General features: G+C 32.0%; 2 protein-coding genes across 2 annotated transcripts; one reads left to right on the top strand and one right to left on the bottom strand.

Annotated features, from left to right (window-relative positions):
- Nucleotides 1–18,866: 18,866 nt before the first annotated feature.
- Nucleotides 18,867–25,071, bottom strand: LOC139497277 (uncharacterized). The gene is made up of 5 exons (XM_071285458.1): nt 24,947–25,071; nt 24,626–24,693; nt 21,025–21,088; nt 20,053–20,273; nt 18,867–19,143 (listed from the first exon to the last, which is right to left on the bottom strand). The coding sequence occupies exons 2-5, from the start codon at nt 24,675–24,677 to the stop codon at nt 19,001–19,003; spliced, it is 480 nt and encodes a 159-aa protein (XP_071141559.1). The 5' UTR covers nt 24,678–24,693; nt 24,947–25,071; the 3' UTR covers nt 18,867–19,000.
- Nucleotides 25,072–32,835: 7,764 nt separating this feature from the next.
- Nucleotides 32,836–59,332, top strand: LOC139497276 (uncharacterized). Its single transcript, XM_071285457.1, has 11 exons — nt 32,836–33,006; nt 41,680–41,874; nt 43,208–43,305; nt 43,747–43,858; nt 46,137–46,268; nt 48,733–48,915; nt 50,315–50,437; nt 51,464–51,520; nt 56,207–56,272; nt 58,167–58,242; nt 58,746–59,332. The coding sequence occupies exons 1-11, from the start codon at nt 32,946–32,948 to the stop codon at nt 59,224–59,226; spliced, it is 1,584 nt and encodes a 527-aa protein (XP_071141558.1). The 5' UTR covers nt 32,836–32,945; the 3' UTR covers nt 59,227–59,332.
- The last annotated feature ends 12,757 nt before the right edge of the window (nt 59,333–72,089 follow it).

The following is a 72,089-nucleotide window of genomic DNA, read 5'->3' as shown; positions in this document are numbered from 1 at the left end:
TGAGGTATCAAATCACTGAAATTTTGTTGACGAGTTAAAATAATTTTATTATATGAGTCAGCTTGAGGTATCAAATCACTGAAATTTTGTTGACGTGTTAAAATAATTTTATTATATGAGTCAGCTTGAGGTATCAAATCACTGAAATTATGTTGACACATTAAAATAATTTTATTATATGAGTCAGCTTGAGGTATCAAATCACTGAAATTTTGTTGCAAGACACTATTTTGAATAAAAAGAGGATATGCTGGCAATCTAAATGATTGGAATAAATTTGTGTTGACATTGTGTTGCAATGTTACTGTCGACTCATTTGTATAATGCAATGCATTCTGATATCAAAATATTGCTGATTTACTATGTACTGTGCAGCTATATATATAGATTTACATAATAAAATGTAAATATGGTCAGTTTTGGTTGATGCATTGATATAATTTTATTATGCAAGTCAGCTTGGGGTATCAAATCACTGAAATTTTGTTGCGAGAGACTTTTTTGGATAAAAAGAGAACATGCTGGCAATCTAGATTGACTGAGATAAAAATTGAAAATTATTTATTAAAAGAATCAAATTTTAAAACCAGACAATTAATTTCTAAATTAAGGGTTAGTGACCATAACCTAGAGGTTGAAATGGGAAGATATAAAAATGTACCCAGAGATCAAAGGTTATGTAAACTTTGTAATAAAATTGATGATGAATACCATTTTTTTTCTATATTGCAAACTAAACTCAACTTTAAGAGATTGCTTATTTTTAAAGATTAATAATATAAATCCTGATTTTACAAATTATCAACCCCTTTAAAAGCTAAAACAACTTTTAAATCCTAAACCTGAGCTTTTGACAGAAATTGGTGACTTTTTAAAGCAATCTTTAGAATTGCGAAAATGAGGTCCATGTCCATCAAAGGTTACATTAATTACCATTTATAACTATGTTTTTTTTTTATGTTTATATTTGTAATTCTTCACTGTCTGTATTAAATGTTGTATTTGTGTTTGCTTGACCCATATGGACCCATATGGGTGTATTTTGCAAATAAAATTATTATTATTATTATTGAAATAAATCTGTTAAATTCATGCGTGCAAATGTAATCAAAAGCTGAGTGGAAACGTAAAACATTTTAATTCCCAAATGTGTGCAAACGTAGTGCGCCCATTAAAAGGAGATGTAGTACTATATATATATATATATATATATGTGTGTAGTATATGATTGCTAATGAGACCACTCTCCACAAGAGACCAAAGTAAGTTAGCTATTAAAGGACCCGAGATGAGCATATTATCCTGTCTGAAAAAAAGGATTCAATTATTTAGCCATGACACGAGATCCTAAGTATTTATAACGTACTTCTGGAATATTTGCTGCTGCACAATAAGGGAGGCAACATATAACGTGCAATGGGGATTTCAAACTTATAAGACGAAAACATACCGACAATGCCAGACAAAATAAAACGAAAAACACCAGAGTTCTTTGAAATGTCAAAATTGCCTTATTTTGATCAGGGACTTTCTATACCAAGTCATTGTTTTGAGAGGCCCCTCATGGGGGGTCCTAGTAATCACATAATCACCATTTTTTTGCCAATATAATCACATAATCATTAAATATTTGCTTATCTTTAGTAATCAAATAATCATAAACTAAAAATACAGTCCTAGGTAATCAAATAATCATGAAATATTTGGCTTAATAATCAAATAATCATTAAAAAAACGGCCAAGTAATCACATAATCAAAAACCCCATGAGGGCCCTCTTTTGAGGAACTTCGTGTAACGCAAAGTAGTAGAAGTAGTACCAACATGGTACAATTAAATAGCTGGTGGTATAATTTTATTGTCGATTTCATGTTTGTAGTAAACATATATACATGTAGATTAAGCATTATAATGGCCATGATAAAATAAAATATACTGGGAGTTTTGTACTGTGTCATTCAAGGTTCCCCCTTTCTTTTTCACTTGTGTTAAAGAGGTGTGATTTGTACTATAAAATTCCGGACTAATAAGAACAATATAAACATCGATCACATTTTAGGCGAAGAAAATATTTAAGAAATACATAATATAGGAGCAAGAAATACAAACTCCCATGCTTTCAACGCATTTCAACACAGATTATGTGTAATGAGGATAAATGAATCGGGTATTTTCTACAGTTCATAACTAGAGAAAATATCAATACATATGTTTGTATATCATGTATATATAGTTGTCCATTTGTCTATCACAACTCCTTTCCCGGTTTATTTTCACATGTAGGCTAAACGCATTAAAGATAAAAGTTTGAAAAATTGTTTTATATAATTTCACTCATTCAAGAAACGTTTTACTGCATGCATGAACGAATTTAAATTAGATATATATGTTTAATCGTTTTGGTTTTGACAGAGTTTAAACACTAACATATTTATCTTAGTACCTGATGGTCTCATGAGCATGATGATAGTCCATCAAACATATACAATATACAAGGTTGTCGGGTAAAGAAGTTTGATAAAAACAACCTGAGGCGAATTCCACACGGATATGTATTTTCTATTCAACAATATTCTAATTCTCTTTATTTTCATTTAAACTTGGCTAATACATTTTCTGGCATATACAATAAAAATAAACATACGATGAAATTGAGAATGAAAACGGGGAATGTGTAAAAGAGACAACAAAACAACCAAAGAGCAGACAACAGCCAAATGATTGATCTAATATAAACTATACCACAAGACCACAAGATACCCTTTGCATATATTTACATACTTAATATATTCTATGGAATTTATTTCTGCACAAAAACGAATTCAGAAAGTTAACTAACTTGTTGAATTCCTATTTTAGTGCAAAATTTGATCAATTGATTGTTGATTGCTTAACGTCCAGTGGCAAACATTTCATGCATATTTAGGACGAAATATTATTTTTTTTAAAATATGGGAGGGTTGGGATCCCGCTAACATGTTTAACCCTACCACATTATTTATGGATGTGGCTGTCCCAAGTCAGGAGCCTGTAATTCAGTGGGTGTCTTTGTTTATGTGTTATATATTTGTTTTTTGTTCATTTTTTTATACAAATAAGGCCGTGAGTTTTCTCGTTTGAATTGTTTTACATTGTCATATCGGGGCATTTTGTAGCTGACTATGCGGTATGGGATTTGCTCATTGTTGAAGGCCGTACGGTGACATACAATTGTTAATGTCTGTGTCATTTTGGTCTCTTGTGGACAGTTTTCTCATTGGCAATCATACCACATCTTCTTTTTTATATATAGAGTTATACTTGTGACATATTTAAATGTTTCGTATCATTTGGTAAAATATCTAAAGTCAACTTTGCCTATGTAGATAGAATGAAACCGAAAGAAAAAAAAGTTTAGCTGAAGCGTGCTCCTTATTAGTATTTAGTGCAAAAAAACCGTTTGTGAACTGTTTAAGACAGAGTGGACTCCTTAGCAGCCGAGTGTTTAGACGCACCCGGCAGGAAAATCGATGTCCTTTATATCTTGTTCCTTTGCAAGACTTGTCACGGTCTCAGTCATTCATATTCTTTAGTATAGGGCATATTATTTCTCCGCTAACAGTCAACAAGTCTACTTTATACCTGACACGCAATAGTATTTTCAAATTTCTTTAATTTAATACCAAGATAAATAAAAACCACCTATATTAATTTGATACTCAATATGTTTCCTTGCATATAAACATATTCTCATTCGGTCAATAAAATATGAAATTGATATACAGAACATTCAGAAATGTGAATGTTATAAAAATGTTGTTATATCAGAGATAGTTATTTAACGCCATTATAAAAAATGAGCCGTTAATATACATGTTGATTTGTAATACCCGGAAATGTCAAGGTATAACACTACCTATATCATTGTATATAGCCAAACAGAATGGGTCATACATGTAAATGTGAAAGAAATTCGTAAAGCATGACCATTCATGATTTAAGTGGGGTTCTAATATGTGCTACAGTACAATATATTTACAAGCAGTATTTTTAATTGATTGAAGGAAGTTTAAAATTAAGTCCGAAGAACTTTACTATATTTGTTATGTCAGAGAAGAAGGCAATTGAAAATAAATAATGTCCATTGCCATGAAATATTGTCTCCTAAGTGGACAGCATTTTACAGCGACAGTTATGAAATATGGTCCATCTACAGAACAAACTGTTGTAGTAAACATGGTAAATGTTATTAAATTGTGTCCTCTAAGGAAGATAATACTGTACAGCATCTGTTACTTATTCAGTGCCAATGAGACAACTCTAAAAAGTATGTCAAAGTAACAATTAATTAAAGTATGCAATTAAAAGTTAAAATGTGTCCAGTAATAACAAGGCAATGGATATCATTTAATACTTAAATCCCATTAAAAGATGCCCTGGTGGACACAATGTTCTCTGAAAAAATGTCCCCCCTGGACAATATTATGGTAGTGAATAATGTTTTTGTTCATGGACTCTTCTTCATACTTAAGGACATATTTTCATAGGAAATTGTGTCCAGGACACATTTAAATAAGTAGATATTGTCCATGGGCAGTATTTACTATGAAAATGTGTCCAGTGTCCAGACAAGAAATATAGAAAAAAAAAAAAAAATTAAAAACATAAAAAATCTGCCGACCGAGTCCCTGAGGTAATTTTTTAGATATTTAAAACCGAACTTGGAGAGATATTTTTAATTTTCATAATATAATGCGGGCATGCACGTGTCATCGATTACACACCTACTCAGCCGTGAATTACACAATCAACAACATCGATTAGGATATCCTTATTGCTTATGACTATAATGATATGAGAACAACGTTTAAATAAAATAGAATAATACATGTTCAACAATGTTTCTGAATTGTTCCATGTTTAAATACATTAAGGATAGTGCATTTCAGTGATTATGGAGACTGAGACAAAATATATAATATTTGACATTTTGTATTGATTTAAATTGAATAAATTTTAATTACAAAGTTGCTTTATATATAATAGTTCAAGAAAAAACACAACACTATCTTTAAAATGATTTTTTTCTTGTTCAAAGAAATATATTCTAAAAACCGAATTCTAATTGTCTTAGTAGATAGCAAACCATGATCGCACACAAATCATCATCTAAGTTAAATGCTTCCCTTTTTTCGTTTGTTGAATTAATTTTGTATTTTATTAGGTCTTTCCACCTTTCCGTGGAAAGACCTATTGAATTTGTTCTGATTATTATTATTTTTTTTTTTTTCTTCCGCCTAAATTTTTTTCTTGCGTAGTATTGATGTTTCAAAAGATGTCGCTTAGATATTTGGAATATGATGTCGTATAGTTTATAAGCTTTAAAAATTTACAACTGCTTCACAAAATACTTTACGTTGTAAGAGTTATCTCCCCAAACACTGTTTTTCTTGTGGCCACTACTCCTTCGCAACCGTAAAAGATTACGACAAATTTATTTTACCAAATTGCTCGTTACTCTTCAGGATTAGGATATTCATTTGGACCGAAGCTATCCGGAGACTCCATATGAGAGTTATTTCCCCTAATGCATTTGATATAAGTGATATGCGTTTCTAACTGGTAAACCATCAGTGATATAGGCCTAGGGTCTTTGGATTTAAGTTCCTTGGTCCAAAAAAATGAAAATAAGGTCAAGGTCAAAGGTCAAGGTCATATTCTAAATTTTGATTTTGGCTTATTTTCTCTTATTTTCAACAACCGTGAAAGATATTGACAAATTATTTTTACTAAATTGTGAGTTGCGACATGTTGTAACTTATAAATTTTGTTTGGAAGGGTGCGTAAACAATAAATGAGAGTTTTCACTATCTTATATTTAAAATCATGCCTAAAGTGATATAACTCATTAACCATACATATTACAGACCTAGGGTCTTTTTATTTGAGGTCCTTGGTTGGTGACCTTGAAATTGAGGTCAAGGTCAAAGGTTAATAGGACGTTCTAGATTTTGACCTTTGCTTTAAATTCATATTTATACATTATAAAGTCATAGAAACTGACATTTTAGATTGATTTTTAATATTTTGATAATAAAATAGATCTTTACTTGTGGAAAGACCTTTTTTTAGTTTTAGTTCTCTTAATATTCCTTTATTTATTTTTGTGTCTTATCCAATTTGTACTTGAACAAATAAAATTTGTTTAACTAAACTAAATTGTGACTTTTTGTACTGCTACTTTCTGTCCTACATTCGTTTATTGAACATGAATGACCACCTATAGGATTTACATCGACATCCTGTGACACGAGTGTAATCTGTTGAATACCCTCAAAACTACACCATTGTACACATCACAGAGTTTTGTAAAAAATACAATTAGCAGTATACGGCGTCAACTCATTCAACATTTTGAAGTCTAATGATAACTTATAAAATATCATATTGCAATTTTGATAAAAAGAAACATACTATTGACTTTGCTCATTGTTAAAGGCCGTACGGTGACCTATATATAGTTGTTAAATGTCTGTGTCATTTTGGTCTCTTGTGGAGAATTGTCGCATTGGCAATCATATCGCAACTTTCTTTTTTCATTTATACGAATAACAGCAGATAATTTCAAGATTTTTATAGTGTATTATTCGCCATAAAGACAAATTTTATTGTCATATAATAGCGGTATTTTTAACATTGCCTATAAGAGAGAGAGGGTTTGGCTTGCCATAAAACCAGGTTCAATCCATCATTCTTCAATTGAGAAGATTCACAATATTACTTCCATGATTCAGTGTAACTCCATTTACCGGTAAATTTTATTTTAACTTCTCTGACGAAAAAAAAACCCAAAAAAACCAACACCTTTGTCAAACATGGATTTTTTTTTAACTTTACGAGCTAACAATTTCAAGGTTGATTCATATTCACCATTTGGTACATGTATATGTCCGTGTTTAAAGCGATACGTACATGCAGGACAAATTATTTTGTTGAATGAAATCATATTCTAATGGGTGCCGTAGGAGAACCACTAGAGTTTTGAGCAAGAATTTCTTGGCATGAAACAGATCGAAATCTCGGAGTTATGATATTTCATGTATATTTTGACGAGTGGTGCCTGTCCGGTACACGAAAAGATCGGTTAGAAAGCAAGTTTTTAATTTTAGTTAGTTTGGAAAGCTTAATTCGAGGGTTGAAAATTGTAAGCGCCAAAAAAGGAGGTTTGAGTGGTCCACTGGCAATATTTTTATTTCAAAAACGGTACATTTGATAGGTTTATATGTTCTTTTATCTAATCTTTTTAATAACTAATGGATGCTGTAGGAGGTCCAACAGAGTTGTGATCAAGGATTACTTGGCATGACCAAAAATATGTTGGTCCGAGAAACGTTAACACTCAAACCTGACCAACCTTGAATTTCTGTGGACCAATGTCCTTACTGAGTGATACATACATTTTATTAACACCAAACGAAAACTTTGAATGTTGAACGTATGAGGATTATTACTTAAAAAAAATGAGAAAAATTCAAGTTTCATTTTAAAATAATACATCATATCGTACTTTAAAGGAACAAAAATGCGTTTTCATTGACAATCTCGACATTTTAAGGGAGGAAAAAAAAAAGTAATTGCAAAAATTTACCGGAATATTTTTAGGTTCGTTCGTTTTAGTTTTTAGTGAAGATGAGATATGAAAGCTATAATTTTTGTGGATAATTCAATTAATTGAATAAAAAAGGATATGTATGAATGTATTGTTGATTGGTGCAGAAAAAAATAATCATTTATATTACGCTGGTCATAAGCATGAATAGTTATTGCACGACAGGATCGTAAACTCACAAAACCGAGTATACTCGATTTTTAGAGTTCGCCCTGATCGGTTAACTGTACACCAATATCGCTTTCATGATTATATATGAATATTTTATATGATCTTAGTTCTATTCGTTTTCTGCATTGTTTGTCGACTTTATCTGAAAACCAAGTTTTTTAAATTTACGCTACATTTTAAAACCGATCAGAACTTAATAATAAAAGCAGTGAAACCTATATCGTTATTTATAAACGGAGGCCAATTCGGCCACGCTTGTACGCGCAGACACAGCCTCTACAGGAAGGCAGATCACGGCTTAATTTATACAAGCAAAGTTTTATGCGTACTTTATTTACAAATACATGTATTTGATCTGTATTGTTTACATGACCATGATCACGGAAGTCTTAATTTTATATATTAATTTGCAATATTGTGATCAAAATTCGTTTTTTAAAACAAATAAATAATTTTGTAGTCGTTGAAATTTAAATGCATTATGGGTAATTTCGGATCGTGTAGATAGAATGGGGAATGGTGTATGGTGTAATGTGTAACGTGTATGGTGCAAAGGTGTAACGTGTATGGTGTAATGGTATAAGGTGTATGGTGTAATAGTGTATGGTGTATGGTGTAATGGTGTATGGTGTTAGTGGGAAGTTTACACCATCCAAGGACTGTATCAAGATCCAATGGCCCATTTTTACAACAAGAAATAGCCAACTCAACAATAGGGGTGATGATCAACCCCTTAATAAAGTATCTCTGGGTTTCCTGCATCTTTGAAACCACAGAGTGGGCCTGTCTAGGCAGTGCCATTTCGATTTTTTATTTATCCTCGACACACTAGGATTGTCACAGTTCTCAGTGTGATAGTATTACCTCTATGAACTTTATATTTTCCTGATTTTATATTTGCTGACATGGTAGTAATATTTACAATTTTGGGATTTTCAAAGCAAAATCATGATTAAACTGTTCAACAAACAGGATGAGATAATGGACCATTAATCTCACTAATAGAAGCCTTAAAGGCTTCTGAAAACCTTAATGCAGGATCAAAAGATGAATCAAATTCAACTCCGACTGGACTATCATCAGCCATGGCACAAACTCCAAAAGGAGGTACATACACAGTATCATTTCAGTAGTTCAGATCAAAATATAGAACTAAATCTTCATTAAAGTAAGCCTCTAATGGCAAAAATCAAATATAGCAGCAGGTTTCTCTACAAACTCTGCTTGAGTTGAAGGCAGTAAAACTGTCTCAAACCTCATGATTCATACAGGTTCTTTACTACATTAATAATAATGAGTCAATGTATCAATATACATGCCTATCTTAAAACTCAACAGCACTTTCGTGAGAAACATTCACAAATCAAGTAGATTTTGAAGCTATACAAGTAGCACTAGATTTAAAAACTTACTTTTTACAGGTTCTGTTGCTTTGTCAATTATTTCCAATTGCCATGCCATTATGATCTTTTATAAAACTACTAGGTTTTATAACTGTTTAAGAAGAGGATTTATTCAAAATACCTCTTGTTTTCCTATTAAATTTATCATCTTTAATTTCTAAAACATCATTCTAAACATCTTGCAAAAACAATACATTTGCATAAACAAATTCAGCCATTGTAATACAAAAATGTGTACCTGTGCAGGTAAAACACGTGTAAATTGTGAAGAGTACTCACGACCTTCAGGTGAATAGAAATACTTTTAAATATCTACCTGTTTAACAAACAGGAGTATGAATTAAGTAACAAATGTGCCGTACATCGTAGTGTACTAAGGCAAAAACTTAATGAATATATAAAATTGTCATACATCGTAGACAATAAAATATTTAATTAATTTCCATGAACACTTGTCATACATCGTAGACAAGAAATTTTTTAATTCATTTCCATCAACACTTGTCATACATCGTAGGCAATTGAGGAAGTATTATTTCTAAATAACAAAATAACATTAGAACTTGTCGTACATCGTAGACAAGTTAATGTAACTTTAGTAACTCTCTCCCAAATTTAAGATAAAAATAAAATAACTAAAAAGAATTCAAGTGAAGTGTTCACTTCACCCCTCTAGAAAAATAATGACAAGTTATTATGGAACAGGTGCTTATATACTAGGGTCAAGGTCACTGGCCAGCTATGGGTATAGTTTGTTTCTTTAAACAGAGATATTATATGTAAGCTTCACCCCTCATAGAGAAGTTAAGCTAATTCATTACTTGAGACCGAAGGCGAAATATGAATAAGAACGTGTATTTCCATTCATAGAAAAATAAAATGTGTAATTAATTTTTCTTAATTTTTGGGTTGTATGCAAATCTGTTATGAAGAGTTCAGTAATTGGTTGGTGGGATCCGTCTGTTGCACTGGTAGTTCTGCTTATTACTGTTGTCATGGTTATCACTGTTCATTTATTAAGACTACGTATGTCAAAATAGTAACATAGTGTGCTAGTAGCTGTATATAAGATAAGACAATTCAGAATCTATATGATCTTTATAATTTAATAAGTACCGAATCACTGTACATAGTTCAGGGTATTTTTGAAAGACCACAATCATGTTTATATCAGATTGTATTCAGTACTCAAACAATGCATAAATATCAATATAATTATAAATATTCTCATTAACTGTGAAACATTCTGTCTTGGGCTAGAACTAATATCTTTGCACGAAACAAATGGACATTTCAGATTAGGTTATATTACAAACATACCTTATTTTGCTGCGTCACAAATCGTGTAAATTATTTCCTTGTTTATTTATAGCTATTGATTTTATGTGATATAGATAACATTCAAATGTACGACTGAAAAGAAATGCCAAAATGATATCACGGTCTAGGTACATCGTAACATTTTTACTAATATTTACACAACAAATTTTACTCTGAGTACAGACGTAACCCTATGCACCTCCACATGTTGTAAGTGATGCCAGGAACAACATAATTGAATTTTAAATGCATTATTTGTTTCAGAAAATTTATTTTTCAGGATTTTGATATTCATTTTTTTTTATGCCTGCAGAAGGTGCCAAAATGAACTCGGGAAAGAGGTTTGAGAAGCTCACCTCTTATAATACATGTTGTGAGTAGAATTGATTTAAATGGACAATAGATTGACAATGGACATCGGCAAACAATAGGCGATTTAAACTGTGTAACTGAGAGGACCGTTTCAAAGGAAACTCGTGTGTTTGTTTATTTTGATTTCTTCTGCAGACTGGAAAAAAAATGCATGTAATATTTTAATTTTCGGAACCGTAGACTACAGATAATTTGTATATTCATGTATCTAGTTCATGCCATGTCTTAAAACTTTCCTAGATATATCAGTTTGACTGTTCTCATGTTAGATTATGTGGTGTAAACACGGCCATATTGTTCAATTCCTTATGTTGAACCTTAATTAAACAATCCATCCAGGCACGATTTGCCTATATCTGTTGCATGTAAGAATTAAAGGAATAACTGTTTGAATTTTAACACTTTCCACCCCTGAAATCTCAAATAATAACATCAAAATCAAATATTAACGCCCACAATAAAACGACAAAACACTGATTTTAAATATCTCATGGTTGATCTGAAAGCATCACAATTTGTGATTACCACTAGTAATCATAGCTCTGAATATCTAAATCTTCTCTTTTCCTGAAATTTGTTTGTTTTTTGTAAGAAACATGATCACTTATGATATTTATCTTACAAATAAATACACAGGATAAAAGTAACACACATTTTCTGATGAGCATGCAAATAATTTATCAAGCGATATCGGTACTTTTTGTTGTGTTCTGATTTATACGGGTTTGTTTCTACTTTATCACAAAGGGGCGATTGAACGTTTGCAATTCATCTTTAACCCCGACATATTTTTGATGTGCTCGTCACAAGTCAGGAGCATGCAATTCATTGGTTATTGTTGGTTGATGTGTAATATTTGGTAATTGTATATCTATTTTTGTTATAAATTTGGTCACAGATCTTATCGCTGGAACAGTTTAATGTTTTCTTATGTCAATGAAAAAAGATGCAAATGTATTGCAATGTTTAGCAGAAGTTGTGTCTAATAAAGGTGACTTTGTGTTTGATTTATATAAAGGAGTAGTCGATACAAAAAGTAGTGATTTTTTCAGAAATAATGACATCGTAGTTCAGTGTCCATGTCAACTGGACAAACCAAAATCAAAATATTTGTCGGAATCTTTTTAAGATTCAATAACGAATAATGTTCTTTGTTTTAAATTTTCAAGTCTCCAGTCCCATCGATACTATATACAGTAACTTTTTTTGGTTTTTCGCGAATTCATGTCCCATTGTATACGGGTTTAAGATAGACAACTGTTAACGCATAAAATAAACATGCTAAATCTATTGAGGACTGATAAATCTGAAGTGTTTGAAAACTTATCATCTGAACCCTCAGGATCCTTACCTTATTTAGTAAAATGGGAGAACATGACGGGAAAAAGATGGATGGTTTGTCTATAAAAATTATAAAGTTATAAATAAAAAGATAGATATGTTCCTGCATGGCTTATTTTTATAGTGTTATCTTGTACTATTACACTACTGCCCTTGGTAAGGGGAGTGTTTGCGCCTTCAGACTTGTTTAACTCTAAATACTGTATGTATCAATCCAAAGTTAGGTTCGTGTAATAAAGTGGATGTCGTTTGTTGCTCTTACATATCTTTTTTTTTCGTAAATTAAATTGTACATAAACTAGGCCGTTATTTTTCTCGTTGGAAGAGTTGTCATTTCAAAACTTTTAATAGTTGAGTATGCGCATATACTTTGCTTATGTCATTTAGTCTCTTGCGGCGAGTTGTCTCAATGAAAATCATACCATATGTTCTTTTGTTCAAGTGCCCGTTCGTGCCGAAGGATAACAGAATATGCAGGGGCAGGTTTTATCTTCATTCCAAAATGGCCCCCAATCTACTTTTTTTTTTTATCCATTTTTTAAGATTATTTGCCTTTCTAATTTTTTTTGTTAAAATAGCAGATACTTTTTATTTAATAAACTACAATTATAAATTAACAAGTTCAACATCCGGGTCGTTCTGTTATAGCAACCCCACGTTTTGGTTCTATTTTGACCCTTTTCTAATAATTCCGTTGAAGATATCTGCATGTATCTGAATGAAAAGATAAAGTGGGTCAAATACCCTTATCCTGTTTTATTTCATTTCTACATTTCGTCGGGAAATGAGTTTGTAAATGTATTCTCTTTTTAATTATTTTTAGATGAGAAACTTGACAAAAATATCACATGGTATTTATTTAAACATGTGTTCACCCAAATGTACAATATATCTTACATCCCTTTTCAAGCAGCCGTTTAGTTTTCATTCATTTTTCACTACTTATCCCTTCTTTTCCTTAACAAATGGTTAATATTTTCTCGAAATTTTAAAAACACTAAATTAGGACATGTCGTTGAATTGGCCAACGAAATGTGCATAAAGCCCATTGTATATATATTGTATTGAACATTTATTTTCAACTTCGACTGAATTTTATTTGAATGGGTCTTAATAATGTGTAAAATAGTGGAAATAATGTCGGATTTGCTAGAAATACATATGCAGTATACGCAAACACCCCCCCCCCCCCCCCTTTACCAATGACAGTAGTGTAACAGTACAAGATAACACTATAAAAATAAGCCATGCAAGAACATATCAATCTTTTTATTTATAACTTTATAATTTTTATAGACAAACCATCCATCTTTTTCAATCACAAATACTGCATCTCCATCTATCGCTAGCTATGAACTTAGACAAGCAGCCATGTACAGTAATCTTGACTTAGATGCAACACACATTGTTTTACATGACTGTTACGTCGATGATGGATTGACCTTGATTCAAACAGTCTAAGCGGCCAATCACTTAAAAAGACACAGGAAGCATTCAAAACAGAAGGTAAGTTAAGGCTACATAAGATAGCATCAAACAACAAAGAAGTTATGGAAGTTTTCCCTCCCGAGGATTAATCTAAGAATTTGGAAAATTTAAAGTTATCAAAGCATGCACTACTAGTACAACACAGTCTTGGAATCTGATGAAGCCTTGATTCAGATACATATTCATTTGATATATTGACAAATGACAGACAGTATTATAGAAGAGGAGTTCTATTAACGATAAGCTCTTTTTCTTGACCAATTTAGATTTTTAGCTCTAGTTGTCGTAGAAGGAAGGTTACTTCAACAACAATTCAACTAGCGACTAGGACCAACTATTACCAACAGAGTATTTTGATACTTGAAACCGTTGAACATCATCATTGCAAGAATTGGATCAGTTTTATATTCGCCGTACTTATCTGTCAGATTATTTTTCGAAATCAGACGAGAAGTTAGTATATGTATTTTGCAGTGCATCAGAGAAAGCTCTCGCATTGTATGTTTTGTACGGGCATGAAATATTGCAGGACAATTTGAATTAGGATTCCTACATGGAAAATCTAAAGTAGCACCAGTTCATGGAAATTCTATATCTGTTTCTAGACGGGTCATGGAAAGAATTCCAGAAAAAGAAACCTTTTTATTAATCGCGTTGGCCGTATATTCTATAGCAGCCACATCAAAATCGCGTGTTTGTTTTTGTTCTCATCTCATTGTTAAATTTTTTGATCAACGGTCTATCACGGAGTAAGTAATGACATATTTAATTTACAAATATTACAAATGTATTTTTGTTTATTTGAGCACGTTCAGTAATCATTTTACTAACTTTGATTAAGAGTTTCCATTGTTCACCTTTGTTACACAACACACGCATCTCCAATCCGGAGAATCCAATCGGAGAGTCCATAATCACATGGCAAAATCAAATGACAAAACACATCAAAAACGAATGGACAAGTACTGTCATATTCCTGATTTGGTACATGCATTGTTAAATGTAGAAAATGGTGGATTAAACATGGGTTTAAAGCGCTAAACCTCTCACTTTGATGATAGTCTCATCAAATTCCGTTATATGTACAATGATGCGTGAACTAAACAGACATAATAAATAAAATAGTCAAACTCTGGGTACAGCAGTCATCATCGTGTTACAATTTTTAAAAAAACATCTACATAACATATTCATTGATTCGCGTGTCTGATGTCCGACCATTGTATACGTCACATACATTTGTCGTTCAATGTATATACAAACAATTTGAAAATTTCACATGGGCAATGTTAGCATACAGGGTTAAAAAATCAAAGTATGTAAGAATTAATTTTAGAAATAGACCAAGATTTAAAATAGTCAAAAAGTTATATAGGATTTATAAGAATCCACAAATAGTTCATTCCAATACGCGATTGGAAAATTTTGACGATTGTGGTTCAACGTATTTTCTAATGCATAATAGCAATATATTTTTATGACATATAATAGGGCATTGTCATATTGACGGGATGTTTTAAAGTACAGAGTAACGTTATAAGAACCAAAGAAACACAAAAAATCGCATATACATTTACTTATCACTAAAGACTAGAAAAGACTTTCTGTAAACCTGAAGTGGTCAATTATATCCGGGTTTACAGCAAAAAGTATATAAAACTTTTTGGAATCAGTGTGAAAGAAGCTATCATATGAGACCGGAAGTAGCACGTAGGTTATCTCCTTTAGTTCACTTTAAAGCATATCAAAACCAGTTATTTATCGCATCAGTCTAAGAAAGTTGCTTCTTTCAAAATTTCTTTGATGTGGAAAGACCTTCAATTGTTCTCTGAACAATTGGTTTTAAATTTTGTTTGACTCTATTCTGCGTTGCCCATAAAAGATCACGTTACAAAATGATGGCAGCGGTGGGACCGATGATTCCAGAAGATGAAAGAATACAGTACCTTTAGTGCAAGATTTATTATGTTTAAATTGTGATTGGAGATTCAAACGGAGACTATACGAAATATGGCACTTATCCCTTGGATTTTACTTGTGTTGATAGGGATAATAATAATCAGTATGATACACGACCTGGAATATTTACTCCTACAAATCCGGGTTGGAATATTAATCAAAATCAATAATCCGCCCTACAGTCAGACGACATCGATGTTTGTTTCACAGTATCAGGATCCGACGACTCCGCCTAGTAAAATACCTTCTGTGTTGAGTCAATATTCGTATCCAGTTATGACCGGTACACCAGTGACCGAGCAGTTTAATCATTTGAGCGGCAATAGCGGTAATTTAGCAGGTGAAAATGAATCAAATGGATGGAAAGGATTTTTCCTTAAACGGATTTTGGGAATTGTGTTTATTAGTGTATTGATTATAAGTGGTGCGGTACATATGCATTCGTGGCACGAGTTAGTGTGATGGTTAAAATTAAACTTTGTAGTGATTTTTACGACTGTTTCTATTCTATTTCTGTTGACAGTGATTGTAAAAATGTTTGAGGGAGATAAAACACGTAAGAATACATTGTATGAACCATGTACAGTGCAGCCGATGGATGAAAACAATTTTACTCCTCCAGAAAGGACTTATCAAGAAAAAGATCAGAGAGGGCGGAAGAAATTGTCATTCGAGCCAGAAGAAAGTTTTGGAAGAGAAAATTCAGCTAGACAGTCGGAAATACATGCGAAAAGAACCTTTGATGGGACTACCCAAGATGTTTGGTTTGACTTTTTGCGGTATTACGAAAACATTGCTACACTGAACGGCTGGTCAGATGAAAGAAAACGGATTTATAATTTTTCTATGAATGAGAAAATACATGAATATTTGGTCTAAAGACCGGAATGATATAGATGTATAACGTTTGGGCGACTTTCTTTTTGGTCGAAAGACAAGAATATTTCTTTAATTCATTTGTGGATTAAAGTTTTGATATTTATTAGGATTTTGTTGATTTTTATTTCAATGTCATTTATCCAGTTTTGTTTGACGGCCATATTTTAAAAATATTGTGCTAAACGTGTATGTTTAAAATGGTCTTTGGGTCAAATAATGGAGGAGACATGTCATTCTAAATTTACAAAATATTGTAAAAGATGTACAAGTTTTATAGCCAATATTAACATTTTAACTCTTCAGATAGTAATAAAGTATTAAAATGCATTCAATGCATTAAATCGATCACAATTGGTCCCATAGTTTTGCAGCAGGAAATTATGAAGTTCAACATACATTGTACGTTTAAAACCCTAGTGTTTAACCGTTCGAACTATTATAGTGTAATGTAGTGGTAAACAAAAGTAAAAAAGGAACAGAATGGATTTTCCCTTTTAGAAATTGAACTAGTTATCTTTAATTTCAAATCAACGTCCAAATTTCAGAAAAACCTCTTTGACGTCAAATATTTTGGTGTAATGTCGTGTTGTAGGAACATCGTGCACAACGTTTTCGTCTTCCTGGGGTAATGTGCTATATACGTTGTATCCTTTTAAAGATACATTGTCACATTTTTCTTAGAGGAGTTTCTTTAGACAAAATGCAATAAATTAAACACACTGAACAAACGCGTTAACTCGGAAAAAAATATTTTAAACCTCGGCAAATGCATTGAACATGTTGAATGATATATGTCATGGTTTATTAATTGAAAGACACATACTATCGAGTTTGCTAGCATTCATATTTCGATCACCCTGAGATAGTAATCTTTCGGATGGCACAACACTTTTGCATTCCATTTTTTATTCATAATTTAGTGCGGAAATTATTTTGTAAAGAGAGTCGTCGATTTTCTCATACCTGGTGTAATACCGCTTTGACATCTACCCCGCGACCTCCTATCAAACGACTTCTAAGAGGACGGATTTGCTGTTGTTTTGAAGACTTTCTACTGTTCTATAGAACGAAAGGAAGACTAGGCTTTAGTAGTCTGCGAGATGCAGACGATAACACTAGTATACTTTTCATTTCATGAACATGTAGAATGACTATTTACGATGTTTACGAGAAGGGTCCAAGACAGATATATTGCCCAAACTATTTGCATCTTTTACTTGATTTCTTATTTTCATTTTTGTAGGTATTGAGCTCGCCTATGACGATTGAGTTGACTGAGTACTGTTTTTTGTAGACTTTGGGTTTCGTGGAGTTTTATCAGAAGATACAGTTTCAATAGGCAACATTATAAGATTGTCAGCATCAATTGCAAGGTCATCATGTGAGTTTGTGTAGACTCGTGACTGAATGAACGACCAACTTTATTTACATACGATGGTTTGTTAAAATACTGGAAGATCATTTGAAACAGAAGCAATCTATGCAGTTTCTGGGTAATTCATGTCTTTTTCTTTTTTTCTTTTAATTATATTTCTTTCTTTCAGCTAAACGGGGACTTCCCTAGATGATGAAAAATGGGATTTACCACACTTTGCACTTTGAGAAGATTCAGATTTACAGGTATTTCCTTCATGTTTTTCGCTAGACCATTTGAAGCATTTCTAACTACCATGTCATTGTTTAGTTCCATGACCAAACTGTTGACATTTGAAGCATGACATTCGATAAGGGATATACCTATAAAATCTGGAACATCCCAATGAAAGAGGAGTCGTCAGAGTTCTAGGGTTAAAGATAAATGTTTAGTTTGATTAGATTTCCATTATTTTTGTTTTAAATTTAACAACATCAGTTACACACTGGGTTTGAAAGTTCGTCACAAATTTCGTTAACTGTAAAGTCAGTAAGATATGGGCTATTGTCTGGAATAATTTCTTTACCACTGTGTCAACTATTATGGGGAGATATATAAACTGTAAATTAAGTTGCGAATAGTTTTATTTGTCAGCAGATTTATTGATTGCCAATATTCAACCATCTTATTTTCTGATCTCATCTTTGATTTTTTTCACAGTGCCAGCAATGCTTATGGTTTGTTTGTGGATCACAATTGTGTAAGCAAGATATTTGGCTATTGTTGAAGTTGTATATCTACACTTAATTTAAAAAAAAATCATCATCAAAGTCAATAACTAAGACTGTACACATGGGATGTGCTGTCAAGTAAACAATCGAAGTAATAGTTAGAACGTATTTGCCAAAATACATAAATAACAGAACTAAATATAATGTCTGAATAATACTTGAATATTTATTGCTGTACAATAACGTACATCTACATACTACATTAAATGCAAATGAAACAGAATGGTAATCTTACTCTCCAAATATATCAATATGATTTAATAATGATTCATATGTCAAGACTGGAGACTATGCTTTGCTATCATCCACAAATCAAGGATTCTCTGATGAGCAGAATCAAGACCTCCATGCTTTATTCCTTGGCTCTCTCTATAGTAAATAATACTTCCAATCTCTTGTAGAGCTGCATTTCTCACGTCTTCATCAAATACAAAATAAAGTTATTCATGTGGACATGTTTAAAAAACACTTTTTAATAAATATAACAATCTCCAAAACAAAACGTTATATTACATATAACTTCTAACCGTGAAGAGAGAAGGTTCATACATGTAATTATAAAGGATTATCAATCATGTCAATGTTAGCTACGTTCTTAATCGAATTGCATTATCTTCCACAATATAATTTGAATACCTTGAATTTATTTTTGATTTATTTTACTTCTTGAGACGTTGCTCTGTAAGTGAATACAAATGGTGAAGTTACACTTACTTAACATCTTTGGTGTTGCAAAACTTGAAGAAACTGTTTACATCATTAAGTTTATGTAAAGTGTTCTTTTGGTTTTATTTCTTAACATTATATAGATAAGTCATGTTTGTAAATTAAGTTTGGACTCCATGTATTACTTTGAAATACAAATATTGTCACCACAGGACTCCCGACCGACAATAAATCTCTGCCAATATTGGGCGTGCGTTTGGCTGTGAGGGATGTATTTGTACGCAGCCACGTCACTTCCGCTCAGATATATTTAGGAGGACAAATTCGATGCCTCCTTCAAAGTGATTGCCATGCTCTGTGTACGTTTAGAACCCTTGAAACAACTGTCTTACGGGTCGATTTGTTCTCGCTCTGAACATGCATGACATATTTGTCATTTGACGTTACGTAACCAACAATCAAAGAATTGTGCGTTCGGTCACATGGTATATTCGATTATTTTAACCTTTTAAAATCAGAATCGCATTTACAACAAAGAACATAGCAATGATAAACAATTTAATCGGTACCCAACCCTCCACTTATCCTTGGAGATTTGTGCTACAAGCACGACACAAGAACAAACACAATGATCATTAGTATCTTGTTAGGGTATACTTACCTTCTGTAACATAATTCTTATAATGATTTGTTATTCTTCTAATAGCCATATCATAGGATATGAACATGGTAATAATTCCAAATGCCGGGCCCCAGTTTTGAATTCTGCTGTTATGTATACTCATTATATAAGCATTCTCACGATTTATGGCTTGAAAATAATGCAAAAAGAAGAGGTATTCTTTGTTGCCTGGACCAGATTGGTACAAACTACGTCGCAGTCTAAGAAAAACAAAATATCATGAAGAATAGTTGAAACCTATGTTAATGTGCCTTACTGTAGTAAATTAGTAAACAGTTTTGAAAATCATAATATTGTCTTTATGAATTCATTTACTGCTTCAAAACAAAGTTGAGGAAAAATGTATTTAGTTATGGTGTTCTCAGGAGGTCAATGGCATACAAATTGACTTTATATGTTATAAAAGAAAAAAAAATATAATTATTTCGAATGACTGAATTACACGGAATGTTAACGTTTACGGATCAAACATGGTCCTCAATGTATAACCCCTACGGGTGACTGGGGTATAGAAGTATAGTCACTTGGTCTTCTTCCGACTGGCAGTAAAACAAGTAAGTGGCGCGTTCGTTTGAATGTGTGGAATGTAAAAGATAGAACCCACGGTCGGTCAAAATGGAGAAGTTGAATTCGTTCGATATCTTGTGTACGCTCTGTGTACGTTAAAAACCATTGCAACAACTGTTTGAGGGTTCCTGTTGCAAGGCATACCTTCTATTCCTATCCAATAAACTATAAGTTTCGAGTGGCATTTCAAACCCCTACCACCTTCATCCCGGATGACGTCTACTGCAAGACATTCCTATTTTATTTATCATTAACTTTTTCTCGTCCAGAACATGCATGACATATTTGCCACTGAACGTTAAACAACCAACAAACAGTAATTAATCAATCTGAAATGTATAAATGTTAAAAATTTTGGTTTATTGTATACATTTACCCTATTACCTTTCACTTGTTAGGCCCTTGTCGATGTTGCTTCTCTCATGTGCCTTCTCTGATGAGTGGAATTCTTTAAAATAGTTTGTTTAAATATTACTTTACTAATCTCTAATAAAAGTCTTTAACAAAAAGCATATTATACAGTTTTTATAGTAAGAAACGAATTTGTTAATGTTTCGTTCTAATAATGATAAAAATAAAACAAACAGCTGCGCCATGAGCGCATGATAAGTTTCTTGATTTTTTCAAAAAATTCAAAATCCTCACAATGTAATATCACTAAAATTTGTGAAAAAAATAAACACCGGTAAAGGGATGTTATTTTGATATAAACCATTCACCAAAGTTTTATGAGAACTGCTAGCACTGTAATAACATTGTCCGTAAGAAAGGAAAATCACCCCTTTTCCTGAATAAAATCTCACAACTTGGAAATATATAAAATCTAACATCGATAAAAATCGAAGGGGGAGCTTACGTAACTATATACATAGTCAATAACACTTCCCTTCGGAATGTGTTATTAGAAGGTACAAAATATCGTGAGCCTTAATCCATCAATGGGAAATACAACTTCAAAAGACTGATGGATTCAATCGAAGATTATGCCAGGCAATGGGCGAAACGCGATAAATAGTTATCAAAAGTACCAGGATTATAATTTTATACGCCAGACGCGCGTTTCGCCTACATAAGACTCATCAGTGACGCTCAGATCAAAATAGTTAAAAAGCCAAATAAATACAAAGTTGAAGAGCATTGAAACTCTTTGAAAATGGATTAAGGCTGTGAGGTCGTTGATACAAATCAGAATTAAGAATTTGAATTGGTCTCGATGCTACGTCAATCATTAAAGACCCAAATATTGCAAAATACTTGTCCTTTCCCCATTACAAATATGGTCTTTGTCCCTGCAGATTAAGCCCCAAATAACATCGTTTTTGTGTGTAAATCTCATTACTTAAACTGCTTGATAAACGAATAAGGTATTGATAATTCACTTGGAAACTCTACATATACCCTCACGACACTTACGAAAGAGGACATCCTGGATAATCATAGGTCTTTTCTATGTTCCTTTGGAGTTTAAACTAAAAATGAAGAATTTGATCTGCCATCACTGTATTTGATACATAAGCTACATTGGTGTCCTTACAAAGAACGGTTTATTGTTTATCTTGCAATCGTATTAAAACATTTGACTTTTCTACTCTTAGGTATTCCTCATTTCAAACTAACAAATAAATTGAATGAGTTGGTGTTGCTTTGTTTCATAAAAAAAACCAACGTAGATACAAGTATATTGTCTTAGGGAGGGATACATCTTACTTTGTAAAGAATCGCTCTGATTCAAACAAACATTTTCTGAAACTGACATTATCAAGATGCTTGATTTCTTGATTGACAACATATTTGTAACGTGTGGATGACGTGTTTTTCTACAAACTATCGGCATTCTCATGGGAACACATGTTGATCCTCTTCTTGCCGACCTATTCCTGTATTATTAGGAGGCTGACTTCATACAGGAACTTCTTAGGAAGAAAGATAAGAAGTTATCAATATCGTTTTACTTTCCGTTTCGCTGTATAGATGAAGTTCTCTCACTAAACAATTCAAAATTTGGGGGACTATATATGTTGAACGCATCTATTCATTTGATCTAGAGATAAAGGAAACAACAGCTACGGTTAAGTCTGCCTCATATCTAGACTTACATTTAGAAATCGACAAAGAGGGTCGGTTGAAAAAAAACTTTGAGACAACAGAGATGATGTCAGCTTTCAAATTGTGAACTTTCATTAATATGTTGCAACATTCCAGTAGCACCTTCGTATGGAGTATATATCTCCAACTTGTTACGATATTTACGGAATTGTATTTACTTTCATGCTTTTTTCGATAGAGGGTTGCTGCTCAATAGTTATAAATCGATTAAGAGAAAACAAATCATCCAGGTTTCAAACTTAAACCGAGGGAAACACATCAACTTTAAGAGGAAAACAACATAACAACAGACACACTGGAGTGCAACAAAAAAACTAAAGGCCATGCAACACATGCAAAAACGAACTATAAAATAAAAACTGCCATTTTAGTTAAGTTTAGTTGAGTTTAGTGCTGGACATTTTAAGAAAAAAAAAGTGGGTTAAATCTTTTTTTTTAGCTAGTCAAAACTCGCGCATTATGGCAATGTTAAATATACCACTAAATGACAACTTTACCTGTCAGAAATATAGTACAAATAAATGCAAGAACATTCAGGACAGAGAAATACACAAATAAACAATACAATAGTACATTTCGAAATGCTAACAACAATTGTTTTGCGAATGTTTAGGTATTGCACGCTTACACCAATATATGCAAGACATAATTAGCAAATGAATATGCTGATGTACAACATATTAATTGTATCTTAATATGTGAAGGATGTCAGTTGATTAACGTACAATACTTTGAGATTTTCGAAAATCAAGGGACAGAGCAGTTGCCTTATAGTACAATACATAGTTATTAATTTAACGAATTCAAATCGTAAAAAAAAAATGAAAACAACACGTTTTATATTTCTTTGCGTCCGAAGCGCTTTTCTGGAGTTACCTTCAACAGGAACGCTCAGCAGCCAAACATTTGAAATCCGAAGATGTATAAGTACCAAAACCGTTGAAGAGCTATATGACAAAAATACCTAAAATAATAGCCGTATTCATCTAAAGTCAACTTTGCCTGATGGAGTTGAAATCTTAGTTTCTTAATAATTTCAAAATTTATAAACGGACAATTTTAGTAAAGTTTGTTAAATCATGACAGTACCGAAATACTGACTACTGAGCTGATGATACCCTCCGGGACTGATAGTCCGCCAGCAGAGGTATCTACTCAGTGATGTCAAACATTGAAAACAACACGTTTAATAATCCTATGCGTCCGCAGCGCTTTTCTTGATTTACCTTCATCGTAGGTAGGCGGATGCTGGAACAAAAACCTGACTAAATTATATAGAACACTCGCCACTTAATACATGTAATAAATAATAATTTTTTTTAACTTCGTACTTTATTTGGCTTTTTAAGTTTGTTTTTTTGTTGTTGTTCTATCGTGACTGATGTGTCTTCTGTAGACAAAACGCGAGCCTGGCGCACATAATTAATATCAATATCAAGTATATAGTTTGAGTGTGTATAAAAAGGGATAATATCTCCCTACTATGGTTTTATTATTTTCCGTTTTAACAAAACAAAATATCTGGTCATAAGTTTTATCCATCCAAATAATACTGGCAGTTAACGACACGATCAACGATCACTTGTGAATAACTAAGTTATTGCTTAAACGGGATCCCGAGGCGGGCGTACCAACCAGTATCTGTTTGCATTAAGTCTGCAGGACGATCATCAATCAATACATTAGGTAGGTCCTGTAGAAAAGGGAGGTCGGCCGGGATGATGAGCGGAAACAATGGAATTTCACTAAACATTAAGGTAAGGAGTTAACTTTGTAGTCCTTTAACCGGTCAAGTAGGGTCACTTAAGATTTCCAATTTAACTACCATTTACCATCTTGATTGTTCAATACCGCATAAATAAGTTTTTTTTTCTCTTACCAGAAGTTGATACAACCACGGCGAAAATAACCAAGCAGGACACACAATACATACTGTCGATTGAAGATCTGAAATCATTAAACACATAGTAAATAAATTATCATTGAAGTGGCCCTTTATGAACATAATTTTGATAAAAAGCAGTATAGTGTATGTGTTGTTGATATTTTAAATAAGTACAAAAAGACGCATGATTACATTGTACAAAATTGACAAATGTATTTGTTATAGTAACCTTTTAATGCACACATCAAATGTAAGGCAAACAAATTTCCCAAAACAATATTCAATTTTGCACATCATTTATCTCCATATACTTACGTATTATCAAAGACTCTGTGTGAATAGTTATCAAAGGTACCAGGATTATAGTTTTGTACGCCAGACGCGTGTGACCTGACCAATATGTTGATTATCTTACATGATCACTCTTTTTAAACTATTATGTGTAACTTATCAGCTCTTATATGCACAGCAACCAATAGGGAATGTAACAACTACTTATAAATCAGTCAGCGATAACCTATTTATTTATATTTACATTATAAACATTGAATAAGGAGACAACTACCTTGCACTAGCCTTTTATTGAGGCCATTGCATTATCTAATAACTGTAGTCAGCAGGAAAAATTGGATTGATAACAGATTTTGCTAATCATGTATGGTATGAAGATCATTTTTCTATTTGCATTGAATGACATTCAAGACTTACAAAACAAATCATTCAGAGGAACGAAACATCTTTATTTAATATAGATAAAATACATATCAAACATCAAACAATCTCCTAAACTTTATAATGTTAAAAAATAGACGTTATCGGTATACATTCTTCCATTGATCCGTTTGAGTTACACAATTATACAATATAATAATCAGTTTCCTAATATCATAACTGCAATCCCATTCATTTTCCATGAATAAAATGAATACGACCTACCGAATTAAGACTTTTTACCGGATTTGTAATAACATGAGCAAAACAATGTGTGACACCTGTGAAGTATGATCGGCTTACCGTTCCGAAGCACATACAATGGGGTTCCTGCTGTCTTGTATTTGGTTTTTTATGTTGTGTCTTGTGTACTTTTGTTTTTATGTTTATCTTTTTTTTTAGCCATGACGTTGTCAAATTTATTTGTATACCCCACCTATTATATAAGAGGGATATTATATTGTCAGGTCTAAGTTTTTGGTCAAGGTAGTTTTTTTATAGTCCAATCAACTTTAAACTTTGCACACGTTTTCCCTACGATATGATATGTCTAATTTAAATGCCAAATTAGATGTCTGATCCCTATTTCACGGATAACTGAACAGAGAAAACGAAAGTGTGAGTGAGTCATTCATGTACTATGGACACATTTTTGTTGATCTATGAGTGTTTGGACTTCTGGTATCTTTTGTCCCTCTTTTAAATATGACACTTCTTTCACATACATTCCTCATACTGCCGAAATATTGATGATGTCTTAATCAATAAACCACTATTATACATAATCACTTGGGTGAAGGTAGTGACCGTAATTTGATTCACGATCGTTTCACGATGGCGGACCCAAAATCAGGTAAGAATCGGTGTTTTCTGTTAAAGTGTTTCTATAATATATTTTATACAAAGCATACATTGATATGATATACATTTTTAAAGATTGAAACGGATATCAGAAATTACTATCCAGAAATATATGTGAAACAAGAAAGAATTAAGATGAAAATGAAGTAACAAGTATTAGTAAATTTGTCGAACAAATTGTTTTGTGATTGCATATATGCTACTCTAAATCAGTTATGTCAAATATCGACAAATGAACGCATTAAAATCGTGTGGTATTTTTTTTAATATTATTATTCATCTGTCAACTTTGAAATAAATGAAAGTCATTGGCTAAAAATTTACTTGAGGTTCAATGTGATAAAAGTTAACGATGGAGGGCAAACTGAACAGCTAACGAATATGTGTGTCTACAAGTGATTTTAAAACCAATATTTTGAATTTTATAGATTCATGCGTATGTGTTTACTTTGTTGAGGCCTTTATATTTTTGACAAATTAATCATCGATATGTCTTAATTTAAAGTCACACTTGATGGAGATCGATAGAACTGTTTTTATTCTTAAGCGAATTTGACCATATGTCGTCAAAGATCAGGGCACACTATATTGAAAAAATAATTAAAAATACATACGTTATTCTGATTTGATCATACATACTCATGCTGCTGAAACAAGAAATCCAGAATCAATGTGCTGACATACTTTAAAGCTTTTCCTCAAAATGGATCAAAATAAAGTTTAAACTGTTCTATTTCTCTCATTTTGAAGCAAATAGTAAAGTATTTTTTCTCATCCATCTGATTGATCTTCCTGATCTGCCTTGATTCACAATATTTCTTATATTGAATTAAAAGACATCCTATGCTACATGAAGACTATATAATATTATTAAATATACACCAAGACTATGGACAAATCTCAAGTTCATCTTAATGTTCATAATCATCTCTCTCTATCCTTAAATTCCTATTAAACCTAGAGTATATCAATAAAATTGAGAATGGAAATGGGGAATGTGTCAAAGAGACAACAACCCGACCAAATAAAAAACAAGAGCAGAGGGTCACCAACAGGTCTTCAATGTAGCGAGAAATTCCCGCACCCGGCGGTGTCCTTCAGCTGGCCCCTAAACAAATATATACTACAGACTTCAATTAAACTGACTGAAAGATTATGATTTCATCATATGAACATCAGGCACAATCCTTCCCGTTAGGGGTTTAGTATCATACCATCATAACATATATGAGAAGAACATAACCCGTGTCATGCCAACAACTGTTTTTAGAATAAATGTGTTTAGTTCCGATGCAAAGACCTTATCAGTGACTCAATATTAACGCCAAAATATGCAATCTTTAATGACTTGACAACAGTATCGTAATTATATCCCTTCTTAATAAGTCTATTCAAAGGTTTGGTAAGTTTCTGAGGTGAATACTGACACCTTTGTGCTTTATAAGGAATAATTCCATAAAAAATTGGATGTGAAATACCTGAATGTATTAGAAGTATGCATGTTGAGCTATATTTACGAATAATGTCTTTATACCGATGATAAAATTTAGTAAATGTTTTGACTAGTTTGTGCTATCGAAAACCCTGGTGTAATAATTTTTCAGTAATACATAAATTACTCTAGTTAAAATCTAAAACATTGTTACATACACGAGCGAATCGTACAAGTTGAGATATATAAACATCGTAAGATGGTGACAAGGGAACGTCACCATCTAAAAACGGATAATTAACGATAGGAAATGAAAAATCATCCCTTTTATCATAAATTTTAGTATTCAGCTTTCCATTAGTGATATAGATATCAAGATCGAGAAAAGGGCAGTGGTCATTGTTAGTATTAGCTTTATTTAAAGTAAGTTCAACAGGATAAATTTCATTAATATACATACTGAAGTCGTCATTATTGAGAGCCAAAATATCATCCAAATATCTAAAAGTATTATTAAATTTGTTTATCAGATGTTGTTTCGAATGGTCTTTGCTTATTTTTGTCATAAATTGTAACTCATAACAATACAAAAACATGTCCGCAATAAGTGGTGCACAGTTAGTCCCCATTGGAATTCCGATAATCTGACAATATACGGAATCCCCAAAGCGAACAAAAATGTTATCTAGTAAAAATTCAAGCGCACATATAGTATCAAAGCATGTCCAATTAACATAGTTTTTTTTGTTTATTGCTACTAAAAATGACTTAAAAGAGTTAGAACATATATATTCACATTCTGAATTTTTGAATGCCCATTTAATTAGGTGTGTGGATTTTTTCTTAATGAGAATGTGAGGCAATGTGGTATACAGGGTAGAAAAATCAAAACTTTGAACAGATTCAAAATCACCAATATAAGCATGCAATTTATCAAGTACTTCCAGCGAGTTCTTGACACTCAAAAAGTAATTTATTCCACTATGGACAAGCTTTCTGAATGTCACAACTTTTGAGATGCGGACTCAAGGCTCCTTAAAATCAATGTACCTGTTTAACAACTTTATCTCAGTTAAATGCATAGCAATAATTCTTGAAAATAAACCTGATCTAACATTTTTAAAGATACATTGAATAGGATTTTCAAAATATGGCTAAACCATGCTATAAAACATTGCAACATATGTACATGTATCTTATTCTAACTTCACGTTTGAGGATCTAACACCACAACTCTACAAACTTTTATCGTTTATCCATGCATAAATGTTCAAAGACAATGCATTCTATCACTATTCTTACACGTAATTCATATTGTTCTTTTACTACATAATCTCGTTAACATAGTCAGTATCAGGAAAAATGGGAACTTCCAAAGGCCTCTGCCTTTTAAAAATTAACCAATCAAGAAAGAAAGGATCACTGGTGAATTATCAGACCTGTAACTATTATCAATTTAAACACCACTAACAAAGGGGAAAATATTATCAGAAATCAGAAAAAAAAATCTAAACGAGATTGTTTAAAGTTTTTATCCCTGTAATTAAATCTTTTCACATTGGGGTATTATTCTCTACATGGATTAACTAGATTAACGTCTTCCATTATCTGTAATAGTTTTTCTCTAGACTGCAGTTGTTTGTTGATATTAACATTATTATGAGTGTCAAGATTGAAAATTTGAATTAGGTTAAAATCACCACAAAGAATACAAGATTGGTTATCAAATTACGTAATAATGTCTGCTACCATTTGATAAAAGAAAGGAGTGTCTACATTCGGCCCATACATATTAATTAATGTAATTCTCCAATTATAATTTCCAAACCAAGAAGGTTTTCATCCTCATCTTTTTACTTTGTGAATTTCAAGATCAACGTTTTCATTAAAAAAAGATGACCATACCTTTCTGATTTGATGTAAATGAATTGAAATGGCATTCTACTTTCCGTTGACTTTTAATGTTTAAGGTAGATCATAAGTAAATATTTTTTGAGACAGAATTTTCTTATACTTAGCCAAAATGAAGATTTTACTATGCTCTTTTCAAAAATATAATAAAAAGTATGGGTCACCGTGCTATTTTCAAGCTATATGTCGTTGAAAATTGCCTAAATTTGGTTAGATTGTACATGGAAAAACATATTTGTGTGCATGAAAAAAAAAATCTATGAGAATGAATTTTGAAATAATTTGTGAAAAGATAGGTTTTGTAATATATTTTAAGAAAATAAAAAGAACAAATGGTGTCAACGAACTTGTTTTCTTGCTATAAGTAAAAAGAAAAAAATTCCCTATCAGTCCAGTATACTTTTTTTACCAGATGGCTCATTTGAAGAAAAAAAATGATTTTTAAAGCAAAAACAATTATATTTGTTTAAATATTTTGAATTATACAATAAATAACCAAGTTTTCCTTATATTATTAAACAGTCTAACCTTTAAATTGCCAATCTGTCTTCAAATTTGCAGATTTAGTCAAATAACTAGACCGATTTTTTATTGTGGTTGTACAATTCAAGATGGTGGTATACCATGTATCTACCTTAATTCGTCTTGTTCTGTTAAATGAGTGTCCTGAAGACAGTAGATATCAAATTGCCAGTTTTTTAACTATACCTTTTGAATCAGAACGTTATCTGTCTAAATAGCGAGTGCGGAAATTTCTTGCTGCATTTAGGACCCATTGGTGGCATTCAACTGTGGTCTGCGCATTGGTTGTGTTGTTGTCTCTTCGACACATTCACCATTTCCATTTTTAATTATATTAATCATAAATAAATCTAGTTTTGACTAGTCAGAAAGCATTCCATTTCAACAATGTTCGGTAATTTTTAATATAAAGAAAAAATCACATACAGTGGGAGAAGTTATATCATTATTGTCCTTTGTTGTATGCCAGTTGTTACTGATATGGTCAAATCTCCAACGGCCCCCTGGTTAAACTAATCACGAATTATCAAAGAATTGAGTTAAGCATTGTATTTACTTTTTTAATATGGAATTTGTTCATTTAGTACAATAAGCACTATAATTTTGTTTTTAATATTCTCACAGAAAAAAAGAAATGCATGTGTACACAAAATACTCGCAAATTTGCAATACTTTTCTTATCAACGTTACGAAAGAATGTTTTAATATTGAAAGCACCAACATCTACCCTGGTTATGGCATCGTATCGCCCAAAAAATTTAAACACAGAAAGTTAAAGCAACTTTAAAAAAATATTTATCACCGATACTTGAAACCGCAATGTCGAACTCGAAATTCGTTTTCTTTGATATGTGAATTTTTATCCAATCAAATGTTTCCAATAGTCAACAATCCGATATCAATATACCTAAATACTTCTGTTTTCCCCCATAACAATGCTTCTTATGTTATTTATTAATTAGGGACCAGGTTTAGTAAGTTGGTCAAATCTTCGCTCAATTGGAACTTTACAGTACTCTGCAAGGAAATTGCCGAAATATGTATGCATCGTGTATATAAGTGCCTTATTTATCTTGAAATGATTTATTGGCATTTTATGAGCACATTCTGTGTGATGTCAACAACACACAATAACCACAATAATCCAACGTTTATTTCGAAAACAAGTGTTGGAGTAATATTACTACAACATAATTTGAGTCAATAAGCTGGGTTCACGTCATGTTAACACGTAATTACGATAAAAATAACCGAAAGCAATTATTTATACAAAGTATCCTCAGACAACAGTAGTAAACCGGTGTTCAGTGGTCATAGATTGATGGAAAGAAAACAAATCTGGATAACAATCTAAGACCGAAGGAACCACATCTTCTATAAGAGGAAAACAAAGAAACAACAGCACACTGAATTACTCTTTGCAACATGCTAAACGCAAGTATGACAATACCAGCAATTAAATATCAAGCCCTTAAGTTAATTACTTAAGGTATATACAAATTTGCATGACACATATTTTACCCTTACAGATTTCGACCGCTAGCAGAACATGACAATTCAACAGTTAAATATACCTCAATTTACCATGTGAGTAAGACACAACTAATGTGGTGTTAATATATACCATGGATATCCATGTCCTGAATAAGCAATTAAATTGGGTTACACTAAAGACCTGAAAGTGGACCTGAAAAGACCTGAAAAGACCTGAAAATGTACAACTAAAACTATTCAAATTGAAATAACTTTTGTTTTATTGGATGGAATTTCTTCAAGTTGGAATTTTATTGATTGCAAATACCCATATTTCATTAACATCCAAGTACTTTAAATTCAAAACAAAGTTTTGATGCCTAAAGTTGGACCTGAAGGGAGAAATGAAAAGACCTGAAGGGACCTGAAAATCTATGGTCGGACTAATTCTACATGTTCTAACTTCAATAAATTTTTTAATATTCAATGGTTATCTTTCAAATTTAGATTTTGTGAAACTAAAAGTTCAGTTTAATGATAAAATTAAAAAAATATGTATAAAAAATATTGTTGGGTGTGAAAACTCGGACCTGATTGGAAAATTGAATAACATAAATTTGCCTGAAAAGACTGTGGTCAGATTTATTCAAGACCTTAACTGTTTTCAATCAATCTCCTTGAAATATGAATTTTGTTACAGGAAAATGATAAAGAATTTTATCGAAAATATAATGGTTGAGTTCCAAAATTCGGACCTTGTCGGGTAAATAAAAGTCATGAATCATGGAATGGATCATTATATATAGGGGTAGATGTATTTAAATTTGATGATGAATCCTGGACCTAAAGAAAAAAGAGATGGCCCATTGAAATTATTCATAACTGTTATTACAAGCTACACATCTGCAATAGCGCATGATTCACTCACTGGCAATTTGTCAACTACTTTTGGCCTCACCTGGATTTCAATAAAATCGCCTTATCAGGTATCGTCGAGGTTTCTAGTCTGTTTTGTTCAGTTTGAATGAAATATGGCCTCAAATAACATTTAGCAGTATATGAAAAGACTGCTGTCTATATGATATATTTCGTACTGATTGACCCGGTGAAGAGGTGTTTTTCTATCTCAAATATTTAACAAATCGCCGAAATGAATTGATGTTTACGCAAAACAAGCAGACTAATCAGACATGATTATCCTATACGGAAACATCTTTAAAGAAAAAATATTTACGGAAAAAACAATCAAATTAAGGAAAATTAATCTTTTTCTTGTTGGATGTATACCGGGAAGTGTTTGCATTATTGAACGTTATAAATACATGTGTATTAACAAACACACGTATTAGATAACTATTGTAACTTCCTGGGTGTTGAAACTTTCACATAAATTGACAATCAAAAATGACATTGAGATTTACATGTTACGACCTACTTGTCATTATTTGGCTATTGCTGATTAAAGGTAAGCTTTTATTAAACATTAGAACTGAAAAATTATATTTATTTGTCCTTTTAAATTATCGATAATCTTCAAACGGGGAAAAATGTAAATGGGTTATATTGTCAGGATATAAGAAGAAAATATGTAAAATATAATGTATGTTATAACTGTTATTTTGTAAAGATGATCAAATACATAAACCACATGTAAACTTATATGTAAAGCTTTAACAACACAAGTTTCATTCAATAGTTATATACAGTGTTGTCAAAAAAGCTTTAAATTGTATATAATGTTATTCAAAAAATAGTTAAGGTTGGAATGATTTTTTTTTCTAAAGCAGAAATTAAAAAATCTTCTACAATGGAATGAAAAATCAGTCAGTATATGTATCCTCTGTTTGCTTGATCTATAATTTCAATTTCATTCTCAGCTTTTGGAAAGAAAACGTCAGTTTAAAATTGCTCATTTTATTAAGATTAAAAAGTGATCTACAGTCCTTTAATTAGGATCAGAATTTTTCACATGCGTCAGTTTGTCCGATGCGTGAAAATAACTGTTAGTGTATGCAACAAACATTCGTACTAGCAGAAACATATCTTTTACTAAAGGTCCCAAAGTCGAAATGTTCGGTATTATAGAAAACTTATCATTTATCAAAAACTTCGACGCCTTTAAGATCAGCACATGGTTTACAAAACACTGATGGAAGTCAAATTTCTTGTTGATTTATTACATTTTTGAATAAATATTTGAAAACTGTCTCCAAAAAATATATCATTCAACAGAACGTGTCAAATGCTTAAGACTAACAAATGCTTTTAGTCTATGGAAAATTAAATATGTATACGTTACATTGACGTTCCTTGCAAAAAACGTTCAATTTGGACGTGGTAACATTTTGGGGAGATATGGACAACTTCATGGAAATTGAAGGAAAATTTAGCGTTTGCTTAACATTGAAGGCTTAAACCAATCTTTAAAAAAATACATTTCAGTAGTAACATTTATTTTCATATTTCATTTGTCTGTCACAAATTTAAAATACCCTAAATTAGAATGGTACTGAAAAATCTTCAACAATGGCTCTATGGTAACATTTAAGGGAGACACGGAAAAACCTTAAAAAAAAATGAGAGAAGCTTTGTTAGAAATAAATATGTGTTCGTAAAATTCTATAAAATTACATTTGCATTAAAGGTGCCGAACCTTTTCTATGACTTATGTGAAAATATTGTAATATCGAAGTGCTTGCTTTCATTTTTGTATACTCGATTTTCAAATCTTACAGCTGTATGGAATTTCGAAAACGGCCAATTAAATGCGAACTGACATGATATTTATCGTAACCGTTTCACAACTTGCATATTATCATATTATATCCCACCTGTTCGAATTTCATCGTAATCCATTCAGTAGTTTTTGATTTTTTTTCGTTTATAATTTGTATGGTAAGTTGTTGTTGTCACGTCTTACACGGCAAAAATGGCATTATGAACACGGGACTTATTGCTTAATTATGTAATAATACATACAATTAAATATTTTAAAATTAGCTTCTATATAATATCGATTAATGATGTTAGGGATCGAAACGGTATTTGGAAGGCCATATAATTTACCCTCAATTTCAGATTTACTCTTGAATTTTAGGTGTCAATATAGGATGAACGGATCATATTAACCGGAGGGAAAATATGATACAAGCCCAAACGAAAAAAATGTAAACGAGTCGAAATTGAAAACTACGTTCCTACCTATGATTGCGTTGGATAAAAACCGCAATTTTTATACGTGTGCATGTAAAACAAATTTCGTTGTAGAAGGGTCTAAATACAGCACAAACAACATTTTCCAAAAGACCAAAAAAGTGAAAAAGTATATTTAAACAAAACGCATTTGACTAACAGGTCGAACAACTGATGTTCTTAAACCCTGCTGACTGCCATTGGCGATTGCCAAATAAAATTGATCACGAGATGTAACAGAATGGATCTTAATATAAATTTAATTCTAAACAGACAACGATAAACTTGTGACCAAGTTGTTATGCCACAAACACAAGGTGTCAATACTTTTTTTTGTACACCAGATCTAAATTTCGACAATGTATGTCTCTTCAGTGATGTTAGGGATCGAAACGGTATTTGAAAGACCATAAAATTTACCCTTAATTTCATATATATATCTATAAAAAAATTACATTATGTACACAGCCATGTATCACCATCATTGATGGCGATCCGATGGATACATCTGTTGTAGAGTTTTCACTGACTCAGACGTACTTATAAATATAATTATTTTCTGTGACTGTATATTACATTAATTTGTAGGATCCTTTACTATAGATAATTTAGCTGATCTGTAACAATAACATCTTCATGCCTTATATATCATGTACTGTAGTACGCCGCTAGATTAAAACTGACGAAGAAAGGTAACACACGGCCAGCGAAAGCTCTTTTTTTGAGAGCCCAGGTGGTCGTGTGGTCTAGCGGGACGCCTGCAGTGCAGGCGATTTGGTGTTACGATATCACAGTAGCATGGGTTCGAATCCCGGCGAGGGAAGAACCAAACATTTGCTTTCACAGATCTAACATCGTTGGGTTGATGTTTAGACGAGTTGTATATACATTATGTACACAGCCATGTATCACCATCATTGATGGCGATCCGATGGATACATCTGTTGTAGAGTTGTCACTGACTCAGACGTATCTATAAAAAATTATATATTTCTGTAATTGTTCGTCAATTTACCCTTTTCTGCATCCATTGTATTAAAACATCTGATCAACGTGCGGTTAGTTTGATCTCAGTTCTTCATTAGTTAAAATCCGATTATGACGTCGAATTTTCTTGCTTTCCTCTAAATTTCCTATTGCGACAGCATGACAAAAGGCAACCATGCCTAATGACGTCAATAAAAAAAAAAAACATTTTTTGCAGATCATTCAAAAAAAAAGAGGAATAAGTTAGTTTGCATATCGTTTGAAAATCATTAGATAAACAGATTCCACCACCAATCTCGTGTAATACGATATTTATCCAATCTCGACAGTTCAATTTCCAATATTAAAAGCTCTCCGCGAGCTTCGCGTTTTAAAATTTTTAAATTAAACTGTCTCGAGTGAATATATATCGTATCACACATGATGCAGTAGTATAATCTATATATATATATACAGATAGTAAATATATATCGTATCACACACGATGCAGTAGTATAATTTATATATATATACAGATAAACCGTATGTTTACTGGCCTTCAGCAGAAGATCTGTAGAAAAAGTCAGCCCAAATGTATATACATTTTTGTATGACAAACATGATATCTCTTTTCAATTTGTACAATAATGCTGTTAATAAAAATCTTTTAAAAAATTAAAATGAATATATATATATATATATATATATATATATATATTACATAGTGTATTGTTCCTTTGGTGGATGTCATTCTGAAATTATTATTTTTTAGCGTTTAAATAACATTTTTTAATACTAGTACATTTATCCTCTTTAATGGCATTTACAGTGATAGATTTTTTTCAACCATAAGCATTTAGCTTAAATTGAATTAGAACCCAGTTATTTACATTCACCACTGTTTAAAGTCAGGTTGACTTCTATATATTTGCAGAGATTTTTTCTCAAGACCATTTTTTTCAAAATTAATATCATCTTGTTTCTTGTAAATGTATGTTATATATGATATATAAGTACTCAAACTGCCAACGCCATATATTGGTCTATAATGGAAAAAAATTACGGATAAACATAATGACATGAATAACGACTCTATGTTATAAGTATTTCTTGAGGATATGTATTGATTTAAGGTGAATTACTTATTACTTAACTCGGAACTTGAGAAAACCATATAATTCTTTTTCAAAATGATGGGTGACATATGACATTTAAGCAAATGTCAACTGGATTTGACGTTGAGTATACTGGGAGAAGCCATTTTTGTTTAACCTTTTGTACCAAGAACCATGTATTCTAAAAAGGCATCTATAAGTCTATCATTTGAGACTGGAAGAGACCTTCAATAATTCGGAAGAAGCCGACTCTCCCTTATTATCATATTATAGGCTAAAATATAAAGAAATCATACGTTGTTGGAATTAGTGTGACTAAAGCTATCAAACGAGACATGAAGAAACATTTACTTCACAGGAAAAAATAAATTGTTTCCCTAAAGAAAGAAAATGAAACATTTTTGTTTATCAGTATTTAGCGTCAGGTCACTAATTACTTTGAGAAATTCAGATTTTTTTTTGAAAATCTAATGCGAGTAAATCATAGAATGACTATAATTATGTTCAGCGCTATTATACTAAATGTTCCTTTGATTTTACTTACAGATAATTTCCTTTCTCACCGGAGTCGAGATATAAGAAAATTATTGCTAGATACTCAGGGCGCATTTTTGACGGTTGTCATGAAATTAACAACGTCGTCAAAAGTAAAATAGTGAAAAACAGATAATCATTGGTCATCTGCTGTCTATTGAGTTTTCTCAATTTCGCCGTACCGGCTCAAGCGAGAAAACAAATCTGATGATCAAACTATAATCTAAAAATCTTTCTAAAGTTTCGGTAACAGTCATATTTTATATATATATATGTTAGACTCAGATCGACGTCCGGTCTCTAATCGACGTCTGTTCCTAAAATCGACGTCCAAATCTGACGTCACATTCTCAAATCGACGTCCAATGTGCAGCATGTATTGCCAAAACGACGTCCGATTTATAATATTTTCATATGAGCGTCACTGATGAGTCTTATGTATACGAAACGCGCGTCTGGCGTACTAAATTATAATCCTGGCACCTTCGATAACTATTGTTGTCTTCTTGATTTCAAATATCAATGAATAATAAAATAATAAATTGCTGCACTTACACTTATACATGCATATTGATAAATGGCATGTGAGTATACGTATATAGATTATAGGATCCCAACGACAAAGAAAACAAAACGACATTTATATTGGGCAACACTCAGTTTTCAACAATGGACAAAATAAAGGAGAAAATGCCAACTGTTTTTAGGGTATTATAATTTGAACTCTGTAAGCTATACTAGTATTCAACAAATTCATTAGTTTTACACCTGGAGTGAAAAATGTACAAAATAAATTGGCATTTTGTTTTTATGTTGTGCTGTTACACCACTGTTCCAGGTTAAGGGAAGGTTAAGCGATCACAAACATGTTAAACCCAGCCGAAATTTTATGTGTCTGTAGTCTAGTGGTCCACCGTTGTCGTTGGTTTATGTCTTGCATATTTGTTTTTTTTTTTTTGGATTTTTTGGTTATTAGTCAGTTTTTAGTTTTATAAGAATTGTTTTATATGTTTCATGTCGTGGTGGCCTTTAATTGCCGACTTTATCAATCGTTGAAGGACGTACGGTTGCCTATAGATATAAGAAGATGTGGTATGAGTGGCAATGAGACAACTCTCAATCCAAGTCACAGTTTATAAAAGAAAACCATTATAGGTCAAAATACGGCCTTAAACACGGAGCCTTGGCTTACACCAAACAGCAAGCTATAAAGGTAAAGGGCTATACAATTGCTTACATCCACCTCATTTCAACTCTGGTATATAGTTGTCCGATTAGCTATCACACCACATCTCATTGTTTTTTTAATAAGCTCTTACATTACAACAAAATTAATATTACAACCTGTAAATATCGGTAGCACATTTAAAAAATTATGTTTTAATACCTTTTATTTGTCACATATACTATGTTTTGGTCGTAAAAATATTGACCTACAACTGTCTTTACTCCTCTCTCGGACAATTCAAGTTTTAGTTCTGTAATTTCGGCAGTTTTATTCATTTGTTTTAGATATATTTTCGTATAATACGGCATGTTGTCCAAAAATGTCTGAGTCTCGGCGTTTGGATCCTTCCATAGGTCCATTAAAACAGACGTCAATTAGAGAAGCAAAAAATTGGACGTCGATTAGAGGGTGATAGAATTGGACGTCGATTTTGAATCTTATTTTATTGTGACGTCAGCATTGGACGTCGATTTGAAGAACGGACGGCGATTAGAGACCGGACGTCGATCTGAGTCTTACATATATATGTAGAAAATAAATTCGAATATGTTTTAGTTTTAAAATCAAGGATATTCACATTGCGATAAGACGTGTCACGGTACTTGTCTATCCCAAATTCATGTATTTGGTTTTGATGTTATATTTGTTATTCTCGTGGGATTTATTCTGATGCTTGGTCCGTTTCTGTGTGTGTTACATTTTAGTGTTGTGTCGTTGTTCTCCTCTTATATTTAATGCGTTTCCCTCAATTTAGTTTGTTACCCCGATTTTGTTTTTTGTCCTTGGATTTATGAGTTTTGAAAAGCGGTATACTACTGTTGCCTTTATATATTATGCAGATCCACAATCATTTAATGAAAGACATGTTATATTAATTTAGTAATTTTTGACCGAATGATTGTGCACTTTGATTTGGTTAAAGTTTCTTCAAATAGTAATTTTTGACCGAAGGGTTGTGCACTTTGATTTGTTCAAATTTTAATGTTATCGACATTATTGAACCAATTCATGCATATATATTAAGATAAGTCTTGCAGTCACGTTTTTTCTATTTGTTACACAATTATATGGTATTATCGACATATCATATTATATTTAGTAGTTGTTAGTCGCAAACTAAATATGTTTCGAGTTTGTTGCAGAAGTATGCCAGATCATTGAACACAATAAAAACAAAGCACTAGGAAAGCGTGACAGTGAAGTTAAATGATAGAGCGGTGACATTTTTTTATATTTTCTATATGTCCCCGTTTGTTAATCAAATTATTCCTTAACAGTTGTTAATTGACTTTTTGTATACAACTTGTTCTTACTAACAATTTATTTTCTATTTACCTACTATAGCAAGTTTGTTTACATTCTTTAATCATGGTTTCCCTCTCGCAGTTTCTTTGTGATATTGTTGAAGATTTAACTAGATGGGACAGGTCTCGTAGTTAAGGTCACTTTATACATTGTGATCTTTTAAAGATACTTTAGACATAACTTTCAAATAAAACAATGTATTGCTAAATTTGTCCACTGTTTCTGAATCAACGTCTAGCATTTATACTTGTAAACATAAAAAAGGGGCATATTTTAGGCATGTACTATGTTAATTATTACTCAAGAGGTCACTAGTAAATTAACTGTAATTGTACGCATTAACAAGAAAATCTATCACCACGCCATTTTTTCCATTTAACTTTCTCCTTCCCGAAAAGATAGAGAAAACTTTTGTTAGAGCATAGATACTGGTTTAAGATTATGATTACAATTTTGACTGATGTACCTCAATATGTGTCATTTCTACCGATTATGTCTGTCTTTTTTTTGCTTGTATATTGTTGTAAATGTAATGAAATTATATGCGAGCGTCATCCATTTAAGAGGTTCAGATAGCTACAAAGTCTCTATTTTTTTCCGTAAAAAAAATAAAGAGTAAAATTACAAAAATGCTGAACTCCCTAATCAAATGGCAAAATCAAAAGATAAAACAGATCAAACGAATAGACAACAACTGTCATATTCCTGACTTGGTACAGGCATTTTCAAATGTAGAAAATGGTGGATTGAACCTGGTTTTATAGCGCTAAACCTTTCAGGAAATGTGTATACCTATCTAGCAATATACCAGATCGTTTGACTTTTAAATATGTTATTTTTTTATCTTTTAATTGTGCCATTTGATGAGTGAGTTCCCGTTTTGAAATTTTCCTAGGCGTTCGGTATTTTTGTTTTATAACTTTTTTTTAAAGCATATGACTTCTGACTGCTGGTGGAGGTATCGTCCCCGAGGGTATCACCAGCCAAGTAGTCAGCACTTCGGTGTTGACATGAATATCAATTATATGGTTATTTTTATACATTTCCAGTTAACAAAACATTGATTTTTTGGAAAAACTAAGGATTTTCTTATCCCAGGAGTAGATGACCTTAGCCGTATTTGCCACGACTTTTTGGAATTTTCGGTCCTTAATGCTCTTCAACTTTTTACTTGTTTGGCTTTTAGGTTTAGATGTGAGCGTCACTGATGAGTCTTATGCAGACGAAACGCGCGTCTGGCGTATTAAATCATAGTCATTGTACCTCTGATAACTATGTACACCACTCGGTCGATGCCTCTGCTGGTGGACGTTTCGTCCCCGAGGGTATCACCAGCCGAGTAGTCAGCACTTCGGTGTTGACATGAGTATTAATTATACGGTCATTTTTATAAATTTCCAGTTAACAAAACATTGAATTTTTGACAAAACTAAGGATTTTGTTATCCCAGAAGTAGATTACCTTAGCCGTATTTGTCACAACTTTTTGGAATTTCGGGTCCTTTATGCCCTCATTTTTTACTTGTTTGGGTTTTTAAGTTTCGATCTGATCGTCACTGATGAGTCTTATGTAGACGAAACGCGCGTCTGAAATGATAATCCTGGTACATTTGATAACTAATTATACTTGTTTTTCCTTCTACTTATGCATTATGATAGCCATTTAGTGACATTAAATTGTTTTATTTATTTGAACATTGTTGTATATGTGTTAATTTGCATAACAAAAAATCTATCGTTATGGTTTCATCAGTACATTTATAATGCTTTAATTTGATGTTCACATTAAATTGTTTTAGATAAAGATTGTTATGCACTTGAAGTTCAGAGATATCCATATGGAGTAACAGCGCTAGATGCTAGTGATAAGTGTGGCACAGCTAGTCTTGAAAATGATCCTTTAGTTTTAAGTAAAATTTCTGAACTAGATGGTAAAGAATTTTGGATAGGGTTGGGTATATATACACCGTTAACACCTTGGATGGAAACCCTGGGTAAGCTATCTTATTGAACCGTTTCTAACTATGAATTAAATGTTTTTAGACATTGCAAAACATGGTCTAAGTAGCTGCGTGACCTTTTATATTTATATTCGTGCTCAAAATTCTATTTATACAAAATGACAAGACACTGAAATCGTTTAGATGCATTATATGAAAACCATTTCAGTCTTTAACAAGAAGGGAAATAACAGAACCAGATTTCCATTCAAGAGTTCCAGTGTTCAGCAGCAGACTAAATGTAGCGTTTGTCATAGTACCCATCATTTTTTTCTCAGCCTTACACAAACGTTTGTGTCTCTAATGATAAGTGTATATCTACAAAAAAGCAAAACAATTATGAAACGAACTTTAAAATCATTCATGTTACATTGCAAACAAACATGTGCATTTAAGGGCAGAGTAATGAATGTACAGATTAGACGACTGTATATTCCAGTATCTAACGACTATAAACCGCGATAACAGGTCTCTTGTAATTTGAGACACAGACAAATAGTATGGTTTAAGGTTAGTCAATATGTGATGGTAACTATGAAATATAAGAAATGTGCATTTCTATTGTAATTCTTAACGCCAATAAAAGTCCGGAGGCTGTCCGAATAGTTAGATGACGACTAGATTTTTTTAGAAAATACTTTCTAACAAACATTTTGATTAGCGGACAAAAGAACAAAACTTACGGTATGGAACTGAAAACCAACGGGTTGGTTTTTCATACCGTATGAATTGACGAATCAACACGTTAAAGTGAAGACCAACGCGTTGGAAGTAAAACCAACTTGTTGATAGTAAAAACAAACGCGTTGAAAGTAAAAAGTAACGCGTTGAAAGTAAAAACCAATGAGTTGAAAGTTTCATACTTTTTGTTCATACCGCCTATGACACGAACTGCCACTCATATTCTTCATCACTTACTTGCGTATATTTTTGCGTTATGATCATATGCTTTTATTTGAGTCCACGGGTAATGTATCACATGATATAGTAAAAAAAGTACGATTGGGCAGACGTAATGATACTGATAAAGACATAAAAAGTTGATAATTGGAAAGGTGATATTATCATGTATACCATATACTGCAGTTATACGTCGTGCATATGAAGACATATTATAATGATAGTCCTCTGGTTTCCATGAATTAGGTCAGTAGTGGTGCAAAATGCGTATTCATTGGAGGTATGTGCGTTGTGTTTCATTAGCAACCAATACGATTTATTGTCAAATACTATATCAAAAGATAATGAAAATGTGATACATGGGTACCTCTATCGACGATAAAACAGATTTTAATAACAATAGGAACGGTTATCAAATATATTGTAGGTTGTTTTCTGCTGAGCATGCGGCCAAGTACTGTAAGCCTCGTACCATCAGTCGGATTGTGTCAGCATGAATGCTCAACTGCATATTTCAGTTATAATGTAAATATTACATCTCATGTTTGTATAAATCAAGCTATTATAATATTTAATATCATCAAGGAACATTCTTGTTTTCACCAGTCAGTGTTGTTTAGTAAATGAAATTTTTAAAACAATCGTCGAAAAAGTGAGCTGAGGTACAAGACTGATTAAATACACATGTTAAGCTTGGTTTTACCTGAGCAATGAAGTTTCACTTAAAATAATTTGAAGTTCTAATCAGTCACAAAGTCGTAGAGAATATGATAAAAAATCATTTTGCCTAGGGTTAAAAATGTTGGTGCTACAAATGGTCTGAATATAATGAAATGGTACGTAGAAAAAATAAGTAGACTTTCTTATGTTAGTTTTACCATGTCTTAAACACACAACATTTACTTATGCGGGTATAAAAATGTAATTCATTCAACATAATAATAGTTATACATTTTTGTCACTTAGAAAGCAGACAATACATGTCACTGTTTAAACATCACCGAAATACAGTTGAATAATGGTGCAAACCTTTCATCGTGCCTAAAATCATCTGCTAAAACAGTAATAGTATATCATAGTAAGTAACTTTTATCTCTTTTTATTTCTAAAATGCAAGTTATGCAAAATCAGTCTTAAAATATAGTATGATATTATCAAAGCAGAATGTGGTTCCTGTATTTCTCAAAATAGTATTCTTTGAAATTGAATATTTTGCTAATTTTTTGTCAACAGCAGTAGTAATATTTGCTTGACTGCCTTTAATTAAAAACAAATTAAAGTACCTTATCAAATGGCAAATCAAAATTTTAAACACTTCATGTTTCCTGTGATAAGAAATATCATGTATAATAGTACTTCAAAATGTTTTGTCTCTGTCAAATTCAAACAATAGATGAAAGAATTACAGACGGAAATTGTACTTAAAGCACATTATTCATTTTGAATGAACACGAACGTTATATTTAGAAATGCGAATGTTACATTATTGATATTCAGCTTTCCAATTATAAACAAATGGAATAAAAAGGCAGCCGACATATCAATTTATTTGTATACGTTTTAAGTACGAAACAATTGATTCAACCAAACCTGACTGTAAAAGATGCCACAGACTCTACATGATAAGAGTATTACTATGAGTGGCTATTTTTGTAGCTACGGAACCATAACTCTTATGGCCCTTTTTTTAATTTATTTTTTATTTTGCGGACCATAGTCAAAAATAACATAAGGACCCAGGAGCTTCGGTTCCGCAGCTTCTATTTTTGTTTTTGACGTTATTAACATGTCATATACAATTTTCAACGTGTTGGTTTTCACCTTTAACGCGTTGGGTTTCACGTTAAACGCGTCGATTTTTATTTTCAATGCGTTATATTTTACTTTTAATGATTTGGTATTTACTTCCAACGAGTTGATTGGAACTTTCAACGGGTTGATTTTCACTTTCAACGCGTTAGTTTTCACTTTCTATGCGTTGGTTTTCATTTTCAACACGTTTTCGAGAATCTATAACAGGGTTAATACAGAAACAGCCAGTTCATAACAGTAATCTGTTGCTATTACAATTCATGTTTCTAGCAAATAACAAGTACCTGGGAAGAATAAATCAGACCGTTAAACCATTATTGCTCTAGAATCGTCTGCATTCTGTAGATTGATCAACGAAAAAAAAACAGTTAAAATAATCAGAAGTCGTACTCGAACATGCTTAGAAATATTTCCGTTTCAAGACGTTACAAAACACCATATATCATTGAATCTTTTGTATGACATTAAAACCTCAAATAAGAATACAAGAATACATATAGCAAAACGTATGTTATGCATAACAATACGCTCAAAGTTAACTTAGGCGTAAGAAAATTAAAAGTGGAAGTGAACATCCCGTATTTGCCAATGGGTCAATACGGCTTCTCCCGTATTTACTTTGTCCAAAAGCAAATATTAACTCAAAATATTTATCGACAGGACAACGCCATATGTATTGAACATGATGATTTATCTGTATTATGACTGATTTGCTAAAGTCATTTAATAACAGTGGATATCGATGGATTAACTCAACATGTAATCTAAGGCCGTATTTTGACCCATTATTGTTTAATTTTATAAATTATGACTTGAATGGATAGTCGTCTCATTGGCGCTCGATCATACCTAATCTTCTTATATCTATGTAGTGAATCATTCATAATAAATTCTGTTTGATAATTCCATTAATGCAAACCATTTTATTTAACAGATAATGCAGGGTTTCCGCTGGCGCCATTTTCGCAATTTGCGAAAAAACTTATAATTGTAACGATTAAAAATTGTAATTTTCGAAATCATTTGGCGAAAGAAATATATATAACGATTTCTTTTCAACCATCTTGTTTTTTTCACGGGTTTTTCGGACTTTACCTGATGACAATACTCGAAATTGATCTTGAACTCGTTAAGGATTTGTCAAAAAATCAATAATCAACTGATAGCATTTTATAGCTTACGACAACAAAGGATTAATTAATGAAGGTGTTTTTTTGTATTGTTTTACAAAATAATATGGTTAAATGGCGTCCGTCACATGTTTAAAAGGGTAATTTAAAGTCGTTTGAGTGACACACGTGTTTCAAGCATAGTTTTACGTTTCAGCTTTTTCATTTACAATGCTCCAGAAAAGAAAACTGTCGTTATGAAGAAATCTATTCCAAAGTTTGGGGAGTTTGTGAGAATAATAATAGACAACAATGGAGCAAACTCATCTTATTTAGGGAGGAAGGGGTAGAAAAAAAAAGGAAAATTTTAAAGCAAAACAAATAATTGGCCCAGAGGAAACCCTGGATAATGTATATGTCGATGATTCATTTTAGTTTATACTGGTACAATACTAACACTTGGAGCCGAAAATGGACTTTGTACGACATTGACATGCACTCCTCCGTATGCCGTATATCTGAAAGCAGCCCTTTGTACAGGCGATAGCAATATAAAAAGTTTATGTGGTAGGTCTAACGATACTTTATCTCCCTTGTGATTACTATATTGTTGTGTGTACTCAAGCAACAGAAAACCTATGTTTATATTTCTTTAACTGATCAATATAACTTTATGGTGGATTTTAAGTTTTGCGTTTATTAGGGATACTACTGGTATCCATTACTTCAAAATCTCGTGCCAAATATGTATGAATGTATAAGAAATGTTCATGTTATCACTTCAAAAGTTTGTATTATGTAACAAAGTTATCTCTTACATACTAGAAGTTGTGTTTCTAGCATACTTGAATATTAAAGAATCTAATCATTTTTCGAAGGTTTTTTATATTGTTATTTAAACTGACAAAAATCGGAAGATGCAGTTTGATCTTCAAAGGTACATCTCTTATAAGTGTAACACTAGAAAATTAAAAAATAAATAATAAACTCATGAGACCAATAAAAAAAAACTAACCAAATTGTAAAAGACGCAAATAACAGATCTGAGAGTAATTGCAGTTACTGAACACAAGTACAAAGCCAATAACAATTAGCTCATTTGTCTAAGACTAAATTATAAATCAGTACACATCTAACATCCGATTGATTTAGTGTAAAGACGTCTTTTAGAGTCAGAGAAGAACATGACATTGTGCGATGTCAAAACAAATGTGTCGATGGACTATAGAAAGAAGAATGTCATTACTGTATTTACATAGCAATACTTTTAAGTTTGGTTTTAATTTATTGATAACAAAATCAATAGTTATACCGACCAAAACAATATATACAGATCTAATTACAATGTTGACCTTCTATTTTTTAGATTTGTAGCGATATGAAAGTATTACTATTTCTGTTTTTTCTTTATCAAGAAGCAAGAGTATTTTCTACAACTGTAGCTGCTGAAAACCTTTACATTTGTATCCATCGTACACGTCCTTACAAATGTATCATGTTGTTATAGAATTAAAATCGCACAACGATTTTTGAGAGGCATGATTTCTGCTTTATAAAGGGTAGCGTGTGGTTAGCGCTTCAAAAGTGATGATGTTTCACGAATCCATTACTAAATCGTCTCTTTCAAAAGAAGTGATACGCTATAACAGATTTTAACACAATGGCAATTGCTTTTCTTTGCACGGAAGTCCATATCTTACATATGTTTTATAAATATATATATATATATAACGGGAATGATTGTGCCTGATGTTCATATGATGAAATCATAATCTTTCAGTCAGTTTAATTGAAGTCTGGAACTGGCAGGTCAGTTAACTGCTAGTAGTCTGTTGTTATTTATGTATTATTGTCATTTTGTTTATTTTCTTTGGTTACATCTTCTGACATCAGACTCGGACTTCTCTTGAACTGAATTTTAATGTGTGTATTGTTATGCGTTTACTTTTCTACATTGGTTAGAGGTATAGGGGGATGGTTGAGATCTCACAAACATGTTTAACCCCGCCGCATTTTTGCGGCTGTCCCAAGTCAGGAGCCTCTGGCCTTTGTTAGTCTTATATTATTTTAATTTTGGTTTCTTGTGTACAATTTGAAAATTAGTATGGCGTTCATTATCACTGGACTAGTATATATTTGTTTAGGGGCCAGCTGAAGGACGCCTCCGGGTGTGGGAATTTCTCGCTACATTGAAGACCTGTTGGTGACCCTCTGCTGTTGTTTTTTATATGGTCGGGTTGTTGTCTCTTTGACACATTCCCCATTTCCATTCTCAATTTTATATGAATTAATCTAATATAATTTAGTTTGACCAATTTCTGCAATACGTCGAATACTTTAAACTACCTTTTTAAAATACCTTTGATAACTAATTAAAAAAATAGCTTAAAATATCTTATTGCTATGCGTAAGACACATGTCAAAACAAGTTGTAGACATTATGAATTTTGACTTTGTTGACATGAATAATGATAAAAGTGTTGAACAAATTTTAGACGTATGATTTGTTAGTAAATATCATTATTTTATAGGCACCCGACGCATTCGTCAGTGAAAATGCATTCAATGACATGATTGTCTCGTTACAGCTTGTTTCATGAACATCTTGTTTATAATGCACTTCAACTACGTGCTTGATTTGGCCCTTTAAATTTTTAATTCGATGATGAGTCTTTTGTAGACGAAACGCATGTCTGGCATTACAAAATAATCGTTTTATCTTTGATTTTATATTTTATTACTTTCATCAAATAAGCTTGTTATAATAGATATGGAAATTAATCAATAATGCTTAACTTAATAATACAGGATAAATTTTTGGGTCATTTCAACCTCGTTTGAATAATTGCTTATAGCCAATACTTCTACATGTTCTATGCGTATTTAAAACATTTTGAGAAAAAGAAACACAATTTTTTAATGTATTATGTTATATACGACTTTTATTCTGAACTTAATTTGAATATTTCCGTTAGTGAAATTGATTATAACATTTTATAATATATAATGTTTTGAAATTATTTCAATATAGAAGATGGAAAGCAGTCAACGTCACATTTTTGGAGTCTTTCACAGAATCAAACACGTGAAAACTGTTGGAATAAGAACAAATTATTATTGCCTTCAAATGCCTGTACCTATTTGGCACAAAATCTGACAGCACGTGCTTGGACAAATATTTTCAGAGAACAAATAGAAGTGGAACAACCATTAGGTAATCAAGGTCAAGCCTTGACCTTAATAAAAGTATTTAATTTGATTGTTACAAGCTTAATGTTTCGAATTTATATACGACAAAAAGTAAAGAAACAAAAAATACTAAACTCCGAGAAAAATTCAAAACAGAAAGTACCTGATCAATCGGCAAATCAAAAGCTCAAACAAATCAAACAAATAGGTCAAAACTGTCATGTTCCTGCTAGGCTGACTTGGAACAGGCATTATCTTATTATTGTGAAAACGGAGAGTTAAACCTGATTTTATGGGAGGCTAAACGCCTCACTTGTGGATATTTTAATGGAACCAAATCAGAAAAAAGTTTGATTTTTAATGGAAAGAACCTCATTATTATATCTGAATGTGATATTTCATAATCTGGCTTCTTGAATCTTTTGTTTTTGACAAGTTTCTAAAGGAACTCCGACTAGTATTAAAATAAGAAGAGGACGGCATGTACTCGATAGGCACACATGTTGTTCCCATAGAAATGCTGACAATTTGTTGAAAAGGTCAATGTCCAAATTCAACAAAAATGCTGTCAATAAGAAACTTCGTATTGAAGACAGAAAATATACCTATAATTGTTTACTTTTTAAAATTGTGACTTGGATGGAGAGTTATCTATTTGGTACTCATGTCACATCTTTTTATATATATCCCGCATATTGACCATTTGTTCCTCTTTGTTTGTGTTTTTTGTAAAAGATTTCTGATTATTTGAAATGGTTGAACATAGGGTTGACAAACCAAAAGTTTTGATTGAACTTATTTTAGAGAAAGATCGAGATTTGAAATTTGCATGAAATGTCTTAGAGATTCTACATATGGTTACTACCAATATGCGAGTAAACAGTTCCACAGTTTTTCCCTTTTTCAATGCGAACAGATAGACTACTACATGTATCTTGTCGAACATGCAGATGAACTGGCAATGTACAATTGTGTGTACGGAATTTTATGAAGCTTATGATTCAATGCAAACAATGTAAATATGCTGTTTAATGTAGTATTCATTTAAGGAATGATTATACAGACTTAAACATTGATGTTTGGTGTTTCTCATTTATAATAAGTAAGACAAACACTAGTTGTCTCAGGGTCAAAATAATGACTCTTGTTAGGGTGATATATGTTCATTCGGATTTTTATCTTCTTAAGCAGGAATTGATAAGTCAACATTGACCGTCTGTGTATGTGTCTAGTTTAAAATAATATATCAGTATATAGGCATATAACGACAATATGCTTGTAAACAACAAGACTAAATCTTGGTTTCTATGTGTCTATATTTTTTGTAGAACGCATGTTTATGTATATGTGTCCTTATTACTGTAGACCAGCATTCCTATTTTATCATAAACATATATTTATAAGGAAATCAAATCATATTTCAGGTGACAGAACTGCTGTACCCAGATTTTGCCTCTCTGCAAACATTACTGATCAAAGGGAACATATCTTAAATATACATCGGCGAAATTGTCTGACAAAACTAGAATGGTTTGTTTGCAAAAACGGTAAATATGTTTTCCAATGATCCGATGTTTATCAATTTACTTGGTAATTTTCTTTTTCTATATGTCGAAGTCTTTTTTTTTCGGGTATGCATTAATAAATTCTATTATTTAATCATTCGCATTTGACAGGTACTTGAAGTTGTTGCTTGTTTTAGATATTTTCTATTAGTTCATACCTTTTTTATCATATATATATACTTCACATTTCAACGGTGATATTTTAAGAATAGTCGGTACCGAAACACTTATCACAGAGCTAATGATTCTCTCGGGGGACTAACAAGTTAATACCAGTTGCATCGATCTAGTGATAATACATGAGCTGAAAGTTTTATACATTCCTTTTATTTGAAGTACGTTCTCGATAAAACTTCACTAGGAACGTAAAAACCCCACATTTCAAAGCCAAGGATGTGTAAATACAAATATAATTATCATTAATATTATCAAGCTGTTACTGCAATTGATATGAAATCATGTTGTCAAAGCCAAGGATGTGTAAATACAAATATAACTATCATTAATATTATCAAGCAGTTACTGAAATTGATATGAAATCATGTTGTCCTACACTCTTTATTGTATATACGGTTTCATCAAAAACATCATAAGCAGTACAACTTAAACAATGTCCAGAATAAATAATATAGACGCAATATCATCTCAAATTGAATTGGTACTGTGAGATTTAGTATATAACTAAAACATGTTGAATGAAAAATCTATACAATTTCATTTTGATCTGTTTTGAATTTATTAATATACATGAAAGGGAAGTTTGAACAGAAATGAATATTCGTAATTATGGTAGATTGGGTATGTTCCCTCACTTTGGACAGTTCAATAGCAGAACGCCATCGGTCTAAACAATCGATAATACAATTGAAAATTTGTTTGTTAACGCACCAGACTATTTCAAGAAATTGAGGATTTTATCTTACTATCCATTGTAAAGGAGATGTAAATCACATATATACTTTAGTAAGTAGACTGTTAAAAAGTGTATATCTTCGTTATTTCCTTCAGATTCAATTAAAGTTGGAAACACATACCACACAGATGTTGCAACAGATTCAAATTATGGTAACATTTATTTTGATATCGTTTTTTCGGATTCAAAATTCACTGATGAGCTTTACTGATCAGAATACAAGTATGTCCAAGTATGAATACATGGAACTTATCAGAGATTAATCGCGTAATGTGTTCCCCAATTCATTTGTTTTAACATGCTTCAAAAATGATCATATTTACGTTAATGCATATGTTGTTTAGATGAATCCGTATTTCTATAAAGATATCAAGGGGCCTCTGTGGCCAAGTAGTCTGAGTAGTTCTTCTTCTGTAATTACTGGCCAGTAAATACTAAAGTTGTGAGCTCAAACCCCGCTCGTTCGGTTGCTACGATCTTTATTGACTCGGATTGTCAGTTTAACCAATGAAGGTAGGTGGTTTTCGTAGGGCTTCCTCAAACCAATAAAAACTGGCCGCCTAGAAATATTCCAAATGTGGCGCTTCAACGTGACGTTAAAACACCAACAATCAATGTAGGAATAAAAGAAGGTGAGATGATTACCAGGGAGAAAACTCATCTTCAGAGACCAACTGTCGTTATAAATATCTACTATAAATCACAGCATGGTATTCAACAATTGACAAAACATTACCCCAAAAGTAACCTTTAAAAACCGGGATTACAAGAATACATAATGACAAAAAAAGACCAGGTTGATGTTCAAAGCAATTTACGACAGACAAAAACCATAAATTACAACAATGATTCCTTAAATTAGAAGGGGGTTTCTAAATCAAAATCCATAGATGTTATATCATTTATCAAAATTAAGTTTATTCCACTTTTTTTTTAATGATAATAAAAACTGTTGGTCACCGATCTTTTTTTCACTCTACTAAGTATGCAAAATTGCCAGATTTTGTATACATGTAGGTCGTACATGGGAAACCCACGTTTGTGCGATAAAAAACAACTACACCATAACATTTTCAGATAATACATGCGAAGATAGCTTTAATATATGCTTTCAGGTAAAAAAAATAGAGAAAAAAAATAGGTCACCTGACTCCATTTTTGCAACATAATAAGACAGGTAAATTGACAACACATGTATTTGTCAAGTTACTTATTTGAGTTATCTCTATTTATAACTGAGTTATCTCCCCTTATGTAATTTACACATGGCATGAGCCTTGATTCGAATTTATCCTGAGCGTTACCACTTCATGATTGACATTTTTTTCTCTTAAGCCACCTTTAGAACCACAGTAAATACTGCCATTTCGTTAATAAGGAGCCGCTATGTTTACTTGCCAAAATCAGTTATCGTGCGAATAATGCAATAGAAAAGAATAAAACATAAAACAAGACCTTCCTCAAACTCCATCTAATTAATATTATCCGAATTTGGATGGTTCCCGTACCGGAAAAACCTTCGGCTTCAGCGTTTTCACTCGTATGACGTCATGGTCTGAAATTACTTTTATGCATCAAAAGCAATGATGGAATTTTGTGGAATTTTATTTTCATTTAATTTGAACATTTTTCTGGGCTCTTACATGTCTTATGCATTGATTTCTTTTTTTATGCATCAGTAGGGTTTTTTTTTAAATTGCGACTTTTAAAAAAAAAAACCTGCATAACGTTTGCACAAATAGTCATATAGATTTACGTGGGAGGTATATTATAAAAGCTTTTGTTTATGTACATCTGATTTTACGCTTTGTATAGATATATCTCGAGTTTTAGTACGGTAATGTTTACTAAGCGTAAAACGCACAACATAATAGAACACATAACTTTCTGTAGCAACATGAAAAGTCTTACACATGAATTGAAAAAGTTACTCCCGAATTATGCATATTTCATCTAGACTGATTGTTATTTTCTATTTATCAAAGTCAATATAAACTATAGATACAAGTCTAGCTACATTCATAATAATACAAAAAAAGATTTTGAAATGGGAATTCTAATTATATGTAAACGTTTCAGACTCATTCAAAAAAACATAGGTGCTCACTTCAACGTCGTTTTTGTCTCTGTTGATAGCTTGTGCATCGACGATCTTGTTAGTAATAATGCTTTCAGTGATCACTCTTTAAACCAAATTCTGTTGTAGACAAAACGCGCGTCTCGTGTAAAATATACAATTTCAATCCTGGTATCTATGATAATTTTATTTCCATATGCGAGTTATTTGCCCCATACTTTTTTTTATTTATCATAACTCTTCAGTGATTGTACACGATATCGATATTTTCAAAATATTCGTCACTTTCTCAGCACAATTTACTCAGTTTGAACCAAAGTGATCAAACTACATGTAGAGTTATTTCCTTTTTTGTAGCTCAAGATAAATGTTATGTTGATGTTCCTAATAAAACTTTATGTAGTTTTATGTTATAATAAAAACAAAATACTTCCCCCCTTCATGAATTACCGGGGTGAGTTTATGGGAACATATCGACTTCTGTCCCATAAATGTAACAGCACAACTACTATTAAGAGTATGGATATACATAAAACATCCATGAAAGAATTTCAACTTGTGTATTATCTTAAAATGATCGCTAATACTTTTTTGAATTACAACATATATAACTTAAATAAGAACAACACTTTTTGGCATTAAATACATTAAACCTTGAGCTCGTGTTCATCAATTAGAAAGAAGTAAAAACACAAAAATACTGAACTCCGAGGAAAATTCAAAAAGGAAAATCAAAAATCAAAAGGCAAAATCAAAAGTCCAAACACATCAAACGAATGGATAACAACTGTCATATTCCTGACTTGGTACAGGCATTTTCTAATGTAGAAAATGGTGGATTGAACCTGGTTTTATAGCTAGCTTAACCTCTCACTTGTATGACAGTCGCATCAAATTCCATTACATTGTCAACGATGCATGAACAAAACAAACATACTCAAAGAGTAAAAATGTCAAAAATAGGGGTACAACAGTCAATATTGTGTTATCATCTTAATATCACTACATAAACAACAAATGTAAGAAAGTAGCACAAAAAGGCATACATCAAATTTAACATTCTCATTTTGCTTTTCTTATACGGCTGAATTTATCTATGTAAAGTCTACCCATAAATGAAAGAAGGTTTTCATTACTGGTGTAAAATTGTGCGTTTGAAATTCGCACAGGTAGACATAAAAATAATTTTGTCGTATGACGGCATACATAAATGCAGACTCAAGTAAAGTAGATATAACAAAAAACAGACTTACAGTAAAAATAATAAATAAAATAATGGTGTGGTTCAAAGTATGACGGGACACGTAAGTACAGTTTCACGTCAAATACGGCTGAATTTATCTATGTAAAGTCTACCCACAAATGATAGAAGGTTTTCATTACTGGTGTGAAATTGCGCGTTTGAAATTCGCACAGGTAGACATAAAAATAATTTTGTCGTATGACGGCATACATAAATGCAGACTCACGTAAAGTAGATATAACAAAAACCAGATTTAACAGTAAAAGTAATAATAATAAATAAAATAATGGTGTGGTTCAAAGTATGACGGGATACATAAGTACAGTTTCACGTCAAATGTATATCATAAAAAACAGACTAAACAGAAAAAGTAGTCTTATTGAATAAAATAGTTTAGTCATTCATAGTATGTCAAGATCCTTAAGTAAAAGTAATATCAATAAATGAAACAATTTTGCCGTTCAAAGTATGTGGTTTTACGTAACCACAGAGTCACTTCAAATGAATATCTAAAAAAGACATATAAAAGAATACTATAATACGTAATTAAGATGATAACAAACGTCAGTACGCAAAATCTATACTTCAAAACCATCTTGTATTATTTGTGAAGTTGATACGGAATATTTATCAACAAGTTCTGGGTATCTTCCGATGAACTTTTTTAGAAAAAGGACGAGACGTTCTTTGACATACCCCTGGTTCATCAATTTTCTGCTCAGACACTGGTGACGTTTTACAAAGTCTGAATAGGAGCTGCAAGCTCTTGAATACCTAATAAGTTGGGAAATGTATATTCCATATGCAGGTGAAGTTGGTATATTACTACTAGACATAGTTTACCCTTTATTGTTAAACGTATTTAAGTGATATTCTACAGTAAAATTTCTTAGTATGCATTAAATACAAACACGTGGTACTGTACCACTTGTTGAACTATGTACGTTTTCCGAAAATAATAAAATAATGTTCTGCTAAATTCTAAATATATACTAAACGTATGCAATGCTCAAGATTGTTAATGAAACATCAATTACCTGACGAAAACAAACATGATACTAAGGTTGGAACTTACAAATGAATATTAGTTATACCGACCTGGTGCTAGTATATACAATTTAAGTTTTATACATTCCTTGTGTTCGAAGTGCTTTTCTTGATATAAATTAACAAGAAACGTGCAAACGCAACATTTGAAAGACAAGGATATGTAAATACTATTAGAACATTAATCATATTGAACCTTATGAATATCTTCGCATCTACTGAAACAGAATTGAAAAGTAATGTCGTCCTACACCCTAATTGCCTTTAATTTACTTTATACAAAAGATAACACAGCTAAGTCATAACCAGTACAAATTTGAGCAATGCCCAGACCAATCTCTACAGGAATAAAGTTTTATATTTCATACAATTTAACCTTATTGAATTGAAAAAACGGAAACAATTACCCAGTATTTCTTTCTTTTAATTAAGATATATTTGTGATAGAATATATATCGCTGTTTCTTTAAGATTTGACTTCAGTTGAAAGCAATTACCGCATAGACATGATAGATGCAGAAAAAGATTCAAATTATGGTAAATACTTTATTTTATGTAAAATTAGTTTTATATTATCAGAAGGATCTTTATAGATTATAAAGCCCAGTTTAAATTCGTTTGTTAGTATGGGTGCAATAGAACTATTAGAGATCAATTACGCATTATGTATCCAAATTCGCGTTTTATTCTTTTAGTTCTTCTCAAACAGATTTATATTATAAACATTAGCGGTCACCCCTTTTGCATTTTTACAGAATAGTTTTAGGTGTCAACTTTTTCTTCTAACGTTTGACTTGAAAATCAGCATTTACGAACACATTTAAAGTGGAAAAATCTCCGACACTAAACTTTATTCGTTAAATTGGATAGTTATGTTTGTTTTTGTTCTGAAATGAGTACTATAAAAACTTATTAGTGACGTACATGTTTAAAGTCTCTACATTTTTGTTTTAACGATGCTCAGGAAAGTATAATGTTACTAAGAGGAATATATTCAAAAGTGAGAAAAACCTCTGACTGTTTTTTTCTTTAAATCAATAGGTAGTATCTAAACATTCAATTCAAGATGAGTCCTGCGTTCCCAGAAGTAAAACACGATGCTATTTTTATAAATATTCAATTCGCCCGTTTCGTCTACTCAAAAAATTATTATTGAGTGTTTATTTCCTACAACTAAGATTCAAAATTGATACGAAGAATTAAAAAAGGCAGCAAATTGTTGTTTTATTTTGTTGGAAAGAAGGACAAATTTCGTCGAAAAATAAGGTTCATGTAAGTTAGCGATAAAAAAATGAAAATGGCAAGTCATATATTGTTATTTCGAAAGAGGTGGCTAAAAAGAAAATACACCTTGTTTATCGTCCTGCATTAAACAATAAGAAAAGCAATACGGCATATAAGGGTGTCAAAGGTACCAAATGACAAAGGTAGAACCATTCAAACTAGAAAACTAACAACCTGGTTTAAAAACAAACAATATAACAACTGTAGATAAACTCATCATAGATACCAGGATTAAAAAAATGTTTACGCCAGACGCCCGTTTCGTCTACAACAGACTCATCAGAGATGCTCGAATCAAAATATGTTAAAAAGGCCAAATAGAGAACGAAGTTCAAGAGCATTGAACTGAACCTGAAAGTTTTGCCAAATAAGCTTGAGTAATCTATTCCTGAGGTAGAAAAGGCTTAGTATTTCAAAAGTTCAAAGTTTTGTTAACAGTTAATTTATTATTATGAACATATCAATAATAACTCAGGTCAACACAGAAGTGCCGACTACTGGGCTAGTGATACCCTCGGGGAAATAAATATCCACCAGCAGTGGCATCGACCCAGTGGTTGATGTTTACGCCAGACGCGCGTTTCGTCTACAAAAGACTCATCAGTGACGCTGTATATCAGGTCACTCGACATAAAATCCATTTTTTAAAGCGGTCTATAAAAAGCTCAGACATGATGAAATAAAAACAAAAAGAATCTAATAGGAAAAAAAGGACCTGATTTGTGTACAAATGAACAAGAAAGAAACAAGTATGCTATACAGCAACATTAACCACTGTAGTATAATAAGTACATGTATGATATTCACATGATTCAGCAACTAACACTACTGAATAACAGACTCCTGACTTGGGATGCGCATACACAGCATGTGTTCGATGAAATTTGTTTGTAGACGCCTCGTATCAAAATATTTCTTTGTTAATTGTGTCAATAGAGATTGCTATCATATATTCAAACGACTTTTGATGAAACTTGTTTGCTCCACAGATTATAATGGTAATCTTCACATAAGGCAATTTAACAAACTTATGTTTTTTTCTTTTCCTGAAAGCTTAAGGACAGTTTGTGTCTAATTGTCATTTATGTTTAGTATATTCAACATTTGTTCCATTTAAATCTGCATAACTATTACTTATTTGTTCCAGGAGCTATAGTAGGTGGATCTGTTGTTGTTGTCATTGTTTTACTGACCGGTGTCTTTGTTATTCTGTGCAAAATCAGGTACAATCTACACGATATAGATACGAATGTATATTATGTAGCCCTTGATGCGGAAGTATTATTTATTATAAATATTTCGAATACATCAAATCGGATAGATCATATCAATGTTGTTGTCCTCACTAGTAAAAGAGGGACGAACAATACCAAAGGGACAGTCTAACTCATAAATCGAAAATAAACTGACAAAGCCTGGATAAAAATGAAATAAACAAACAGACAAGTATTCGAACACATGACAACACATAGAAAACTAAAGAAAAATCAACACGAACCCCACCAAAAACTAGGGGGGAAAGTAACCTGATGATTTCCCCAACATGCTAAAATAGAAGAAAAAGCTGTTCTTTGTTGTAAATAAAAATCTTTCAAAAAACAAATTTACGTTGTGGATAAGTTAAACAGGTTTTACAAATAAATGTCAGGCTCTCAATTAATTTATTTAAGTTCAGATTAAATTGTGTTGTGTTTTAAATACAGAGATACTATATATTGTTTTGTAGGCGAGTCGGAGTTTTCAAGAATATTAATTCAACGACATCGACAAATGTAGCATTTACGAAATCGAGTGGTAAAAGCACCGGTCTTGAAGTACAGACTCAACAACTCAACAATCAAGGTTATGGAATGGTATATCAAGGAAAAGAAAACGTTATCAAAACAAACAATGCATATGCACAAGTGCAGAAGGTCAAACGTGTAGAGGATACTTATATAGCGAGTTCAAATGGAGAGTATGATCACTTACATACAATTGATGGACGAAGACCAAAAGCTGGTGAAAATACCTACGACAGCAATGAAAGAGTTCGCAATCTTAATGATCCCACCTATGATACTGCTACAAGTTCTACAGGAGAAGGTATGGATACTACGTATGATCATTCCTTTCCAAATATGAAAACATACTCTGAATATGACGTTTCAGGTTCAGGTTTGCACATCGATAGAACAGACCATGACGTGTATGATCAGGCTTGTTAACAAGATTTGGACCAGTAATATTCACCAGAAACCATGAAAATCTTATTTTAGTTTCATGTCTATAAATACGTACATAAACTTTCGCAATAAAATAAATAAATGACAATGGAAATTTCCATTTATAATATAAAGAAATTGTCTTCGTCTTGTTACCTCACTGAGTGCTACTTATCTACATTTGTGTGTTTGTCAATGACAAAACGTTATATATCCAATAAGTGGAATACAAGCTGTTTTCCCTTTTATATTACTTGAGTCTAAATAATTATTTCGAATTTATTTATGTGGTATTAAGTTCAGAATTGAATTTCTAAATACTATATAGTTGTGTGTTTTGTCTAGGTTTGTTCATCAGCGTATTTTTTTTTTCTCTTTTGAAACCTATTTTTAATTTACTTCAAACTCCCTTATTCTTTCTACTTTGTGTTAACGGATTACTCTTCATGTTTGGTGATTTTGTTAGAACTATGACTTCAAATAGAGTAATCATATCATTATTTGATGTCTTGTCGCAAAGTCCTCATTAGAGTATTTGGACAGGACATCACGACGAATGTTGTATGCAGTTGCGATGGCTCAAAAAGACTACAAAACAAACCACTGTAACATAAAAACATAATAGAAAACTAAATACTGAGCAACACGAGCACCAGCTGCATGTGGGGTTGATCAGATGCTCTAAAAGTGTAAGCAGATTATGTTCCTTATGTGGCACTCGGAATGTTGATCATATAACATGTGTATAAGTAGAAATCTGGATGATAAGTCTTATTTCGTATGCTACATTCCGGGAAAAAAGATGCAATCACACAGACAAAGCTTTCTGTGTCGATTTTAGTTTGCTGTTGTGTGTCATGTCGTTCGATCTGTTTGTGATTCCGGAATAGGAAGACAAAAACGACAACAGTTTGACCTATCGTTAATAAACACCTGTACGTGTTGCTAGAATATTGAGCATATATGTGGTTTTGCCGTTACAGAAGCAATTAAAAGTCTATTGCAGCTAGTGTCTTAACATTTTTGGATTTGCTGCATCCTTGATAAATTAAATATTGTCTCTTTTGTAATGAAACATGTCTAAACGGGTACTCTTATATGTACTTTTTAGTCTGATACATTTACTCTACCTAAATTTATTATTGTGCGTGTATGCATAATGCTTATAGGTGAAGGTATAGGGCAAAGAGCGTCTGAAATTGGTAGAAACACACGCATTTTTAGATTAGAAGATTAGACGATATGTAGCATATTATTCAGAAATATTCGTGACGAAAAGGCGCATAAACTTCCTATCATAACGACTAAATAGAGGCAATTTATGATTACAAAAGAGATGATTTCAGCTTCCCCATTGAGACTTTCCATTTCTCAGTAGCAACATTTCAGCAGCACCCTCATACGGGGTGAATATCTCCCAATTAATACGATTTTCCCGTGCTTGCATTTCCTATCATGATTTTCTTGATGGAGAGTTGCTGCTTACAAGGAAGCTATTTAACCAAGAGTTTCAAATGTTGAAGTTGAAATCATCCCTACGTAAATTTTACGGACGCTATCACGAGTTGGTTGACCGTTATGAAATAATCGTTTCACAAATGATATTGGATATGTTCCTTACGTCGTTACTACAATCCCCTTCCCTGTCATTAATGTGACCTACCGTATAATACTATTTATTGGATTTGTTATAACATAAGCAACACGACGGGTGCTACATGTGGAGGACGACATGCCTCACCTTCCGGAGGAGCACATGAGATCACCCCAAGTTATTGGTGGGGTTCGTGTTGCTAATTCTTTAGTTTTCTATGTTGTGCTGTGTGTTCTATTGTTTTTCTGTTTGTCTTCTTTAATTTTTGGCCAGGCGTTGTCAGTTAATTTTCGATTAATGAGTTTGGCTGTCCCACTGGTGTCTCTTGTCCCTCTTTTATATATGTTAGAAGGAAAAAGTTAATGTTACAATATATTTAAACATTGATTACATCAACGGACGCCATCACGATAATATCGGATATGTTCGTTATATCGTAACTACAATCCCTTCATTTTTTACAAATTTGACCTACTGAAGTAAACTATTACCAGGTTTGTAATAACATAAGCAACACGAATAATAACATGTGGAGCATGATCTGCTGCCCCTCGCGGAGTACATGAGATAGATAATCCCAGTTTTGGTGGGGTTCGTGTTGCTAAGTTCTTAGTTTTCTATGCTGTGTCAAGTGTGCTAGTATGTGTTTGTTTGTCTATTTCTGTGTTAGCCATGGCGTTGTCAGTTTAAGTTCGATCTACGAGTTTGTTTCTCCCTCTGATATATTACGTCACTCTTTTTAACGATAAGGATTGCCGAAATAATGTGTAGGCTACCACACAGACACACATCATCCACATGTTACATAATAAGCTCATATTCTGTGTTTTTGTAATTTTATGACTTATAATAATCGTGTTGAGCCGTAAACGTCATTTTGGTCTGAAGAACATCTATAAATACTGAACCTTTAACGTCAAGTCTTGTTAAAACTTAGTGTCTTTTTTCCGATATTTTTTTTCCGATATTATGCTATTAACACAGATTTAATACATTGAATATTTTGTATTTTGGTATTTCTGTCAAGTAAATATAAACAACAGCATTATTTTAAATACAGTTGTTGTAATTGAATTATACCTTGTACTTGTATTATGGAGAGAGCTTTTATAGGCTGTGCCTGTTGCTCAATCCTATTCATATCTTAATGAATAAAACATGTTTAAAATCAACAACAGGACAGTCTAAACGTCGACTTAACTAACCCTTTTCATGCCGGTAGACATATAAGGCTGAAACCAAAGGTCGACTTAACAGATCTAAATTGATTGCAAGTAAATTTTCTTATCGGTACTGCATTTACCGGAAGTGATAAAACTGAAAGATAACGGTTAAACCGAACATGATTTAACAATTAATTCCTGTAGTTACGAGTTGCTTAGGTCGTAGTTGGTAAAAAATCAACCTTCAACAAAATGTTACGGATAAAACTTCATACAAAGTAACAAGCACACTATCAAAATCCAATGGTTGTCTTAGGTTCTGATTTTGTTACATCGAGCTGGATATTAAACAAGGACTACTCTTTTTCATTTCAATTGTTGCTAGCCACAAAACTACTAGAATTTTTGTGTTAACTATTAAAAATGAAATTGTTTAAATATTGTCTCAACAAAACAATTAAAGAAAGCATATAAACCAAACACATTCGTAAACCCTCAAGAGAGACATATACAATGCTGAAGTTTAATTGGCAGAGGATGATATCGAGAATACTGAACTGACTATCAAGCTATTGAGTTAGCTTTTTGTCCCTGACAAGTTATATTTTGTTTCATTTTAAATGAGGAAACTGAGAAAAGACTGTCTTCATTTGATTGTTTTCTTTCATTGAGAAAACATACTACCTATTTTATCTAGAATACATTTTGAAATAATTTTGATTTTCAATTTACACATCATCATTGCATCAATCACCTTTCGAAATTAACATTTCTATAAACATAATTAAATAGTCTGCATCTAAGTAATAAGTTACTAAGCATTGACAGATGTTGATTATATAGGAGAATGAAGGAAGCATTTATAACAAAGGGGTTTTACAACGAATGGTATACATAACATGTTACGCATGCGGTAATATACTCTAACATTGCAAGCATGGGGCGTTGACATAAGAAATATAAGAAACATTTAAATAAAATCAGGATTGTCTTAAATATGATATCAAGTTATAATAAATTCAGCAGATGTCCTGAAAAACTTGACGAATCATCAATGGAACATGTTTGGCCAGTCTCTGTCAAAGGCGAGGACCTCACCCATATTTTGTCACCAATAACTAGACTGATGATTTCAAAAACTACTTTCACTGCTGTGCTGATGGAACTTGGTACCCGACAAAGACATTGTCACTGCCACTTTATTGTTGTTTCTTACAAGTTCACTATAACACAACTGGTTGTAATATTGTACTCTAATGTTGAAAAGAAATATGTATAATCCAGAAATATCTGCAGTAAATACACCAGATTGGGCATCGTATCTTCTTCCTTCGTTTGTTAAAACACGATCAAATATAACTGTATATGCTGTAGGTACATTGTGGAAAGCTTTTGAGTTTACGACAGTGAATGCTGGAATAGCTAAAATGTTACATGGACAGCATATACTTCGATGGATGTATATATCGTTAAAGGTAAAAAATCAAACTTTTGACGCCTGCTAAAAATTAATTTTAATATCTATGTTTGTTTAGTTACAATGTTCTTTTTGTGTGTCTGTCTATTCAAGTATACCCTTTTTCATATCTATTTGCAACTTGTCCCGCATATTTGAAACCAATTTAACTGCACAATATCTGCATCAAAATAACATTCATTTTTCAGATAACGGCGAATATGTCCGACTGTTCTGTCCACAATGCTACCTCTTTTTTAAAAATTTGATATAGTGAGTAAGATTTTCAACGAATGTGTACATACAAGAGCAACCCAGGCGGGTGCTACATAATTTGCATTTGCACATGACGCACTAGAACAAAAATCATTTCGTCATAGTGTTTGGTATTTGCACCAAAAGAAACATCTGCGCTAACCAAGGTTTAAGATCTAGTAGCCTCCTCCTTTTAGTATGAGGTTGTAAACACTGTCGTGTGTAGTGTGTAGTTTTGACAAATTTCGATAAGCATTTGCTCGAGAAACAACATTCTTTAAAATTGACACTCGATATCGTCTAATATTTAAGGAAAAAGGACTATGTTGCACACTCTGGAAGTGGCAATTGTTTATCTAAATTTTCCACGTTTCAACGTGATTATCTAATTGCATCTTTTGATTTAAATCAGCCCGTAACAACTGTGACCAAACGAAAGCATTACCTCGAGAACTCTAAATTCTATCTTAATCCACCATAGGTGGAGAAGAGGTAACTGAGTTGTTACCCATGTCTAGCGAAGGTGAGTTAGGAATCAAATTATATGATGCTGTTATACTTGTTCATAAAAATCACTGAAATATCATACGAACTTTGAATGTTTTGCTGTAATATTGACATGTTGTGTTGTAAATTGTATGCCGTTCCTTTTTCAGTTTGTTGGATTTGCCTTAGATATTGCATATCATTTTGAATTGCTGATACTGTTGATGAAAGCTTTTTATTTTCTTGTTCCAAGTATCGCATATCATTATTCATAACATAAATTTGTACTATTAACCTCCAAATTTGCCATATTAACTCTTACATTTTCTGAAAGAACAAAACATGAAAGTATTTGCATTTATATCAACAATATAAATCCGAATTTTTAAATTATGCTGATGTTTTCATCTTATTTTTTATGTAAAGAATATAAGCCGATCGATAACAGTCCTTTCTGGAAAATATTTTACAAAATGGACAGTTATCGGCTTATATCTTACTTAAAAAACATTGTTTAACACCTCGAAAAAGGTATAAAAAAAGAAAAAGCAAGCAAAGATTTATTTTCATCAAGTGTGAAAATTGTTTATTTTAATAAACATTCTAAATTAGAATATATCATACATGTTGGCCCCTTTAAACGTTATTTCAAAGTAAGCAATAGACAAAAAGAAAGTACAGCTGAATGTAAACAACGTATAATGCTACCTGAAGAATAGGACACATGTGGTATGCGTATCGCGATTTTGTTCTTGCGCAAGGACTACTCATCTCTAGTTTCCGTCAATACCTGTACATGCGTTTTGTGTTTCAAAATGGATAAAGTGAGTGAAGTATATTCTTAGTGCAAACAAACGAAAAGAGTAATCATTGTTATGTAGTTATAAGTGGGTGTGTTGTTTCAAACTGGATTAAAACCAAATAATGGCAAATGGGTATTCAGAATTTATTTAAATATATTCGATTTAAGTCTGGATTACGAAGATGATATAATTATACCAGCTAATAATGGCAAGTTTTATATATATTATATTTTCAAATGTAGTCTGGTTTTATTTTTTACTATATAGATTGTCGGTTACTGAACGTCCATTGGCAAATATTTCATGCATGTTCAGGACGAGAACAAGTTAACAACTAACACAATAGACAACAAATGAATAGAAAGACAGGTTCACATTGACCATATCGAGTGTACCACAGTTGATTTTATTTCAAATATATAACTATGAACACATGAAGAGATTACGTGGTGCAATCAATTATATTATTTTGTTGTTCATCGGAATTTTCAAGAGAGAAATTGTTTACTCCAACGGTACCAGCGGAATACCCCCTTTTTCTGTTTTCTTTTTCTTTCTACAAGGTCGTGTCGCTCTTCATGCGTTGAATCGTGCATTGATATTCCCTATGTTACAGAAAAATTATTTTGTCTCTCGATTTCCTTTTGCAGAAAAAATCTTTTTCTATTATTAAATGATCAGTACAAACAAAGTGCGAATCGGACACACGATTGATTTGTTGAATTATATTCATATTTAAGCAATAACATCAGACTTAATAAATTGTAAATTAACGCCAAAATCTAGATATTATTATAAAAAAGAGTAGTTCCCTAGTGTAAGAAGCAAGTTTTAGATTTTCACCGTGTACAAAGGATAAGGTTTATGTTGTGTATGTTCCTTGTATTGTGGCTTGTACGACTTTGCCCCCTACAGAGCTATAGAAAAACAGGTGTTACACGGACTCTTTTTAGTTGTTACACTTTTTATGAATAGAATCACTCGTACATGATCAGTGAGTTCATTGGCTCTTCAACTTTCAATTAGATTTGAACTTTTTGGTTCACCGACTTATTTCCTGTCTTTTTCTTGAACAAAATATTTACGTTAACATCGATATCTTTTTTCAAAATTTCCAGTAAAATACTATTCAAATCAGTACACTAAGGGATTAGACATTTAACTTCAAAAGGGGAGTTGGGTATGGTTTTCTCCTTAAAAAAATATTTGATCCCAAATTTTATGAGAAAAAAATTATTATGGGCAAGCAGATGACAAATTAATGTTTTGTATAATTCCTGATTTTCGGAATACCGTAATTAGTGTTAATTTAAACAAAAACATTTTGGTAATGGCGTTGAAAAGTAAATAATTAATATACTCAAAAAGAACATACTGCCTCCTTTATGAAGCAAAATATTCGGTCAAAAATGTTTTCTTCAATATATGGACATGAATAGCATTTTGGACAATGCTTAAAAGTAAAGAAATGATGATACTGACGTGTATATTTCAATAAAAATAAGACAGGAAATAAGTAAATAAATATCAAATCTTATCAAAAAATAAAATACTTATCAACTCACCAATACACAATTAATCCTACAAACCAAAAGTGTGCATGTAATACACGTCCAAATAAGCAGCAAATCTAGCAAAATATCAATCAACTTATGTCATCAATTTTGAACGGTAAGCTGTTATTGGATCATATAGTAACACGTGTTTAATCACGATCAACACTTGCAGATCCAGAGACGAGCATGAATTTAAAAAACAAAAATAAAGTATATGCCTGAATATATAATATTAAGACAAAATTCATTTTTTCATAAAACTTTCATTCACTAATGAAGTAGAAAATTCATTATTTTGATACATTTATATTGTTTTCGAATTTATATCAGTGGCGGATTCAGGTCCAAATACAGGACAAAAATGGGGGTCCAACTTTATGTGTCCATTTAAATGCATTGATCATCCAAAAAAAGGTTGTTCCAATCCCCGGGACCCCTAATCCTTGATTATTAAATTTATGTATTTGGCAACAAACGCGCGATTTTTACGATTTTTATTAAGGTGAATTTTCTCATTTTCTCACATGGTGAACACAATAGGAGAAATTGATAGTATTTATTTCAGTGATTGAACTATCATTTACCTGTAGGATTAGTTGTGCTACCTTTTCCTGTCCAATAATTTTAAGAAAGAGGAGTGCTGTGCTTAAAAATATTGGACATTTAAAGGTTACATAATGGTTTGTTACAGGTAAATGATAGTCCAATCACTGAAAAAAAGAACGGGCAAAACAATAGAATGACGTCACAACAATGTTTTGAATACAAATATGACCACTAGATAGAATATCTTGGAATTATGCACCTTAAGTATTCATTGTGTTTCAATTCGTGTTATTTGTATGCAATACTTTTATCCAAATTATTCCATAATTTTAAAGCTTTTTTCTGTAACAACTTTCATAAACATCAGACAACATGTCCAAACATATACAAGTCAACAAAATAAACGACATAAGGCAATACATTTTCCATATATTTTGAAATTGGTAACATCGTACTAAGGCAACTATTTATTTTAGATCCTAACAAAAGCATTGGTTTAAGGCAAAAACAATTTAAAAACATAAATTATTACAATTTTTTTTCTCTCACCGAAATTTAAAAAAAGATATAAAAACTTTAAAACTAAATATGGTCTTCCTAAATTTAAAATTGGTAATGGAAATGGGGAATGTGTCAAAGAGACAACAACCCGCCCAAATAAAAAACAACAGCAGAGGGTCACCAACAGGTCTTCAATGTAGCGAGAAATACCCGCACCCGGAGGCGTCCTTCAGCTGGCCCCTAAACAAATATATACTAGTCCAGTGATAATGAACACCATACTAATTTCCAAATTGTACACAAGAAACTAAAATTAAAATAATACAAGACTAACAAAGGCCAGAGGCTCCTGACTTGGGACAGTCGCAAAAATGCGGCGGGGTTAAACATGTGTGTGAGATCTCAACCCTCCCCCTATACCTCTAACCAATGTAGTAAAGTAAACGCATAACAATACGCACATTAAAATTCAGTTCAAGAGAAATCCGAGTCTGATGTCAAAAGATGTAACCAAAGAAAATAAACAAAATGACAATAATACATAAATAACAACAGACTACTAGCAGTTAACTGACATGCCAGCTCCAGACTTCAACTAAACTGACTGAAAGATTATGATTTCATCATATGAACATCAGGCACAATCCTTCCCGTTAGGGGTTTAGTATCATACCATCATAACATATATGAGAAGAACATAACCCGTGTCATGCTTTTGCAGATTTGTTGATAACACTCAATTATCATCTTCGACAGAAAGTGCCTTCAGTTTACTTATGTTATTATTTTCCGCAAAATTTGATCTCCTTTTGTTCAACAACTCGATATTTTCTCCCTTTTTATTTTGGTAAGATCATTAATTATATTGTCAAATGAATGTTTTTCTTGTGATGATTTAGAATTGTTTATTATATCATATGACAGATTTGAGTTCAAAATTGTGTATCGTTACTTTAGTTGACTAGTATTTTTGATACATTCAGTTTTTTACAAATTCAGATTTTTTTATACAAAAGTACATCTGTTATCATATAATTTGATGGTTTCAGTCAATCAGTAAATTCTTTATAATTTGAAAGCCAATACGTATCTAAAGAGGCTATCACATAATGTGTTCACATACGTGTCCCCTTCTTTCAATGATTTAAAAGGGGGATACTCTGAAAAATCTAAATCCAATAAGTTATTGTAAAACCCTGTAACTGAAAAAAAAAATCATTCAAAGATCGATGGATATTTGTGACATTTTTTAAATCAGAAAAAATTGAAAATCCAAAATTTTCGTTTCTGTTCTCTGTATTCAAATATAGTTTAGCATATATGTACTTTTTTAAATAATATTATTATTGCATGAGGTTTAAAGTTTATTTATTAGATGACTTTTACAATGTATTGTTGAATTTAGCTTGGGTAGGATTATTATGTTTCCATTTTGATTTCACGTATGATCATATAATAGATAACTTTGGTTGATACTGACATATCTTCGCATGTCCTTCTCCCTGAAAAATCTAAATTACATACAACTGTACGTTTGGAGCAGGATCTGCTTACTTTTCCGGAGCACCTGATATCACCCCTAGTGTTGGTGGGGTTCGTGTTGTTTATTCTTCAGTTTTCTATGTGGTGTCATGTGTACCATTGTTTGTCTGTTTGTCTTTTTAATTTTTAGCCATGATGTTGTCAGTTTGTTTTGGATTTATAGATTTGACTGTCCCTTTGGTATCTTTCGTCCCTCTTTTGTTGTATTAAAAAGCATAATTTGAAAAGTCTAAAAAAAAAAAATTGTCCCTGTTTTCAAATGACAATAATGTAGCATAACTGTTTCCAAATAATTTGTTGCAAATAAATTTTACCAGATATTGCTTACTTATTATTTGGTTGATTTATTTAAGTCATGCATTTGTGATTAGGCGCAATTTGAAGTTGAAACTGTTGTGAGGTAAGGATAATATTTCCTTATATGTAGAATTAATCTTTGTAACGCTACTAAATATGTATTGTGTCTGTGTGAAAGCGTAAACTAAAATTTACGATGGCGATCATCCGTACGACTTCAAAAATGGTAAATTATTCAATATTCTTTATCTACTGTTTAACAACGTTTTCCTCATTTGAATCCCTTATGTTTTTCTACACGCAGTATATTTATCTTTTGGTTATTACAGAACATTTTTTCCGACAAAGTTTTTTTTCAATTGCATTTCAATTTGCTTTTGAGTTGTCCTTCCAGCAGGTTTCTGCGAGGGCCACTAATGAGTCTTCTGTAGATAATCTTCAGGGGAAATTAAAGCTACTTGTTTGCTTTCTCAAATTGATAAGAATGTATCAGTTTAACTTATAACTAGCACTTTTGAGTAAAGTCTTTTTATAAACCTACAACATAAATACAACCAAAAAATGCAATGCCTATATACATATACTGTATAATCTACATGACACAGAAACTAAGGATATTAAATGTGTGTATCTTTCTTGTTTTTGTAAATTTGGTACTTGATAAATACATGTGTATCGCATCATTACGTGTTTTATATATTTATTTAAACTTTCCATTGATCTCTTTATGCCTAACATTTTTGTTTTGAAATATATCCTAACAAAATATTTATACGCTGACGTATACACATGACATGCAAATTTTTATAAGTAACAAAAGCTTGTCTCAAATTAAAAGCAAATGCATGTACTATACTATTTTAGACTGTTATATTTGATATTTGTTTTATATAATAATGAACTTTTAGACCAAAAATGAAACAAACAACGTAATAAAATAATGAAACTTTATCAAATTTTGTTTCGAAAAGTTCAAAGAGGACAATTTAAGTAAAAAAATATAAACTGGCATAACTCTGGCGACACACAGAATTGAAACATAATTTTTCCATTAGTGGGTCGATACCTCTGCTGGTGGACTATCAGTCCCCGAGGGTATCATCAGATCAGTAGTCAGTAATTCGGTACTAACATGATTTAACACACTTTACTAAAATTGTCTGTAAACTAAGGTTTTAACTCCCTTAGGCAAAGTTGGCTTTAGATGAATTTGTCTATTTATTTAAAGTATTTTTGACACAAAGCTCTTCAGTATTTTCGGTACTTATACATCTTTGGATTTCAAATGTTTGGCATTGAGCGTTCTTGATGAAGGTAAATTTAGAAAAGCGCTTCGGACGAAAGAACTTATTAAACGTGTTGTTTTCAATTTTTAAGATTGTACATATGTCGTCCAATTTTTCAACAATTTCAATTTGATTTTGTTTTCTTAATTTACAGTGCAACGGGTAACAACTAAGTTGGTCTAAACACATCACAAACATTTTCCAAAAGACCAAAGCAAGTGAAAAAGTATAATTTAACAAAACCCATTTTACTATATATATCTAGCAGGTGGAACAACTCATGTTCTCAAACCCTGCTGACTGCCATTAGCGATTGCCAAAAACTCCCGGATCACATAATGTAAAAATAATCGATCTTTCAATAAATAGTTACCAAAATTAAAAACATAAACTTGCGGGGAAAATGGTATACCGCAAACATGACGTGCAAAAATTTGACTCTATATACGGATTTCGACAATTAATGTCTCTTCAGTGATGTTAGGAATCGTAACAGTATTTAAAAGGCCATATAATTTACCTCAACTTAGGATAGACTGTTGAATTTTAAAGAGTCAAAATATGATGAACGCATCATATAAACCCGAAAGCAAATTTAATGCAAGCCCAAACGAAAATTTATATACACAAGTCTAAATTGAAAATAAAAAAATGAACCTGTGATTGTGTTGGAAAAAGACTTATACGTGTGCATGCACAAGTAATTCCTTGGTAGAGGAGTTTAAATACAGCACTCACAACATTTTACAAAAAGACAAAACAGTTAAAAAGTATATCTTAACAAAAACAGTTCTTAAATCCTGTTGACTATATGTTAATTTGGTGCCACGACATCTCAGTAGCAAGAGTTCGAATCAAAGCCAGGAAGGACGCAAATTGACAGATCTAACAAAGTTAGAGTTGTGCAAGTTGGGCTTTTATTTAGAAGGATACAACATCACCGAAAAATAACAATAAACCGAACACATATTGAATATTTTTATATAATAAATAATCTTATTCAGTATGATTACGATGTAAAATGAATCATATCAATCTATTACGATTATAAACCTATAACAATCTATACAATAAAACAAATCTACCCGCTAGTACAATTTTAATATTTCCAAACACGACGCAAGACTGCAAAGACATGCCTAAAATAAAATGGTAATTTGAGATACGATCTTGCACAACTCTAAAATTCCAAAGGTGACGACGGTTAAGATGTAACAACAACTGCGTGGAAATACATTCCCAATAAACTGACCGATTGCACCTGGTATAATATTTCAAATGTGACAACGGTAGATTAATTAAAACAGAGCTCGGGGCTACGTATTTGAACATCCAAAATAAATTGCAGTGTGATAATGAGTATAAAAACTATAATACATTT

The sequence above is a fragment of the Mytilus edulis genome, chromosome 12, assembly GCF_963676685.1.
Source record: "Mytilus edulis chromosome 12, xbMytEdul2.2, whole genome shotgun sequence".
Taxonomy (NCBI): domain Eukaryota; kingdom Metazoa; phylum Mollusca; class Bivalvia; order Mytilida; family Mytilidae; genus Mytilus; species Mytilus edulis.
This window is presented reverse-complemented; position numbering and strand designations above follow the sequence as displayed.

Coding starts and splice junctions, on each gene's coding strand:
- LOC139497276 (XM_071285457.1), top strand. CDS start 32,946: ATGACATTGAGATTTACATGTTACGACCTACTTGTCATTATTTGGCTA. Junction 50,438..51,463: donor ATGGTTTGTTTGCAAAAACG/GTAAATATGTTT, acceptor TATTTCCTTCAG/ATTCAATTAAAGTTGGAAAC. Junction 51,521..56,206: donor TGCAACAGATTCAAATTATG/GTAACATTTATT, acceptor TGTTTCTTTAAG/ATTTGACTTCAGTTGAAAGC.
- LOC139497277 (XM_071285458.1), bottom strand. CDS start 24,677: ATGTATTGTGTGTCCTGCTTGGTTATTTTCGCCGTGGTTGTATCAACT. Junction 20,274..21,024: donor AAGGGCCTAACAAGTGAAAG/GTAATAGGGTAA, acceptor TGTTTTTCTTAG/ACTGCGACGTAGTTTGTACC. Junction 19,144..20,052: donor TAAGAATTATGTTACAGAAG/GTAAGTATACCC, acceptor TATTTGATGAAG/ACGTGAGAAATGCAGCTCTA.